Source organism: Salvelinus fontinalis, unplaced genomic scaffold (genome assembly GCF_029448725.1).
Source record: "Salvelinus fontinalis isolate EN_2023a unplaced genomic scaffold, ASM2944872v1 scaffold_0309, whole genome shotgun sequence".
Classification (NCBI taxonomy): domain Eukaryota; kingdom Metazoa; phylum Chordata; class Actinopteri; order Salmoniformes; family Salmonidae; genus Salvelinus; species Salvelinus fontinalis.
The window spans coordinates 102,922-170,718 of record NW_026600518.1 but is presented as its reverse complement, the minus strand read 5'-3'; the positions used below and the strand labels follow the sequence as shown (position 1 = coordinate 170,718).

Genomic DNA, 67,797 nt, shown 5'->3' with positions numbered 1-67,797 from the left:
TAGGGTATTGCTATCTTCAGGTTGAGATGACACCCTTTAGGGTATTGCTATCTACAGGTAGATGACACCCTTTAGGGTATTGCTATCTACAGGTTGAATGACAACAATAATACTGAGTATGTATTTGAATTAATTCTGAAGAGCTTTCCTTGTTGTCATTCAGCCTGTAATTATCAAGGCCCTAGAGGACTGTGTCTTTTCTACCTGTAGTTATCGGTACCCTAGAGGACTGTCTTCTCTACCTGTAGTTATCAGTACCTTAGAGGACTGTCTTCTCTACCTGTAGTTATCAGTACCTTAGAGGACTGTGTCTTCTCTACCTGTTGTTATCAGTACCTTAGAGGACTGTGTCTTCTCTACCTGTTGTTATCAGTACCTTAGAGGACTGTGTCTTCTCTACCTGTAGTTATCAGTACCCTAGAGGACTGTGTCTTCTCTACCTGTAGTTCTCAGTACCTTAGAGGACTGTGTCTTCTCTACTTGTAGTTCTCAGTACCTTAGAGGACTGTGTCTTCTCTACCTGTAGTTATCAGTACCCTAGAGGACTGTGTCTTCTCTACCTGTTGTTATCAGTACCCTAGAGGACTGTGCCTTCTCTACCTGTAGTTCTCAGTACCTTAGAGGACTGTGTCTTCTCTACCTGTAGTTATCAGTACCTTAGAGGACTGTCTTCTCTACCTGTAGTTATCAGTACCTTAGAGGACTGTGTCTTCTCTACCTGTAGTTATCAGTACCTTAGAGGACTGTGTCTTCTCTACCTGTAGTTATCAGTACCTTAGAGGACTGTGTTTTCTCTACCTGTAGTTATCAGTACCTTAGAGGACTGTCTTCTCTACCTGTAGTTATCAGTACCCTAGAGGACTGTCTTCTCTACCTGTAGTTATCAGTACCCTAGAGGACTGTGTCTTCTCTACCTGTAGTTATCAGTACCCTAGAGGACTGTGTCTTCTCTACCTGTAGTTATCAGTACCCTAGAGGACTGTGTCTTCTCTACCTGTAGTTATCAGTACCATAGAGGACTGTCTTCTCTACCTGTAGCTATCAGTACCCTAGAGGACTGTCTTCTCTACCTGTAGTTATCAGTACCATAGAGGACTGTCTTCTCTACCTGTTGTTATCAGTACCCTAGAGGACTGTGTCTTTTCTACCTGTAGTTATCAGTACCCTAGAGGACTGTGTCTTCTCTGCCTGTAGTTATCAGTACCCTAGAGGACTGTGTCTTCTCCTAACTGCTCTGTATGCCGTCCCTCTAACCACTTATCCAACACAGTCTAGATGGACTATCATACGGTCCAGTCCAGATGGACTGTCATACGGTCCGGTCCGGTCCAGATGGACTGTCATGCGGTCCGGTCCAGTCCAGATGGACTGTCATGCGGTCCGGTCCAGTCCAGATGGACTGTCATACGGTCCGGTCCAGTCCAGATGGACTGTCATACGGTCCGGTCCAGATGGACTGTCATACGGTCCGGTCCAGATGGACTGTCATATGGTCCGGTCCAGATGGACTGTCATATGGTCCGGTCCAGATGGACTGTCATATGGTCCGGTCCAGATGGACTGTCATATGGTCCGGTCCAGATGGACTGTCATATGGTCCGGTCCAGATGGACTGTCATACGGTCCGGTCCAGGTGGACTGTCATACGGTCCGGTCCAGGTGGACTGTCATACGGTCCGGTCCAGATGGACTGTCATACGGTCCGGTCCAGTCCAGATGGTCTGTCATACGGTCCGGTCCAGTCCAGATGGTCTGTCATACGGTCCGGTCCAGTCCAGATGGTCTGTCATACGGTCCGGTCCAGTCCAGATGGACTGTCATACGGTCCGGTCCAGTCCAGATGGACTGTCATATGGTCCGGTCCAGTCCAGATGGACTGTCATACGGTCCGGTCCAGTCCAGATGGACTGTCATATGGTCCGGTCCAGTACGTGAAACCTTTACCAACACACTGGCTCTTAGTGTCTGGGCACAATGTTGCACTGTGCAGGTTACGGCTGAATGACATGTGTGTGAAACGGGTTTCATTTATAGCTATGTGTATACTGTTTATAATGTCCAGCTCCTTGCAGTCAGGTCAACAGGTCGACCTCTCCGTCTACTCCTCCCATCCCTGCTGGCGAAAGAGACACACTCATCCCTCCCTCCATCCCTCTGTCCCCACATACATATTCAACAGCCAAACAGTCCTAGAGCAGAGTTTTGGTCTGGGTGATAAAAGCCTAACACAACTCTGCATTTTGACAGTCATTAAATGAGGAATTGGGAACAAACCTGGGAGTCTATTGAATATTCTTCCAACCACCCCTAACAATACAGATATGTGGGATGTGGTGAGAGAGCTAACCTGTCTGTATTTAAAGGCTCTGTTATCTGTGAGGCACAGAGAGGTGTGTGTAAGCGTGTGTGTGGGTGTGTGTGCGGTCTCGCTGAGGTAAGGCTTGACCCGCCTGACGAGTGCACATCAACCCGCTGCCATTACAGGAGACCGTAGGTCCGTAACTAGGCAACTTGGACACCCAGTACAAGATGGTGGTCAATGCAGTCAGACATCAGTCAATAACCTTAGCTTAAACCCCCCCTACCCCCCCCACACACACACACACACACACACTTAAAAGCCTTTATGTACTGGCTGTAAAATGGTCCTTGCTCGGACACACACACACTCTCATATAAACACATTTAAAAGCCTAAGTACTGGTTGTAAAGCCTCCCTCTCTGCTTTCTGATCTCACACACCTTTTAGTGACTGAATAACTGACTTGAACACATTGTAAAAGGACTGTTGGGCAGACTGTGGCACATCATAAAATCTGTAGATTTCTGTGTGGACTACAAATGATGCTTTAACAGTAAATTCTCTTAGGAATACAATAGTTTTACTTTAACAGTAATGTATCATAGAATACAATAGTTTTACTTTAACAGTAAATTCTCTTAGGAATACAATAGTTTTACTTTAACAGTAATGTATCATAGAATACAATAGTTTTACTTTAACAGTAATGTATCATAGAATACAATAGTTTTACTTTAACAGTAATGTATCATAGGAATACAACAGTTTTACTTTAACAGTAAATTCTCTTAGGAATACAATAGTTTTACTTTAAGTTGTTCTTCGATGCCATGGTTAAGAGTTCTGTTTTGTTGCTGATGTTCTGTACAGTTTCGTCTTCACTGGTTTGGACAGGGCTGGACATCTTGACTAAGTTTCAGTTTTCCCTCAACAACCCATCCCCTGAGCAGCGAGAGCTATGAGTGGTCTGAGTAGTCGAAAAGAGAACTAAACTACAATGCAGCCTTCTCTGTCGTGTTGATTGTAATACCAAACATTAGTTAGTTAGTGTGCGTTGGCAAGGGATGACAAAGGTAGAGCCATAGTATGGAAGTGATAGTGAATGGTAAAAACAGAGCAAAACTCCATTCCAGGAGCTCTCAGGAGATGTCTCCCGGGTTGAGTGTCAGTGGGGGGACCCAGCTCTCAGGAGATGTCTCCCGGGTTGAGTGTCAGTGGGGGGGGCCCAGCCCTCAGGAGATGTCCGCCGGGACGAGTGTCAGTGGTGGGGGCCCAGCCCTCAGGAGATGTCCGCCGGGACGAGTGTCAGTGGGGGGGCCCAGCCCTCAGGAGATGTCCGCCGAGACGAGTGTCAGTGGGGGGGGGGGGGCCAGCCCTCAGGAGATGTCCGCTGGGACGAGTGTCAGTGGGGGGGGGGGGGCCCAGCCCTCAGGAGATGTCCGCTGGGACGAGTGTCAGTGGGGGGGGGGGTGTCAGTGAGTGTCAGTGGGGGGACCCAGCTCTCAGGAGATGTCTGCTGGGATGAGTGTCAGTGGGGGGGGGCCAGCCCTCAGGAGATGTCCGCCGGGATGAGTGTGAGTGGGGGGGGCCCAGCCCTCAGGAGATGTCCGCCGGGACGAGTGTCAATGGGGGGGCCCAGCCCTCAGGAGATGTCTGCCAGGATGAGTGTCAGTGGGGGGGCCCAGCTCTCCTTTCTTCTGTTCCTTCTCATTATCTCACTCTTATTTATTTCTCTCTGGTGCTCATTTGTTTTTCCTTTTCTCTCCTTTCTTTGTCTCACTCTTTCTCAATCTCTACTTTTTGTATCTTTCTTCTCTCCCCCCTCTCCCTGATGGATATCACCATGAGGGGTCAGTCAGGTCTTCTTTAAAAAGCGATGAGAGTTAAGTGTGTCATTTTTCTTTCTAACTGGATCATTTGTATTTATTTGCCTGACTCTGTCACAGAGCCGGTCTTAACCAGAGAGGACATGAAGGCTCTTTAAGAGGCCCCAGCTTCACCTCCTAACCCTATTATAACCCAAGTGCTTGTAAATGATGATAAATGGACCTTGTGCCTTTTGAGAACTCAATCTGGGCCTTGTAATCCATACTCATGGACATAGGGAAGATAGACCCTACTGTGGGTGTCAGTTTATGGTCAACATATGTTTTTGGATAAATGGATGGAGAAATAGTGGACCCATACGTGTAAGATATGTGTAACACAATACTGTACAGTGAGAAAGTCACTTACATATCAGTATGCCTTTTATTTTCTTGAAAAAATTAAGCAATGATTTGCTATAACTGCTGTCCATGCATATTTATACAAGACATTAGTACGATTTGGTCAGGATAGTTTTTGTCTGGCTAGAGAGACTACCGTACTCATAGTACAGTGGAATAGCTATGCTTTTTCAATGAGCTGACTGGTGTAGGGGAAGGAGAGAGGAAAGGATGGTTTTCTATGAGCTTTCTGTTTCTACGCCCTATAGGAGGGACAGATCTAGTTAGTCTGTTTCTACGCTCTATAGGAGGGACAGATATAGTTAGTCTGTTTCTAGAAGTAACACAGCATAGCTAACCAACTAGTCGCTTAGTATAGTATCTCTTCCTCCTCCTTTTTGTTTTCTCTTTTCCTTCTCTCTTTCCATCGCCTTTCTGTTCATCCCTCAAACCTACGTGCTTCATTATCCTCCTTTATCTCCCTCCTCCTTCACCCTCTTTCCCATGCTATATCTTTCTTCTATTGGCTTTATTTTGTGTATCTCTCCCCTGTCCCCTCCTCTCCGGCCACCCTCTCCTGTGTGCTTTCACTTTTTACATGTTCATATTCTTCGGCCTCTCTCTTGCCCACCCCTCTCTCTCTCTCCCTCTCCCCGTCTCTGATAAAGCATCTCATCTCAATGCGGCTCCCTGCGGTTTGTCATATGTCTCCCCTCTCCAGCTTGATTTATGTGGCTGTGGTGTATAAACCATACTGTAGCTCTATGAAACAAACCCTAAGCGTCCCCTCTCTCCTGCTCTATCTATGGATCAAGGGGGGGAGAGAGGGAGGAAAGGAGGGAGAGGAGGAAAGAGGGGAAACTTATCTCATATCAATAGAGCTATGTTGGCATGGAGACCTTTACTGATGGCCTCCTATATAAGCAGAGATATGTATTGTCCCCCCACTCCGTAGGTACAGTACACACACCTCCCTCTCTCGCCTCGCTCAGCTACACGTCTCCATTTGTTTCAATCTCTCCCTCTCTGAAGTTTTATTAAATATCCCAGGCGCCTCGGAGGGGGGTGGGATGGCCATGCAGGGAGAGGGGATTTTTGATAGCAGATGGATTTGACCTGCGAATGAATCTTCTGGTTGTCTGTGTTAGAGAAGGGGAATGAGAGGGAGGAAGAGGGATAGAAACTGCGAGACAGAGAGAAAAACGGAAAGGGAGAAAGAAATCGAGAGGGAGAGAAACCTAGAAGGAGAGAGGCAGAGATCAGACAAATCTATATGTCTTGACAGTTCAGAGGAGCCATTCGGTCTCTTCCCAACCCTGAACAAAGAGCATTGTAAAAACAAATATGAACCATGGTCCCCCTCAGATTTCTGACCCATTACGTCAGAACATATTAGCTACAAGTCTGATCTTAGACCACAACCAACTGTTTCCTCCTCAAAGGTCACAGCATTGAAACGTTTTTGTGCTTTTGATTCCTGTGGGGTCCAGAAACCGATAGAGGGGGGGGAAGCTACATGTAAATATATCATAGACAGTTCCCTGGGAATGGCATTCACTATGTGGTGCTACAGTACCTTCCCCTTGACTACTCTACTAACAAAACTACAAAACCTTTCTCTGAGGTTGTATTGGGAAGATACAGTTGCTGTGCTGTGGCTATGCAGCACACAGGCCGACTGTATTACAGGTGATAGTAACTGATGAGGGAGAGCCTAATGTAATATTGAGAAGGCAGAAATTCTCTTTCTCGGTCTCTCTTTCTCTTCTCTCCTCTACCCGTGGCTGTGAGAATGAGTTAATATTAATCATAATGATGGATGATGAATGACCCTGCGTGAGCCAGAGTGTGTGTGTGACAGTGTTATTGTCCTGATTAACTAAACACTGTCTTAGGTCTCTCTATGGAGTAGGGAAAGAGAAGGAAGGAACGAGAGAACTGAGATTTATCTCCCATTTCCTCTCTCTCTCTTACCCTCTCTCTCTCTTTCCCTCTTACCCTCTTTCTCTCTCTTACCCTCTTTCTCTCTAGGTGTTCTACCTCTTCCCCCCCCCCCCCCCCTCTCTGTCATCTGTAATGGTTTCTAAGAGAAACAAACACTTGTGTTGTATCAGCAGGCTGCACCTGGCATTAATGCAAACGCTTAAGAAAATAATTAGCGGGTGTACGTGGCTGCCTGGTCCCTGAAGATGCCCAAAGGCAGTGGGATGAATGCTACGGTATAGGAGCTGCAGGAGAATAATTCTGCTGTCTGTGTGTGTGAGACACACTGTCGTCCTTCACCGCAGAGACTTGGAGAAATGGGCATGTCACTCCGAAGGCAATGAGTGGATTCTCTTGGTGCTTGAAGAGCTTCTATGTATATGAGATGGTGCGTAATGATCGTTCGCTGCTCAAATGTGAAGAATAGTGACAACCTACAGTACCATCAGAAATATCCATTAAATGGAAGGTTAACAATGTTAAGAACTTATTTCAGATCATCCAGCACTTGCTGCTTTGTATCAATAGGTGCCTTACTCGCCTACATGTTGTTAAATGCAGTGGCGGCTGGTGACGAGATGTGAGGAGGATGGATTATTGACTGATATCCCTTTGGCCATAATATTGTGGCCATGTGTTGGCGGCCATACTCAAGAGGTCCCATGCAACCAGCCCTCCTGCATTGCATCCTGGGTAATGAACCATGTGGCCGTTGTGTCCTTTCAAACCTAACAGGAGGGTGAATTCTCACTACAGGCGGTAAATCCAACACCTGATTGGAACTGGAGGGGCTCAGCTGTGCCCCTAATGCCCCTCCAAGGATCAGAAAGGTGCTGACAGGCGAAATCAGCACTTTTGTGTGCTAACTGCTAAAGGATGATGCCAACATTAGCATAATGGCCCTAACATGTGCAGGTGTATCTTTTATGTATGGGTGGTTTATGGGGTGTGCTAACTGTCAAGAGACAGATCCTGCTAGCTGTTAGCATGAGATCATTGGTGCAGTTGATAGTCCTTGCTGCTGAGGTTAGCGAAAAGGCACTAACGCTTTGGGACCCATATGGCATTGCAGTGGTGATGAAAGACCATTTGTGGACTGAAGCTAGCCTTTAGCAGAAGATAAGCATTGCGATGTACAGCTAGCACAAAAGTGGAACAATTTGGTGGCTCCACAGTACTGAACTATGCAGACAGTTTTGGTTAGCATTAGCGCACTTGTGATGTTTGATACACTGACACCTCCGTGTCAATAGTTGTTGCCGCGGTGTCAGTAGTTGTTGCCGCGGTGTCAGTAGTTGTTGCCGCGGTGTCAGTAGCTGTTACCGCGGTGTCAGTAGCTGTTGCCGCGGTGTCAGTAGCTGTTGCCGCGGTGTCAGTAGCTGTTGCCGCGGTGTCAGTAGCTGTTGCCGCGGTGTCAGTAGCTGTTGCCGCGGTGTCAGTAGCTGTTGCCGCGGTGTCAGTAGCTGTTGCCGCGGTGTCAGTAGCTGTTGCCGCGGTGTCAATGGCTATTTGGTGTCAGAAGTAAGGACCAGCTCTTTGGGTGCTGTATTCCTCAAATAAATGTTTATTTGTCAAGTACACGGTTTACAGGTGTAAAAGGTGCAGTGAAAATGCTTGTGTGCCATTTCCTTTTAACAGTGCAGTACAATTATCAATCATCAGTCAATAAATGTCCACTTAGCACGACCAAGGGGACAGCTAGCTATAGGAGAGGGTGTGTCAATGCAATCAGAACCCTATAGTCATACAGGCTCTATCAATCAATACTGATAGTCAGTTCTCAGTTCTGTGGTCAATAAACCCACGAGAGTCATCATCTTCATCACTATGATGAGGAGTTTCCTATCTCAGTACAACAACTTTTTATTGTTGTTCATTTCCTTCTTCTTTATCCTTTTTCTTCTCCTCTGTTTATTTTCTGGGTGTGTCCATATTAGACATTGATTGGCCAGTGTGTTTTCTGAGGAGAAAAGAGAACACAATTTGCCATAGAAAAGAAGCCCTGGATAGATCTCCTGTTTCCAGAGGGACAGGTATAGAACCTTTCTCCTGGTGACAGGATAGCACGGCTTGCCAATATTCACACGTCCTCTGGCCCTTCCATTGACGTGGGGAGCCTCTAATGAATGGATTGGCATGCCCGTCACTGTTGCGCTGACGGTTGCTTCCATTGGCTGGATCAACCTTTGGCCCCATCTCTTCTACAGTCTGACTGATCCCAGATTAACCACTGCTGTGTGATGGGGAATGGGCAGAATGGGGAGGACAATTTCATGTTTTTGTGTGTCTCTTGCTCTCTGCTCTCTCCTCCTGTTAGTAATGGGGAATGTTAGTAATTGCTTGTTTTGCAGGTGTGTATGTGAGGGCTGATGTGATTGTTTTTAATGTGTGTAGTGTATGATATTGATTCTAAATACTAAAGTCTGTCTCCTCCAGGCGTTTTGAGGTGAGTCCAGTGTGTGCTGATCTGCAGGGTCAGATCCTGAAGTGCTACCAGGAACACAGTGGGAAGACTCTGCTCTGCTCCACCATCGCCTCCCGCTACCTGCAGTGTGTCAACCAAGCTAAACAGGTGGGCCCACGGGGTGTGTCTGTGTACCTTTGATACGGATGAATAACTTTTGTTGGTTTCTATCCCCATCTACTGTAATTTATAAGACATATTGTTTTGTTAACAAATCTCTACTGTCTCAACAGTAAAACATGAATGAGTTCTACATCTAATGAAAGCTTCTGTTTATTCCCATATTGCTGCATGATTTTGTTGTCTGAAAAGAATGGCAATAATGATCTTGCTCCGCCATGGGCAACCGCTACAGACATTAGAAAGTAAGTTGTACTGTTCCAGGATCTGTCTCTCCCAGTAGAGTAGCTATGGGCAATCGCTACAGACATTAGAAAGTAAGTTGTACTGTTCCAGGATCTGTCTCTCCCAGTAGAGTAGCTACCGCTACAGACATTAGAAAGTTGTACTGTTCCAGGATCTGTCTCTCCCAGTAGAGTAGCTCAGTGTTGTCTAGACATGTAGCTTCATCAGACCCCAGATGTATTTAGGTGACTATGTGTAGCATCACTAGAACAGTTCATTTCCTTCTTACATGACTTAATGGTTGTTGTCGGCCAAACATACACGTCTTTCTCTCTTCATCCGTCATTGAAACATGTGCATCTTAAAGCACTGTCAATAAACACACACACTCACACACACTCACACACTAACACACACTAACATATACACTAACACACACTAACACACATATACACTAACACACACTAACACACATATACACTAACACACACTAACACACACACATATACACTAACACATACACTAACATATACACTAACACACTAACACACTAACATATACACTAACACACACTAACACACTAACATATACACTAACACACTAACACACTAACATATACACTAACACACACTAACACACTAACATATACACTAACACACACTAACATATACACTAACACACACTAACACACTAACATATACACTAACACACACTAACACACATATACACTAACACACTAACATATACACTAACACACACTAACACACATATACACTAACACACACTAACACACACACATATACACTAACACACACTCACATATACACTAACATATACACTAACACACATATACACTAACACACATATACACTAACATATACACTAACACACATATACACTAACACACATATACACTAACACACATATACACTAACATATACACTAACACACATATACACTAACACACATATACACTAACACACATATACACTAACATATACACTAACACACATATACACTAACACACATATACACTAACACACACTCACATACACACTAACACACACTCACATACACACTAACACACACTAACACACATATACACTAACACACACTAACACACACACACATATACACTAACACACACTAACACATACACTAACATATACACTAACACACACTAACACACACTCACATACACACTCACACACACTCACATACACACTAACACACACTAACACACACTAACACACACTAACACACACTAACACACACTAACACACACTAACATACACTAACACACTCACATATACACTAACACACACTAACACACTAACATATACACTAACACACACTAACACACTAACACACACTAACACACACACACTAACACACTCACACACACTCACATATACACTAACACACACTAACACACACTCACACACACTAACACACACTCACATATACACTAACACACACTCACACACACTCACATATACACTAACACACACTAACACACACTCACATACACACTAACACACACTCACATATACACTAACACACACTCACACACACTCACATATACACTAACACACACTAACACACACTCACATATACACTAACACACACTAACACACACTCACATATACACTAACACACACTCACATATACACTAACACACACTAACACACACTCACATATACACTAACACACACTCGCATAGCTCGACTGGTCACACACACACATACAGTAACAAAGACTCGTGGCTGTCCCTGCGTTTGAGACCATAGTGTTTCTCGCTTGTTAAAACTCACTGTAAACTGTATGTTCAGAGGAAAGGTCTATTTCCATAATACCTGCTGACGCTGGCTGGTTTCTTTCACTGCTTAAGTGTGTGTTTAATTGAATAAGGTCCAGGCCAGACGACCAGGTCAGACGATGCCTTTCTGATACCATTGTCCTCTCGTTCTATTTCTATTGCTCTCAATTCATTGGAAAGTGGACGTGTTTTAGGCCCTCTAAGAAACGCATATGGTAATGGTATTGTCTCAACGTTGATATTAATGACACACACACACACACACACACACACACACACACACACAAAACACACAAAACACACAAGGATAGACGTAAACACACACACACTCTCTCCTCTGGCACTTTTCAATATACAGTAGTAGAGTCAGACAAAACTCAATTTATATTCAGATAGGTTTTCTATTAGATTTTTTCTTTTACAATTTGACAGTTTCTAGAGAACTGTGTTCCGCCGCTCTCCCCCGGGTATTAGTAATACATCTAGGGCCGCTGGGTGCGGCTAGGTTTTAAGCTATACATCATGTAAATAACACTATGTATTATTCATTTGTACGAGTGCTACCTACCTGTAGCCTCTTTGGAATCCCACAAGGCTGTGTGGTCCCTGCCGCACACTTTCACTGCTCTGATCTTGTAAATGTGGAAATCAGCCTGGAATATTATGGTAATCCACAGAGTTGATCAGCTTCCCGCAATCGAAATACACTCGTAGTGAGTGTGTTATCTGTGTAAGAAAGCTGTAACAATCATCAGGTGAGAGATAAAACAGAGCCCTGATAGAGCTCTACAGCAGGTGATACAGCCCACTGCAGAGGGACAATATAACCTAGTTAAAAGAATAGGAGAAGAGGTTATACAGCCCACTGCAGAGGGACAATATAACCTTGTTAAAAGAATAGAAGAAGAGGTGATCCAGCCCACTGCAGAGGGACAATATAACCTAGTTAAAAGAATAGGAGAAGAGGTGATCCAGCCCACTGCAGAGGGACAATATAACCTTGTTAAAAGAATAGAAGAAGAGGTGATCCAGCCCACTGCAGAGGGACAATATAACCTAGTTAAAAGAATAGAAGAAGAGGTGATACAGCCCACTGCAGAGGGACAATATAACCTAGTTAACCTGTCTAGGATCAGCGTGGCGCTAGCGGCACACCCCCCCCCCCCCCCACTGAAAAACCAGTGCCGCGAAATTCAAAAAAAATATTTTTTTAAAATATTTAACTTTCACACATTAAAGTCCAATACAGCTAATGAAAGACACAGATCTTGTGAATCCAGTCAACATTTCCGATTTTTAAAATGTTTTACAGGGAAGACACAATATGTAAAGATGTACATCTATTACCTAAAAACACATTAGCATAATCCACCATCTTTTATTTGTCCACCAACACCAGTAGCCATCACCAATTCGGCTAAACTAAGATATTTATAGCCCCTAACCAACAAAAAAACTCATTAGATGACAGTCTGATAACATATTTATGGTATGGGATAGGTTTTGTTAGAAAAAAGTGCATATTTCAGGTATATGGCATAGTTTACAATTGCACCCACCGTCACAAATGGACTAGAATAATTACAATGAGCAACGTGTTTACCTAACTACTAATCATCAAACATTTCGTAAAAATACACAGCATACACGAATCGAAAGACACAGATCCTGTGAATACAGACAATATTTCAGATTTTCTAAGTGTCTTACAGCGAAAACACAATAAATCGTTATATTAGCTTAGCACATAGCAATTAGCAGCCCAGCATTGATTCTAGCCAAAGTGAGCGATAAAAGTCAACATCGCCAAAAGATATTAATTTTTTCACTAACCTTCTCAGAATTCTTCCGATGACACTCCTGTAACATCACATTACAACATGCATATACAGTTTGATCGAAAATGTTTATATTTAGCCACCAAAATCATGGTTAGACAATGTGAAATGTAGACAAGCTGGTAAAGAAAAAGTCCTTGCGCCACTTAGACAGTGATCTACTCTTATACATAAATACTCATAAACGTGACTAAAAAATATAGGGTGGACAGGGATTGATAGACAATTTAATTCTTAATACAATTGCGTTATTACATTTTTTAATTTATCCTTACTTTTCAATACAGTTTGCGCCAAGCGAAGCTACGTCAAAAAACATGGCGTCCTAAGCCACTAAAATGTTTCGACAGAAACACGATTTATCATAATAAAAATGTCCTACCTTGAGCTGTTCTTCCATCAGTATCTTGGGCAAAGGATCCTTTCTTGGGAGAAATCGTCTTTTGGTGGAAAGCTGTCCTCTTGCCATGTGGAAATGTCAACTGCGTTCGGGATGAACTGAAAAGCGTGCCCAACTTTTCACATCGTTGCAAAAATAAATGTCCCAAAATCGCACTAAACGGATATAAATTGCTATAAAACGCTTTAAATTAACTACCTTATGATGTTTTTAACTCCTATAACGAGTGAAAAGATGACCGGAGAAATATAACAGACTAAACTAACGCTTGGAACAGGAGCGGGTCGGTGTCCAGCACGCGCGTTACGCAGCTCCAAAAGAATGACTAGCTTCAGGGTTTTTTCATTTGTAGGGCCTGTGAACGCGCAATCGACCCCATTGGAATCGTCATCACGTAAAGGCATCCAGGGGAAGACGTAAGAAGTGTCCGTATAGTCATAGCAACGACAGTGCCCTTTTAACTGACTTCAGAAGAGTGGCCAACATTTCTCAAATCTGACTCCATGTCAGGGAAATTGCTGTAGAATGGGCTCTGTTCCACTTAGAGACAAAATTTCAACTCCTATAGAAACTATAGACTGTTTTCTATCCAATAATAATAATAATATGCATATTGTACGATCAAGGATTTTGTGGGAAGCCGTTTCAAAAATTAGCCAAATTAGCATAAATAGTCTAAACAGCACCCCCATCCCCAACAGGTTAAAAGAATAGAAGAAGAGGTGATACAGCCCACTGCAGAGGGACAATATAACCTAGTAAAAAGAATAGAAGAAGAGGTGATCCAGCCCACTGCAGAGGGACAATATAACCTTGTTAAAAGAATAGAAGAAGAGGTGATACAGCCCACTGCAGAGGGACAATATAACCTAGTTAAAAGAATAGAAGAAGAGGTGATCCAGCCCACTGCAGAGGGACAATATAACCTAGTTAAAAGAATAGAAGAAGAGGTAATACAGCCCACTGGAGAGGGACAATATAACCTGGTTAAAAGAATAGAAGAAGAGGTGATACAGCCCACTGCAGAGGGACAATATAACCTAGTAAAAAGAATAGAAGAAGAGGTGATACAAGTAATGATTTGTGGTTTATTATTATAGCAGATGCGGTAGAGTAGCTACACAGTAACCGAGCAGGAAGCTATGTGGAGGGGTCGAATTTATCAAGCACCAGATAAGACCTAGATGGGGTCAAATCTCTGCCTCTTGTCTGTGTCTCAATTCATCTTTCTGTGATTCCTTGCATCCTTCTCAATGTCCCTCCCCTCTGACCTTCTCCAATGTGTTTTGGGAAGGAGGCAAAATCGACGAAAGATGATGAATTGAGAAGGAGCCCCAGTTTAGCTATAAAAGACAAACTTACCCTCCACAAGCCCTGATACACTTCACACTCCACTCAAAACCCCAGCACCCTTCAAGCTTCAAACGGCCCGCTAAACCACTAAACATGCCTGTAATGAATTACCCCTAGATAGGATTGTCCACTCCATCACCATTGAACACACAATAATAATATGACATAATCAGTCTGAATATTGACTGGTCCAAGAGAGGGGAAAGACTATAGGGTTGTCATCAGACAGGCCTTTGTGACTAATAATTACTAGTATTCCTTATCATTGGCCCGCGATAATATTTAGACCTTGATGGCCTCTCTCGCGCACACACACACACACTCCCTGTCACTTTATAATACACACAATGCTAAATGGGTCCAGATAGCGACTGACTGGGGTTATTATATAGAAAGAGGGGGAATAGAGCGACTGGAAGGACGGATAAAGAGGAAGAAGACTCTCTTTTGAGAGGCCCATGAATAGAATGCTTATCACGGGGGCCGATCTCTCTCTTCATTGCATATTCTCGCTGCATGACCACTTCTTGCCTTGTTGCCTCCCCCAGTCATCTTGGATCTCAGAGGTCTTACTAGCTGCTATAGCTTTTTTGGGATGTAAAAATCTCAAATAAATCTTTTAAACCGTGTTTAAAACAGCTTGTTCTATGTTTGACGTGATCCTGCTGTAAACCAGTTAGCATGCTGTCTGACCATATCTATTCAGTTCAGCTACCTCCCTTCTGTCACATTACAGCATTATATAAGGCCCCAGCCTTCAACATGTGACTTGTTGGAGCCCCTCATTGCTTGTTGTTGACTGTTAGGGTGGGCAGAGTAAATGTTGTTCATCTGTAATGACTGGTGTCATGGTAGTATAGAGTGTATTCTGTTAGGTTGGACAGAGTAAATGTTGTTCATCTGTAATGACTGGTGTCATGGTAGTATAGAGTGTAGTCTGTTAGGTTGAGCAGAGTAAATGTTGTTCATCTGTAATGACTGGTGTCATGGTAGTATAGAGTGTAGTCTGTTAGGTTGGACAGAGTAAATGTTGTTCATCTGTAATGACTGGTGTCATGGTAGTATAGAGTGTAGTCTGTTAGGTTGGACAGAGTAAATGTTGTTCATCTGTAATGACTGGTGTCATGGTAGTATAGAGTGTAGTCTGTTAGGTTGGACAGAGTAAATGTTGTTCATCTGTAATGACTGGTGTCATGGTAGTATAGAGTGTAGTCTGTTAGGTTGGACAGAGTAAATGTTGTTCATCTGTAATGACTGGTGTCATGGTAGTATAGAGTGTAGTCTGTTAGGTTGGACAGAGTAAATGTTGTTCATCTGTAATGACTGTCATGGTAGTATAGAGTGTAGTCTGTTAGGTTGGACAGAGTAAATGTTGTTCATCTGTAATGACTGTCATGGTAGTATAGAGTGTAGTCTGTTAGGTTGGGCAGAGTAAATGTTGTTCATCTGTAATGACTGGTGTCATGGTAGTATAGAGTGTAGTCTGTTAGGTTGGACAGAGTAAATGTTGTTCATCTGTAATGACTGGTGTCATGGTAGTATAGAGTGTAGTCTGTTAGGTTGGACAGAGTAAATGTTGTTCATCTGTAATGACTGGTGTCATGGTAGTATAGAGTGTAGTCTGTTAGGTTGGGCAGAGTAAATGTTGTTCATCTGTAATGACTGGTGTCATGGTAGTATAGAGTGTAGTCTGTTAGGTTGGACAGAGTAAATGTTGTTCATCTGTAATGACTGGTGTCATGGTAGTATAGAGTGTAGTCTGTTAGGTTGGACAGAGTAAATGTTGTTCATCTGTAATGACTGGTGTCATGGTAGTATAGAGTGTAGTCTGTTAGGTTGGACAGAGTAAATGTTGTTCATCTGTAATGACTGTCATGGTAGTATAGAGTGTAGTCTGTTAGGTTGGACAGAGTAAATGTTGTTCATCTGTAATGACTGTCATGGTAGTATAGAGTGTAGTCTGTTAGGTTGGACAGAGTAAATGTTGTTCATCTGTAATGACTGTCATGGTAGTATAGAGTGTAGTCTGTTAGGTTGGACAGAGTAAATGTTGTTCATCTGTAATGACTGGTGTCATGGTAGTATAGAGTGTAGTCTGTTAGGTTGGACAGAGTAAATGTTGTTCATCTGTAATGACTGGTGTCATGGTAGTATAGAGTGTAGTCTGTTAGGTTGGACAGAGTAAATGTTGTTCATCTGTAATGACTGTCATGGTAGTATAGAGTGTAGTCTGTTAGGTTGGACAGAGTAAATGTTGTTCATCTGTAATGACTGGTGTCATGGTAGTATAGAGTGTAGTCTGTTAGGTTGGACAGAGTAAATGTTGTTCATCTGTAATGACTGGTGTCATGGTAGTATAGAGTGTAGTCTGTTAGGTTGGACAGAGTAAATGTTGTTCATCTGTAATGACTGTCATGGTAGTATAGAGTGTAGTCTGTTAGGTTGGACAGAGTAAATGTTGTTCATCTGTAATGACTGTCATGGTAGTATAGAGTGTAGTCTGTTAGGTTGGACAGAGTAAATGTTGTTCATCTGTAATGACTGGTGTCATGGTAGTATAGAGTGTAGTCTGTTAGGTTGGACAGAGTAAATGTTGTTCATCTGTAATGACTGTCATGGTAGTATAGAGTGTAGTCTGTTAGGTTGGGCAGAGTAAATGTTGTTCATCTGTAATGACTGGTGTCATGGTAGTATAGAGTGTAGTCTGTTAGGTTGGACAGAGTAAATGTTGTTCATCTGTAATGACTGGTGTCATGGTAGTATAGAGTGTAGTCTGTTAGGTTGGACAGAGTAAATGTTGTTCATCTGTAATGACTGGTGTCATGGTAGTATAGAGTGTAGTCTGTTAGGTTGGACAGAGTAAATGTTGTTCATCTGTAATGACTGGTGTCATGGTAGTATAGAGTGTAGTCTGTTAGGTTGGACAGAGTAAATGTTGTTCATCTGTAATGACTGGTGTCATGGTAGTATAGAGTGTAGTCTGTTAGGTTGGACAGAGTAAATGTTGTTCATCTGTAATGACTGGTGTCATGGTAGTATAGAGTGTAGTCTGTTAGGTTGGACAGAGTAAATGTTGTTCATCTGTAATGACTGTCATGGTAGTATAGAGTGTAGTCTGTTAGGTTGGACAGAGTAAATGTTGTTCATCTGTAATGACTGGTGTCATGGTAGTATAGAGTGTAGTCTGTTAGGTTGGACAGAGTAAATGTTGTTCATCTGTAATGACTGGTGTCATGGTAGTATAGAGTGTAGTCTGTTAGGTTGGACAGAGTAAATGTTGTTCATCTGTAATGACTGGTGTCATGGTAGTATAGAGTGTAGTCTGTTAGGTTGGACAGAGTAAATGTTGTTCATCTGTAAGGACTGGTGTCATGGTAGTATAGAGTGTAGTCTGTTAGGTTGGACAGAGTAAATGTTGTTCATCTGTAAGGACTGGTGTCATGGTAGTATAGAGTGTAGTCTGTTAGGTTGGACAGAGTAAATGTTGTTCATCTGTAATGACTGGTGTCATGGTAGTATAGAGTGTAGTCTGTTAGGTTGGACAGAGTAAATGTTGTTCATCTGTAATGACTGGTGTCATGGTAGTATAGAGTGTAGTCTGTTAGGTTGGACAGAGTAAATGTTGTTCATCTGTAATGACTGGTGTCATGGTAGTATAGAGTGTAGTCTGTTAGGTTGGACAGAGTAAATGTTGTTCATCTGTAATGACTGGTGTCATGGTAGTATAGAGTGTAGTCTGTTAGGTTGGACAGAGTAAATGTTGTTCATCTGTAAGGACTGGTGTCATGGTAGTATAGAGTGTAGTCTGTTAGGTTGGACAGAGTAAATGTTGTTCATCTGTAATGACTGGTGTCATGGTAGTATAGAGTGTAGTCTAGTGTGTAGAATGAATTGATCCGCTTGCTGTTGGACAGCTATAGGAAGGCACCGACATGGATGAATCTAATCTAGAGCACAAATCAATCTACTACCCCTCCCTCCCTCCCTCTCTCCTCCTCCCTCTCTCTCCTCCTCCCTCTCTCTCCTCCTCCCTCTCTCTCCCCCTCCCTCTCTCTCCTCCTCCCTCTCTCTCCCCCTATCTGCATAGTCAGTCGCTTTGTGTTTTTCTCCTTTGTTCTCCCTCTTAAGTAAAAGACACTTTTCTGTGTTCCCTCACATTGTTTTCCTCTCCCCTCCCCATCTCCTCTAATTGTCCTCACCACACTTCTCCTGGAAGGTTTCATTGTGAGGCATCAAATGCTATAGCCTGTATCAAATGGGGACGGACAGGGAGGGTGGCGTGTTGGGGACGGACAGGGAGGGTGACGTGTTGGGGACGGACAGGGAGGGTGACGTGTTGGGGACGGACAGGGAGGGTGACGTGTTGGGGACGGACAGGGAGGGTGACGTGTTGGGGACGGACAGGGAGGGTGACGTGTTGGGGACGGACAGGGAGGGTGACGTGTTGGGGACGGACAGGGAGGGTGACGTGTTGGGGACGGACAGGGAGGGTGACGTGTTGGGGACGGACAGGGAGGGTGACGTGTTGGGGACGGACAGGGAGGGTGACGTGTTGGGGATTTGTGGCAAGAGTTATGGCTAATATGAAATCCCCTCCCCTCTCTCTCTCTACCTCCCTCCTCCCCTCTCTCTCTCTACCTCCCTCCTCCCCTCTCTCACGTTCTCTCTTTTTTTTATCCTGTTGTTCCAGAACAAGTTGAGGACTGGGGGCTAAGCGGGAGGTGCTGTGGCATTACGGTTTACCAACCCTTTATCGACTGCAAATGAGTGGAGAGGAGAGTAAGCACCAGAGATCGCAACCCCGACTCGAGGTAGAATCAGAACCGCAACCTGACCAGAACCAGGAACACAAGAAAACCAGACAACCCTGAGAGAGAGATGGACACCCCTTAGCCCAACACCCTTCTCCCCCCACCCCCACTGACCCCCAACACCCTTTACTCCTTCGTAAGATCCCACCTACGGTACCTGCACCCCTTCTCCCCCACCCCACTCCACTGCATGTCTATCTCTACTACCAAGAGGGAGGAGGACAACGGTAGCACTTCCTAAAGAGTACAGCGCAGTAGCTCCATCACGCAGCAGCAGTAGAAGAATTGCAGCTGTCCGCCATGTTGGAGACGCATGAATACATGCAGAGACGGAGAGTTTAAGTCTAGGCGGAGTCCACCAGAACCAATGCAGGCCCAGAGCTGAAGATATCCTCACGGACTGAACCACCATCATTACCAACACGCACCACCACCCAACCAGCTCACCCCTCTTACAAAGCCACTAGTCCGCCCCATCACCACACCCTCTATCATAAACCTACATGATCACATGACTTCTATCCACAAGGCTTCACCCTGCTGTATCCCTCTATCCACTATATAAACCTACATGATCACATGACTTCTATCCACCAGGCTTCACCCTGCTGTATCCCTCTATCCACTATATAAACCTACATGATCACATGACTTCTATCCACCAGGCTTCACCCTGCTGTATCCCTCTATCCACTATATAAACCTACATGATCACATGACTTCTATCCACCAGGCTTCACCCTGCTGTATCCCTCTATCCCTGTGCACTGTCCTGCACACACCATTGTGTTAGTAATGCATCTAGTTGTCCTGCACACACACCATTGTGTTAGTAATGCATCTGCTTGTTTTGTTTTCATCCTAACCGTGTCAAAATCACGTCTGATCAGAGGAAATTAAAGAATGATACCGGAATTGACCTTGTTGTCGTTGAATGTGTCTCTCAATGTTAAATGTGAACGAGGGTGTGTGTGTGCTTATTACTCCTTTCAATGTTAAATGTGAAAGAGAGGGTGTGTGTGTGTGAGACTCCCTATTGTGTAGTCTCTGTGTTGTGTATTTCTATGTAAGTGACATCAGAAGGACGACTGTTCTTCAGCGACGGAGCCGCAGTCATCTTGTCTCCCTGGCGACAACGCACCTGGCAGACGAAGAGAGACCGAAACCCTCTCAGAGAGAGAGATGGAAAGGAAGAGAGGGAACACTCCTCACACTTGTATCCTCCTCCCTTCCTCTCAGACTTGTCATCAGTCCTCTGTGCTGCTCCAGTTCAGTGGAGGACTACAAATCTCTTTACCGCTCCTCTCACTCTCTCTTTCCCCGCACACAAACTAATACTACCAGCGACAAGACTGCTTCACAATGCCGTCTGCACTCTATACCAGACACTGTGTGTGTGTGTGTGTGTGTCGTGTGTCCGTGATCCACTGGTCTGTTGGGATGTCAGGTTCATCATCCCAGCTGGAGATGTTGAGAAGAAACCTTATCTCAACTCCGTGTCAGACACACACACACACACACATACACACACACACACACACACACACAGACCTACACACACAGACCTACACATACACAGACCTACACACACACACACACACACACACACACACACACACACAGACCTACACATACACACACACACACAGACCTACACACACACACAGTCTACAGAATGGAGTGTGCACGCATTAGTAAGTCTGTGTCTGATCCCTCCATGTCAGTCACTGTTTGATTTGGTGGTTAGGGCTGAGTGACTTTTAGGGTGGTGGAACCAAAGGGGTGGGGGTGACTGGGGTTCAGAGGGGGTGGGAGTTCAGGCCAGAGCAGGTGTTACCCGGCGTCTAGAGCAGACCTCTAGGCTTCTGTTTCCTCACTCTCCCTGTCTTAATCATAGACAATATATCAGGTTAAATGTACCAGGGTTCTACACTGAGTATACCCAACACCTTCCTCATATTGAGTTGGGTGGTGGACCATTCTTGAAACACTCGGGAAACTGTTAACCCGGGAGCGTTGTAATTCTTGTCATAAACTGGTGCGCCTGGCACCTACTACCAGTCCCCGTTCAAAGGCAGTCATCCTCTGAATGGCACACATACACAATCCATGTCTCGTCTCAAGGCTTAAAAATACTCCACTTCATCTACACAAGTGACATCAATAAGGGATCATAGCTTTCACCTGGTCAGGTGTTCTTAATATTTTGTTTACTCAGTGTATATCTGTGGTCCAACTCCTCTCGGTCTTCACTGCTTCTTAGTACAGTTCTGTGCCACTACTCCTCACAAACGTACACAGAGCTAGCCTCAGTCTATTTTCTTTTATTCTATCAGGCTCTCTTTCTCGTTCCCTTTTTCTCTCCCATCTGTCTTATTCTTCTTCTATCTGGCTCTCTTTCTTCTTCTATCAGGCTCTCTTTCTTCTTCTATCTGGCTCTCTTTCTTCTTCCATCTGTCTTATTCTTCTTCTATCTGGCTCTCTTTCTTCTTCTATTTGGCTCTCTTTCTTCTATCTGGCTCTCTTTCTTCTTCTATCTGGCTCTCTTTCTTCTTCTATCTGGCTCTCTTTCTTCTATCTGGCTCCCTTTCTTCTATCTGGCTCCCTTTCTTCTATCTGGCTCCCTTTCTTCTATCTGGCTCCCTTTCTTCTATCTGGCTCTCTTTCTTCTATCAGGCTCTCTTTCTTCTTCTATCTGGCTCTCTTTCTTCTTCTATCTGGCTCTCTTTCTTCTTCTATCAGGCTCTCTTTCTTCTTCTATCAGGCTCTCTTTCTTCTTCTATTTGGCTCTCTTTCTTCTATCTGGCTCTCTTTCTTCTTCTATCTGGCTCTCTTTCTTCTTCTATCTGGCTCTCTTTCTTCTTCTATCTGGCTCTCTTTCTTCTATCTGGCTCTCTTTCTTCTATCTGGCTCTCTTTCTTCTATCTGGCTCCCTTTCTTCTATCTGGCTCCCTTTCTTCTATCTGGCTCTCTTTCTTCTATCAGGCTCTCTTTCTTCTTCTATCTGGCTCTCTTTCTTCTTCTATCAGGCTCTCTTTCTTCTTCTATCTGGCTCTCTTTCTTCTATCTGGCTCTCTTCTTCTATCTGGCTCTCTTTCTTCTTCTATCTGGCTCTCTTTCTTCTTCTATCTGGCTCTCTTTCTTCTATCTGGCTCTCTTTCTTCTATCTGGCTCTCTTTCTTCTATCTGGCTCCCTTTCTTCTATCTGGCTCCCTTTCTTCTATCTGGCTCCCTTTCTTCTATCTGGCTCTCTTTCTTCTATCAGGCTCTCTTTCTTCTTCTATCTGGCTCTCTTTCTTCTTCTATCAGGCTCTCTTTCTTCTTCTATCAGGCTCTCTTTCTTCTTCTATTTGGCTCTCTTTCTTCTATCTGGCTCTCTTTCTTCTTCTATTTGGCTCTCTTTCTTCTATCTGGCTCTCTTTCTTCTTCTATCTGGCTCTCTTTCTTCTTCTATCTGGCTCTCTTTCTTCTTCTATCTGGCTCCCTTTCTTCTATCTGGCTCCCTTTCTTCTATCTGGCTCTCTTTCTTCTATCAGGCTCTCTTTCTTCTTCTATCTGGCTCTCTTTCTTCTTCTATCAGGCTCTCTTTCTTCTTCTATCTGGCTCTCTTTCTTCTTCTATTTGGCTCTCTTTCTTCTATCAGGCTCTCTTTCTTCTTCTATCAGGCTCTCTTTCTTCTTCTATCAGGCTCTCTTTCTTCTTCTATCTGGCTCTCTTTCTTCTTCTATCTGGCTCTCTTTCTTCTTCTATCTGGCTCTCTTTCTTCTTCTATCTGGCTCTCTTTCTTCTTCTATCTGGCTCTCTTTCTTCTTCTATCTGGCTCTCTTTCTTCTTCTATCTGGCTCTCTTTCTTCTTCTATCTGGCTCTCTTTCTTCTTCTATCTGGCTCTCTTTCTTCTTCTATCTGGCTCTCTTTCTTCTTCTATCTGGCTCTCTTTCTTCTTCTATCTGGCTCTCTTTCTTCTTCTATCTGGCTCTCTTTCTTCTTCTATCTGGCTCTCTTTCTTCTTCTATCTGGCTCCCTTTCTTCTATCTGGCTCTCTTTCTTCTATCAGGCTCTCTTTCTTCTTCTATCTGGCTCTCTTTCTTCTTCTATCTGGCTCTCTTTCTTCTTCTATCAGGCTCTCTTTCTTCTTCTATTTGGCTCTCTTTCTTCTATCTGGCTCTCTTTCTTCTATCTGGCTCTCTTTCTTCTTCTATCTGGCTCTCTTTCTTCTTCTATCTGGCTCTCTTTCTTCTATCTGGCTCTCTTTCTTCTATCTGGCTCTCTTTCTTCTATCTGGCTCCCTTTCTTCTATCTGGCTCCCTTTCTTCTATCTGGCTCTCTTTCTTCTATCAGGCTCTCTTTCTTCTTCTATCTGGCTCTCTTTCTTCTTCTATCAGGCTCTCTTTCTTCTTCTATCTGGCTCTCTTTCTTCTATCTGGCTCTCTTCTTCTATCTGGCTCTCTTTCTTCTTCTATCTGGCTCTCTTTCTTCTTCTATCTGGCTCTCTTTCTTCTATCTGGCTCTCTTTCTTCTATCTGGCTCCCTTTCTTCTATCTGGCTCCCTTTCTTCTATCTGGCTCCCTTTCTTCTATCTGGCTCTCTTTCTTCTATCAGGCTCTCTTTCTTCTTCTATCTGGCTCTCTTTCTTCTTCTATCAGGCTCTCTTTCTTCTTCTATCAGGCTCTCTTTCTTCTTCTATTTGGCTCTCTTTCTTCTATCTGGCTCTCTTTCTTCTTCTATTTGGCTCTCTTTCTTCTATCTGGCTCTCTTTCTTCTTCTATCTGGCTCTCTTTCTTCTTCTATCTGGCTCTCTTTCTTCTTCTATCTGGCTCCCTTTCTTCTATCTGGCTCCCTTTCTTCTATCTGGCTCTCTTTCTTCTATCAGGCTCTCTTTCTTCTTCTATCTGGCTCTCTTTCTTCTTCTATCAGGCTCTCTTTCTTCTTCTATCTGGCTCTCTTTCTTCTTCTATTTGGCTCTCTTTCTTCTATCAGGCTCTCTTTCTTCTTCTATCTGGCTCTCTTTCTTCTTCTATCAGGCTCTCTTTCTTCTTCTATCTGGCTCTCTTTCTTCTTCTATCTGGCTCTCTTTCTTCTTCTATCTGGCTCTCTTTCTTCTTCTATCTGGCTCTCTTTCTTCTTCTATCTGGCTCTCTTTCTTCTTCTATCTGGCTCTCTTTCTTCTTCTATCTGGCTCTCTTTCTTCTTCTATCTGGCTCTCTTTCTTCTTCTATCTGGCTCTCTTTCTTCTTCTATCTGGCTCTCTTTCTTCTTCTATCTGGCTCTCTTTCTTCTTCTATCTGGCTCTCTTTCTTCTTCTATCTGGCTCTCTTTCTTCTTCTATCTGGCTCTCTTTCTTCTTCTATCTGGCTCTCGTTCTTCTTCTATCTGGCTCTCGTTCTTCTTCTATCTGGCTCTCGTTCTTCTTCTATCTGGCTCTCGTTCTTCTTCTATCTGGCTCTCGTTCTTCTTCTATCTGGCTCTCGTTCTTCTTCTATCTGGCTCTCGTTCTTCTTCTATCTGGCTCTCGTTCTTCTTCTATCTGGCTCTCGTTCTTCTTCTATCTGGCTCTCGTTCTTCTTCTATCTGGCTCTCGTTCTTCTTCTATCTGGCTCTCGTTCTTCTTCTATCTGGCTCTCGTTCTTCTTCTATCTGGCTCTCTTTCTTCTTCTATCTGGCTCTCTTTCTTCTTCTATCTAGCTCTCTTTCTTCTTCTATTTGGCTCTCTTTCTTCTTCTTCTATCTGGCTCTCTTTCTTGCTCTTTCTGGCTCTTTCTCTTCGTCTCTCTCATTCTACCACATCAGTCACTGGCTTCATCAATAAGTGCATCGATGACGTCGTCCCCACAGTGACTGTATGTACATAACCCAACCAGAAGCCATGGATTACAGGCAACATCCACACTGAGCTAAATGGTAGAGCTGCCACTTTCAAGGAGCGGGCCAGACGTATTACCAGGACGTATACTCTGAGAATGTCCTGACCAACTGGCAAGTGTCTTCACTGACATTTTCAACCTGTCCCTGACTGAGTCTGTAATACCAACATGTTTTATTTAAGCAGACCACCAGAGTCCCTATGCCCAAGAACACTAAGGTAACTTGCCTAAATGACTACCGACCCGTAGCACTCATGTCTGAAGCCATGAAGTGCTTTGAAAGGCTGGTCATGGCTCACAATGACACCATTATCCCAGAAACCCTAGCCCAATGCAATTTGAATACCGCCCCAACATATCCACAGATGATGCAATCGCTCAACACTGCCCTTTCCCACCTGGAATAAAGGAACACCTACAGTTCAAATGGAAGTTTACATACACCTCAGCCAAATACATTTAAACTCTGTTTATCACAATTCCTTACATTTAATCCCAGTAAAAATTCCCCATTTTAGGTCAGTTAAGATCACCACTTTCTTTTAAGAATGTGAAATGGCAGAATAATAGTAGAGGGGATTATTTATTTCAGCTTTTATTTATTTTATCACATTCCCAGTGGGTCAGAAGTTTACATACACTCAATTAGTATTTGATAGCATTGGCTATAAATTGTTTAACTTGGGTCAAACGTTTCGGGTAGCCTTCCAGAAGCTTCCCACAATAAGTTGGGTGAATTTTGGCCCATTCCTCCTGACAGAGCTGGTGTAACTGAGTCAGGTTTGTAGCCCTCCTTGCTCGCACACACTTTTTCAGTTGTGCCCACACGTTTTCTATGGGATTGAGGTCAGGGCTTTGTGATGGCCACTCCAATACCTTGACTTTGTTGTCCTTAAGCTATTTTGCCACAACTTTGGAAGTATGCTTGGGGTCATTGTCCATTTGGAAGACCCATTTGCGACCAAGCTTTAACTTCCTGACTGATGTCTTGAGATGTTGCTTCAATATATCCACATAATTTTCCATCCTCATGATGCCATCTATTTTGTGAAGTGCACCAGTCCCTCCCGTAGCAAAGCACCTCCACAACATGATGCTGCCACCCCGTGCTTCATGGTTGGGATGGTGTTCTTCGGCTTGCAAGATTCCCCGTTTTTCCTCCAAACATAATGATGGTCATTATAGCCAAACAGTTCGATTTTGTTTCATCAGACCAGAGGACATTTCTCCAAAAAGTACGATCTTTGTCCCCATGTGCAGTTACAAACCGTAGTCTGGCTTTTTTATGTCAGTTATGGAGCAGTTGCTTCTTCCTTGCTGAGGGGCCTTTCAGGTTATGTCAATGTAGGACTTGTTTTACTGTGGATATAGATACTTTTGTACCTGTTTCCTCCAGCATCTTCACAAGGTCCTTTGCTGTTGTTCTGGGATTGATTTGCACTTTCGCACCAAAGTACGTTCATCTCTAAGAGACAGAGCGCGTGTCCTTCCTGAGCGGTATGACGGCTGCATGTCCCATGGTGTTTATACTTGTGTACTATTGTTTGTACAGATGCATGTGGTACCTTCAGGCATTTGGAAATTGCTCCCAGGGATGAACCAGACTTGTGGAGGTCTACAATTTATTTTCTGAGGTCTTGGCTGATTTCTTTTGATTTTCCCATGATGTCAAGCAAAGAGGCACTGAGTTTGAAGGTAGGCCTTGAAATACATACCACAGGTACACATACAATTGACTCAAATGATGTCAATTAGCCTATCATAAGCTTCTAAAGCCATGACATCATTTTCTGGAAATTTCCATGCTGTTTAAGCAACTTAGTGTATGTAAATTTCTGACCACTGGAATTGTGATACAGTGAATTATAAGTGAAATAATCTGTAAACAATTCTTGGAAAAATTACTTGTCATGCACAAAGTAGATGTCCTACCCGACTTGCCGAGACTATAGTTTTTTAACAAGAAATTTGCGGAGTGGTTGAAAAACAAGTTTTAATGACTCCAACCTAAGTGTATGTGAACTTCCGACTTCAACTGTATGTGAGAATGCTATTCACTGACTACCGCTCAGCGTTCAACACCATAGTGCCCTCAAAGCTCATCAATAAGCTAAGGACCCTCGGACTTAACACCTCCCTCTGCAACTGAATTCTGGACTTCTTGACGTGCCTCCCCCAGGTGATAAGGGTAGGGAACAACACATCCGCCACGCTGATCCTCAGCATGGTGGCCCCTCAGGGGTGCGTGCTCAGTCCCCTCCTGTACTCCCTGTTCACTCATGACTGCATGGCCAGGCATGACTCCAACACCATCATTAAGTTTGCAGATGACACAACTGTGGTAGGCCTGTTCACCGACAACGATGAGACAAACAGCAGGGAGGAGGTCAGAGACCTGGTTGTGTGGTGCCAGGACAACAACCTCATCCTCCACGTGATCAAGACCAAGGACAAGAAAAGTGGACTACAGGAAAAGGAGGACCGAGCACGCCCCGATCCTCATCGACAGGGCTGTGGTGGAACAGGTTGAGAGCTTCAAGTTCCTTGCTGTCCACATCACCATCAAATATCATGGTCCAAACACACCAAGACAGTCGTGAAGAGGGCACGACAAAGCCTGTTCCCCCTCAGGAGACTGAAAAGATTTGGCATGGGTCCTTAGATCCTCAAAAGGTTTTACAGCTGCACCATCGAGAGCATCCTGACTGGTTGCATCACTACCTGGTATGGCAACTGCTCGGCCTCCGACCGCAAAGCACTACAGAGAGTAGTGCGTACGGCCCAGTACATCACTGGGGCCAAGCTTCCTGCCATCCAGGACCTCAATATCAGGCTGTGTCAGAGGAAGATCCTAAAAATTGTCAAAGACTTCAGCCATCCGTCATAGACTATTCTCTCGGCTACCGCACGGCAAGCGGTACCGGAGCGTTAAGTCCAAAAGGCTTCTGAACAGCTTCTACAACCAAGCCATAAGACTCCTGAACAGTTAATCAAAGGGCTACCCAGATCCCTATTTTACGCTGCTGCTACTCTGTTTATCATCTATGCATAGTCCCTTTAACTCTACCTACATGTACATATTACCTCGACTAACCGGTGCCCCAGCACATTGACTCTGTACCGGTACCCCCTGTATATAGCCTCCACGTTGACTCTGTACCGGTACCCCCTGTATATAGCCTCCACATTGACTCTGTACCGGTACCCCCTGTATATAGCCTCCACATTGACTCTGTACCGGTACCACCTGTATATAGCCTCCACATTGACTCTGTACCGGTACCCCCTGTATATAGCCTCCACATTGACTCTGTACCGGTACCCCCTGTATATAGCCTCCACATTGACTCTGTACCGGTACCCCTTGTATATTGCCTTGCTTGTTATTTTACTTCTGCTGTTAAATTTTCTATTTTTTACTTCACACTTATTTAATTTTTCTTAACTTAAAGCATTGTTGGTTAAGGGCTTGTAAGTAAGCGTTTCACTGTAAGGTCTACACCTGTTGTATTCGACGCATGTGACATACAATTTGATTTGATTATTTTTTGGGGCTCTCTTTCCCTCGCTCTTTCTCTCTCTTTCTCTCTCTCCCATCTGTCTTTCTCTCTTTTGTTCTGTCTGGCTCTTATGTTTCTCCCTCTTTCTCTTCGTCTCTCGCTCCATGTCTCTCTCTCTCTCTCTCTGTAGCTTTTTCCATCAATCAATCTTGAGTCTTTTATTCTGTGATCAAATGGGAAGCTGGCAGCTTTTGAGAGTCAGTGGACTCTTGGTCATGTTAGATCTTTCTTTCACACATTTTTAGTTTGGCCACCTCTCTTCTGTGAGGTTGCTGTCTTTCCCTACACTTGGCTGTATGTTCACTGCCCTACGATCTTGGCTGTATGTTCACTGCCCTACGATCTGCCACACACTTTAGCTCAATAGCTGTGGCATTTGCCTATTGCCTATTGACACTAACCTGCGGCTGGCCAGCTTCAGTGCTAGTTTAAGTTGGTTCAGATCCAGAGCAGCACTTTGCAGAGCCTCCAAACAGAAAGCAACAACAGCATCCTCATAAATGACTCACCAATCACATTTCCATTAGTGATTGTCCTGCTGTTAGAGATTTCTCCCTTTAACCCTCCCCAGCTGCCAACTCTCTCTCTTTCTTCCCCCTTCTCTCACTCTCTCTCTTTCCCTCTCTCTCTCTTGTTCTCTGAATCACTGCTCAGGGTTGTGAGTGGCCGGCTGGCTGGGAGGCTGAGGGGTGGACCGGTGGGTGGTGATTGGCGCTCCTCGCAAGCCAATGAGGTGTAAAGCGTCTGCCACCGCGCCGCCGTACCTCTGCTCGGAGGGGTAGCCTCATCTCCGTTACACACACACTCTCCCTTTCTCACTCACTCACACACACACTTAAGAAAGGCTGTTTTGACGTGGCAGGCTGTGCCGATGGCTCCGTGTGGTTGGGGCGTCAGGCAGTGGCAGAGAGAGAGGCAGCCAGTTCCTTATTTAATGGCAGGCAGATGGCAGCCTGCTCTAAAGGCTCTTTTAGCCTGATGGTTATATTTATCACCACACTTCATCCCATCAACATCCCTACCAATATTATTTATCACTACACTACATCCCACCAACATCCCTACCAATATTATTTGTCACAACACCCCACCAACATCCCCACCAATATTATTTATCACAACACCCCACCAACATCCCCACCAATATTATTTATCACAACAAACCACCAACATCCCCACCAATATTATTCATCACAACAAACCACCAACATCCCCACCAATATTATTCATCACAACAAACCACCAACATCCCCACCAATATTATTTATCACCATCTACATCCCCACCAATATTATTTATCACAACACCCCACCAACATCCCCACCAATATTATTTATCACAACAAACCACCAACATCCCCACCAATATTATTCATCACAACAAACCACCAACATCCCCACCAATATTATTTATCACCATCTACATCCCCACCAATATTATTTATCACAACACCCCACCAACATCCCCACCAATATTATTTATCACAACAAACCACCAACATCCCCACCAATATTATTCATCACAACAAACCACCAACATCCCCACCAATATTATTTATCACCATCTACATCCCCACCAATATTATTTATCACCACTCTACATCCCCACCAATATTATTTATCACCACTCTACATCCCCACCAATATTATTTATCACCATTCTACATCCCCACCAATATTATTTATCACCATTCTACATCCCCACCAATATTATTTATCACCACTCTACATCCCACCAATATTATTTATCACCATCTATATCCCCACCAATATTATTTATCACCACTCTACATCCCCACCAATATTATTTATCACCACTCTACATCCCCACCAATATTATTTATCATCATTCTACATCCTCACCAATATTATTTATCACCATTCTACATCCTCACCAATATTATTTATCACCATTCTACATCCCCACCAATATTATTTATCACCATTCTACATCCCCATCTACATCCCCACCAATATTATTTATCACCATTCTACATCCCCACCAACATCCCCACCAATATTATTTATCACCACTCTACATCCCCACCAATATTATTTATCACCATTCTACATCCCCACCAATATTATTTATCACCATTCTACATCCCCTTCTACATCCCTACCAATATTATTTATCACCATTCTACATCCCACCAATATTATTTATCACCATTTGTCACGTTCCTGACCTATTTCTGTTAGTTTGTTGTATGTGTTAGTTGGTCAGGACGTGAGTTTGGGTGGGCATTCTATGTTTTCTGTTTCTATGTTGGTTTAAGGGTTGCCTGGTATGGCTCTTAATTAGAGGCAGGTGTTTGGCGTTCCTCTAATTGAGAGTCATATTTAGGTAGGTTGTTTCACAGTGTTCGTGGTGGGTGGTTGTCTCCTGTGTCAGTGTTTGTCGCACCATACTGGACTGTTCGGTTTGTTTGTTCATCGTTCTTTTTGTGTAGTCTATTTTTCCCTGTTCGTGCGTTCTTCGCGTTATTTGTAAGTTCGTATTGTTCAGGTCTGTCTATACATTTCGGTTTTGTTATTTTGTAGTTTATTCAAGTATAGGTCGTTTTCTGTCTTCATTGTTTTGTCGTGTCTTTATTAAATTATGTATTCACAACCCGCTGCGCCTTGGTTCAATCACTACTCCTCCTTTTCGGTTAAAGAGGAGGAGGACTACCATTACAGAACCACCCACCAAATTACCAGAACCAAGCAGCGTATGTTCGAGCAGGGTAATACACAGGACTACTGGACTTGTGAGGACGAGCTGGATGGAAAAGGTCCTTGGGCGCACATTGGGGAATATCGCCGCGCTCGTGAGGAGATGGAAGCAGCGCTAGCCCAGGAGCAGTGGTATGAGGAGGCAGCTAGGAGACCCGAAAAGCCCGTGAGTACCACCCAAAAATTTCTTGGGGGGGGGCTAAGAGGTAGTGGGCCAAGGGCAGGTAGGAGACCTGCTGCCCACTTCCCAGGCTAACCGTGGAGAGCGGGAGTATGGGCAGGCCGTGTTACGCAGTATAGCGCACGGTGTCTCCTGTACGTGTGCATAGCCCAGTGCGGGTTATTCCACCTCCCCGCACTGGTAGGGCTAGATTGAGCATTGAGCCAAGTGCCATGAGGCCGGCTCTACATATCTGGCCACCAGTACGTCTCCTTGGGCCGGCTTACATGGCACCAGCTTTATGCATGGTGTCCCCGGTTCGCCTACATAGCCCGGTGCGGGTTATTCCACCTCTCCGCACTGGGCGGGCGACGGGGAGCATTCAACCAGGTAAGGTTGGGCAGGCTCGGTGCTCAAGGGAGCCAGTACAATTACACGGTCCGGTATTTCTGGCACTACCTCCCCGCCCCAGCCCAGTACCACCAGTGCCTACACCACGCACCAGGCTTCCAGTGCGTTTCCAGAGCCCTGTTCCTCCTCCACGCACTCTCTCTATGGTGCGTGTCTCCAGTCCAGTGCTTCCAGTTCCGGCACCACGCACTGAGCTACCTGTGCGTCTCCAGAGCCCTGTACACACTGTTCCTTCTCCCCGTACTCGTCCTGATGTGCGTGCACTCAGCCCGGTGCCACCAGTGCCGGTACCACGCACCAGACAAATAGTACGTTTTGAGAGTCCAGTGTGCCCTGTCCCTGCTCCCCGCACTAGGCTTGAAGTGCGTGTATCCAGTCCGGTGCCTCCAGTTCCGCCACCACGCACCAGGCCTACAGTGCGCCTCAGCCGGCCAGAGTCTGCCGTCTACCCAACGGCGCCTGAACTGTCCGTCTGCCAAGCGCCGCATGAACTGCTCGTCTGTATTGAGCCTTCAAAGCCGCCCGTCTGCATTGAGCCTGCAAAGCCGCCCGTCTGCCATGAGCCTACAGAGCCTTCCGCCAGACTGGAGCCGCTAGAGCCTTCCGTCAGACAGGAGCCGCTAGAGCCTTCCACCAGACAGGAGCAGCCAAAGCCTTCCGCTAGACAGGATCAGTCTGAGCCATCCGTCTCCGCAGCGCCATCTGAGCCATCCGTCTCCGCAGCGCCATCTGAGCCATCCATCTCCTCAGCGCCGTCTGAGCCATCCGTCTGTCCCGAGCCATTAGAGCCGCCCGTCTGTCCCGAGCCGTCAGAGCCGTTAGTCAGTCAGGAGCCGCTAGAGCCATTCGTCAGTCAGGATCTGCCAGAGCCGCCAACCAGACAGGATCTGCCAGAGCCGCCAACCAGACAGGATCTGCCAGAGCCGCCAACCAGACAGGATCTGCCAGAGCCGCCAACCAGACAGGATCTGCCAGAGCCGCCAACCAGACAGGATCTGCCAGAGCCGCCAACCAGACAGGATCTGCCAGAGCCGCCAGCGAGCCATGAGCGTCCAGAGCCGCCAGCGAGCCATGAGCGTCCAGAGCCGCCAGCGAGCCATGAGCGTCCAGAGCCGCCAGCGAGCCATGAGCGTCCAGAGCCGTCAGCCAGCCATGAGCGTCCAGAGCCGTCAGCCAGCCATGAGCGTCCAGAGCCGTCAGCCAGCCATGAGCGTCCAGAGCCGTCAGCCAGCCATGAGCGTCCAGAGCCGTCAGCCAGCCATGAGCTGTCCCTCAGCCCAGAGCGGCTATTTATCCAGAACTGCCCCTCAGTCCAGAGCTGTCTCTCTGTCCGGAGCTGCCTTTCAGTCCGGAGCTACCTCTCTATCCTGAGCTACCTCTCTATCCTGAGCTACCTCTCTATCCTGAGCTATCCCTCTGTCCTGAGCTATCCCTCTGTCCTGAGCTATCCCTCTGTCCTGAGCTATCCCTCTGTCCTGAGCTATCCCTCTGTCCTGAGCTATCCCTCTGTCCTGAGCTATCCCTCTATCCCGGTGCTGCCCCTTGTCTCGATGTTACCCAAAAGATTAAGTGGGTGTAATATGAGGGTGGTCATTTGTAGGGTGAGATGTAAGCTGGGATTGACTATGGTGGGGTGGGGACCTCGCCCTGAGCCTGAGCCACCACCGTGGTCAGATGCCCACCCAGGCCCTCCCCTAGACTTTGTGCTGGTGCGCCCGGAGTTCGCACCTTAAGGGGGGGGTTGTGTCACGTTCCTGACCTATTTCTGTTAGTTTGTTGTATGTGTTAGTTGGTCAGGACGTGAGTTTGGGTGGGCATTCTATGTTTTCTGTTTCTATGTTGGTTTAAGGGTTGCCTGGTATGGCTCTTAATTAGAGGCAGGTGTTTGGCGTTCCTCTAATTGAGAGTCATATTTAGGTAGGTTGTTTCACAGTGTTCGTGGTGGGTGGTTGTCTCCTGTGTCAGTGTTTGTCGCACCATACGGGACTGTTCGGTTTGTTTGTTCATCGTTCTTTTTGTGTAGTCTATTTTTCCCTGTTCGTGCGTTCTTCGCGTTATTTGTAAGTTCGTATTGTTCAGGTCTGTCTATACATTTCGGTTTTGTTATTTTGTAGTTCAAGTATAGGTCGTTTTCTGTCTTCATTGTTTTGTCTTGTCTTTATTAAATTATGTATTCACAACCCGCTGCGCCTTGGTTCAATCACTACTCCTCCTTTTCGGTTAAAGAGGAGGAGGCCTACCGTTACACCATTCTACATCCCACCAATATTATTTATCCCCACTCTACACCCCCACTAATATTATTTATCACCATTCTACATCCCCACCAATATTATTTATCACCATCTACATCCCCACCAATATTATTTATCACCATCTACATCCCCACCAACATCCCCACCAATATTATTTATCACCATCTACATCCCCACCAATATTATTTATCACCATCTACATCCCCACCAACATCCCCACCAATATTATTTATCACCACTCTACATCCCCACCAATATTATTCATCACCACTCTACATCCTCACCAATATTATTTATCACCACTCTACATCCTCACCAATATTATTTATCACCATTCTACATCCCCACCAATATTATTTATCACCATTCTACATCCCCACCAACATCCCCACCAATATTATTTACCACCACTCTACATCCCCACCAATATTATTTATCACCATTCTACATCCCACCAATATTATTTATCACCACTCTACATCCCCACCAATATTAATTATCGCCATTCTACATCCTCACCAATATTATTTATCACCACTCTACATCCCCACCAATATTATTTATCACCATTCTACATCCCACCAATATTATTTATCACCACTCTACATCCCCACCAACATCCCCACCAATATTATTTATCACCACTCTACATCCTCACCAATATTATTTATCACCACTCTACATCCCCACCAATATTATTTATCACCATTCTACATCCCCACCAATATTATTTACCACCACTCTACATCCTCACCAATATTATTTATCACCACTCTACATCCTCACCAATATTATTTATCACCATTCTACATCCCCACCAATATTATTTATCACCATTCTACATCCCCATCTACATCCCCACCAATATTATTTATCACCATTCTACATCCCCACCAATATTATTTACCACCACTCTACATCCTCACCAATATTATTTATCACCACTCTACATCCTCACCAATATTATTTATCACCATTCTACATCCCCACCAATATTATTTATCACCATTCTACATCCCCATCTACATCCCCACCAATATTATTTATCACCACTCTACATCCCCACCAATATTATTTATCACCATTCTACATCCCCATCTACATCCCCACCAATATTATTTATCACCATTCTACATCCCCACCAATATTATTTATCACCATTCTACATCCCACAAATATTATTTATCACCATTCTACATCCCACCAATATTATTTATCACCATTCTACATCCCCACCAATATTATTTATCACCATTCTACATCCCCATCTACATCCCCACCAATATTATTTATCACCACTCTACATCCCCATCTACATCCCCACCAATATTATTTATCACCATTCTACATCCCCATCTACATCCCCACCAATATTATTTATCACCATTCTACATCCCACCAATATTATTTATCACCATTCTACTTCCCCACCAATATTATTTATCACCATCTACATCCCCACCAATATTATTTATCACCATTCTACATCCCCACCAATATTATTTATCACCACTACATCCCCACCAATATTATTTATCACCATTCTACATCCCCCCCTACATCCCCACCAATATTATTTATCACCATTCTACATCCCCCCCTACATCCCCACCAATATTATTTATCACCATTCTACATCCCCCCCTACATCCCCACCAATATTATTTATCACCATTCTACATCCCCCCCTACATCCCCACCAATATTATTTATCACCATTCTACATCCCCCCCTACATCCCCACCAATATTATTTATCACCATTCTACATCCCCCCCTACATCCCCACCAATATTATTTATCACCATTCTACATCCCCCCCTACATCCCCACCAATATTATTTATCACCATTCTACATCCCCCCTACATCCCCACCAATATTATTTATCACCACTCTACATCCCCCCCAATATTATTTATCACCACTCTACATCCCCACCAATATTATTTATCACCATTCTACATCCCCACCAATATTATTTATCACCATTCTACATCCCACCAATATTATTTATCACCACTCTACATCCCCACCAATATTATTTATCACCATTCTACATCCCCACCAATATTATTTATCACCATTCTACATCCCACCAATATTATTTATCACCACTCTACATCCACACCAATATTATTTATCACCATTCTACATCCCCATCTACATCCCCACCAATATTATTTATCACCACTCTACATCCCCATCTACATCCCCACCAATATTATTTATCACCATTCTACATCCCCATCTACATCCCCACCAATATTATTTATCACCATTCTACATCCCACCAATATTATTTATCACCATTCTACTTCCCCACCAATATTATTTATCACCATCTACATCCCCACCAATATTATTTATCACCACTCTACATCCCCACCAATATTATTTATCACCACTCTACATCCTCACCAATATTATTTATCACCATCTACATCTCCACCAATATTATTTATCACCATTCTACATCCCCACCAATATTATTTATCACCATTCTACATCCCCACCAATATTATTTATCACCATTCTACATCCCCACCAATATTATTTATCACCATTCTACATCCCCACCAATATTATTTATCACCACTCTACATCCCCACCAATATTATTTATCACCATTCTACATCCCCACCAATATTATTTATCACCACTCTACATCCCCACCTATATTATTTATCACCATCTACATCCCCACCAATATTATTTATCACCATTCTACATCCCCCCCTACATCCCCACCAATATTATTTATCGACACTCTACATCCCCACCAATATTATTTATCACCATTCTACATCCCCATCTACATCCCCACCAATATTATTTATCACCACACTACATCCCCACCAATATTGTTTATCACCACACTACATCCCCCCCTACATCCCCACCAATATTATTTATCGACACTCTACATCCCCACCAATATTATTTATCACCATTCTACATCCCCATCTACATCCCCACCAATATTATTTATCGACACTCTACATCCCCACCAATATTATTTATCACCATTCTACATCCCCATCTACATCCCCACCAATATTATTTATCACCACACTACATCCCCACCAATATTGTTTATCACCACACTACATCCCCCCCTACATCCCCACCAATATTATTTATCGACACTCTACATCCCCACCAATATTATTTATCACCATTCTACATCCCCATCTACATCCCCACCAATATTATTTATCACCACTCTACATCCCCACCAATATTATTTATCACCACACTACATCCCCACCAATATTATTTATCACCACTCTACATCCCCACCAATATTATTTATCACCACTCTACATCCTCACCAATATTATTTATCACCATCTATATCCCCACCAATATTATTTATCACCACTCTACATCCCCACCAATATTATTTATCACCATTCTACATCCCCATCTACATCCTCACCAATATTATTTATCACCACTCTACATCCCCACCAATATTATTTATCACCACACTACATCCCCACCAATATTATTTATCACCACTCTACATCCCACCAATATTATTTATCACCATTCTACATCCTCACCAATATTATTTATCACCACTCTACATCCCCATCTACATCCCCACCAATATTATTTATCACCACTCTACATCCACACCAATATTATTTATCACCATTCTACATCCCCATCTACATCCCCACCAATATTATTTATCACCACTCTACATCCCCATCTACATCCCCACCAATATTATTTATCACCATTCTACATCCCCATCTACATCCCCACCAATATTATTTATCACCATTCTACATCCCACCAATATTATTTATCACCATTCTACTTCCCCACCAATATTATTTATCACCATCTACATCCCCACCAATATTATTTATCACCACTCTACATCCCCACCAATATTATTTATCACCACTCTACATCCTCACCAATATTATTTATCACCATCTACATCTCCACCAATATTATTTATCACCATTCTACATCCCCACCAATATTATTTATCACCATTCTACATCCCCACCAATATTATTTATCACCATTCTACATCCCCACCAATATTATTTATCACCATTCTACATCCCCACCAATATTATTTATCACCACTCTACATCCCCACCAATATTATTTATCACCATTCTACATCCCCACCAATATTATTTATCACCACTCTACATCCCCACCTATATTATTTATCACCATCTACATCCCCACCAATATTATTTATCACCATTCTACATCCCCCCCTACATCCCCACCAATATTATTTATCGACACTCTACATCCCCACCAATATTATTTATCACCATTCTACATCCCCATCTACATCCCCACCAATATTATTTATCACCACACTACATCCCCACCAATATTGTTTATCACCACACTACATCCCCCCCTACATCCCCACCAATATTATTTATCGACACTCTACATCCCCACCAATATTATTTATCACCATTCTACATCCCCATCTACATCCCCACCAATATTATTTATCGACACTCTACATCCCCACCAATATTATTTATCACCATTCTACATCCCCATCTACATCCCCACCAATATTATTTATCACCACACTACATCCCCACCAATATTGTTTATCACCACACTACATCCCCCCCTACATCCCCACCAATATTATTTATCGACACTCTACATCCCCACCAATATTATTTATCACCATTCTACATCCCCATCTACATCCCCACCAATATTATTTATCACCACTCTACATCCCCACCAATATTATTTATCACCACACTACATCCCCACCAATATTATTTATCACCACTCTACATCCCCACCAATATTATTTATCACCACTCTACATCCTCACCAATATTATTTATCACCATCTATATCCCCACCAATATTATTTATCACCACTCTACATCCCCACCAATATTATTTATCACCATTCTACATCCCCATCTACATCCTCACCAATATTATTTATCACCACTCTACATCCCCACCAATATTATTTATCACCACACTACATCCCCACCAATATTATTTATCACCACTCTACATCCCACCAATATTATTTATCACCATTCTACATCCTCACCAATATTATTTATCACCACTCTACATCCCCATCTACATCCCCACCAATATTATTTATCACCACTCTACTTCCCCACCAATATTATTTATCACCACTCTACATCCCCATCTACATCCCCACCAATATTATTTATCACCACCCTACATCCCCACCAATATTATTTATCACCACTCTACTTCCCCACCAATATTATTTATCACCACTCTACATCCCCATCTACATCCCCACCAATATTATTTATCACCACTCTACTTCCCCACCAATATTATTTATCACCATCTACATCCCCACCAATATTATTTATCACCACTCTACATCCCCACCAATATTATTTATCACCACTCTACATCCTCACCAATATTATTTATCACCATCTATATCCCCACCAATATTATTTATCACCACTCTACATCCCCACCAATATTATTTATCACCATTCTACATCCCCATCTACATCCTCACCAATATTATTTATCACCACTCTACATCCCCACCAATATTATTTATCACCACACTACATCCCCACCAATATTATTTATCACCACTCTACATCCCACCAATATTATTTATCACCATTCTACATCCTCACCAATATTATTTATCACCACTCTACATCCCCATCTACATCCCCACCAATATTATTTATCACCACTCTACATCCACACCAATATTATTTATCACCATTCTACATCCCCATCTACATCCCCACCAATATTATTTATCATCACTCTACATCCCCATCTACATCCCCACCAATATTATTTATCACCATTCTACATCCCCATCTACATCCCCACCAATATTATTTATCACCATTCTACATCCCACCAATATTATTTATCACCATTCTACTTCCCCACCAATATTATTTATCACCATCTACATCCCCACCAATATTATTTATCACCACTCTACATCCCCACCAATATTATTTATCACCACTCTACATCCTCACCAATATTATTTATCACCATCTACATCTCCACCAATATTATTTATCACCATTCTACATCCCCACCAATATTATTTATCACCATTCTACATCCCCACCAATATTATTTATCACCATTCTACATCCCCACCAATATTATTTATCACCATTCTACATCCCCACCAATATTATTTATCACCACTCTACATCCCCACCAATATTATTTATCACCATTCTACATCCCCACCAATATTATTTATCACCACTCTACATCCCCACCTATATTATTTATCACCATCTACATCCCCACCAATATTATTTATCACCATTCTACATCCCCCCCTACATCCCCACCAATATTATTTATCGACACTCTACATCCCCACCAATATTATTTATCACCATTCTACATCCCCATCTACATCCCCACCAATATTATTTATCACCACACTACATCCCCACCAATATTGTTTATCACCACACTACATCCCCCCCTACATCCCCACCAATATTATTTATCGACACTCTACATCCCCACCAATATTATTTATCACCATTCTACATCCCCATCTACATCCCCACCAATATTATTTATCGACACTCTACATCCCCACCAATATTATTTATCACCATTCTACATCCCCATCTACATCCCCACCAATATTATTTATCACCACACTACATCCCCACCAATATTGTTTATCACCACACTACATCCCCCCCTACATCCCCACCAATATTATTTATCGACACTCTACATCCCCACCAATATTATTTATCACCATTCTACATCCCCACCAATATTATTTATCACCACTCTACATCCCCACCAATATTATTTATCACCACACTACATCCCCACCAATATTATTTATCACCACTCTACATCCCCACCAATATTATTTATCACCACTCTACATCCTCACCAATATTATTTATCACCATCTATATCCCCACCAATATTATTTATCACCACTCTACATCCCCACCAATATTATTTATCACCATTCTACATCCCCATCTACATCCTCACCAATATTATTTATCACCACTCTACATCCCCACCAATATTATTTATCACCACACTACATCCCCACCAATATTATTTATCACCACTCTACATCCCACCAATATTATTTATCACCATTCTACATCCTCACCAATATTATTTATCACCACTCTACATCCCCATCTACATCCCCACCAATATTATTTATCACCACTCTACTTCCCCACCAATATTATTTATCACCACTCTACATCCCCATCTACATCCCCACCAATATTATTTATCACCACCCTACATCCCCACCAATATTATTTATCACCACTCTACTTCCCCACCAATATTATTTATCACCACTCTACATCCCCATCTACATCCCCACCAATATTATTTATCACCACTCTACTTCCCCACCAATATTATTTATCACCATCTACATCCCCACCAATATTATTTATCACCACTCTACATCCCCACCAATATTATTTATCACCATTCTACATCCCCACCAATATTATTTATCACCATTCTACATCCCCATCTACATCCCCACCAATATTATTTATCACCACTCTACATCCCCACCAATATTATTTATCACCACACTACATCCCCACCAATATTATTTATCACCACTCTACATCCCCACCAATATTATTTATCACCACTCTACATCCTCACCAATATTATTTATCACCATCTATATCCCACCAATATTATTTATCACCACTCTACATCCTCACCAATATTATTTATCACCACTCTACATCCCCACCAATATTATTTATCACCATTCTACATCCCCACCAATATTATTTATCACCACTCTACATCCCCACCAATATTATTTATCACCATTCTACATCCCCACCAATATTATTTATCACCACACTACATCCCCCCCTACATCCCCACCAATATTATTTATCGACACTCTACATCCCCACCAATATTATTTATCACCATTCTACATCCCCATCTACATCCCCACCAATATTATTTATCACCACTCTACATCCCACCAATATTATTTATCACCACTCTACATCCCCACCAATATTATTTATCACCACTCTACATCCCACCAATATTATTTATCACCACTCTACATCCTCACCAATATTATTTATCACCACTCTACATCCCACCAATATTATTTATCACCACTCTACATCCTCACCAATATTATTTATCCCCATCTACATCCCCACCAATATTATTTATCACCACTCTACATCCCCACCAATATTATTTATCACCACTCTACATCCCCATCTACATCCCACCAATATTATTTATCACCATTCTACATCCCCATCTACATCCCCACCAATATTATTTATCACCACACTACATCCCCACCAATATTATTCATCACCACTCTACATCCCACCATAATAATCACCACCAATATTATTTATCACCACTCTACATCCCCACCAATATTATTCATCACCATTCTACATCCCCACCTACATCCCCACCAATATTATTTATCACCACTCTACATCCCCACCAATATTATTTATCACCACTCTACATCCCCATCTACATCCCACCAATATTATTTATCACCATTCTACATCCCCATCTACATCCCCACCAATATTATTTATCACCACTCTACATCCCACCAATATTATTTATCACCATTCTACATCCCACCAATATTATTTATCACCACTCTACATCCCACCATAATGATCCCTACCAATATTATTTATCACCACTCTACATCCCACCATAATGATCCCTACCAATATTATTTATCACCACTCTACATCCCACCATAATGATCCCTACCAATATTATTTATCACCATTCTACATCCCCACCAATATTATTTATCACCACTCTACATCCCACCAATATTATTTATCACCATTCTACATCCCCACCAATATTATTTTTCACCACTCTACATCCCACCAATATTATTTATCACCATTCTACATCCCCACCAATATTATTTATCACCATTCTACATTCCCACCAATATTATTTATCACCACTCTACATCCCACCAATATTATTTATCACCATTCTACATCCCCACCAATATTATTTATCACCATTCTACATCCCACCAATATTATTTATCACCACTCTACATCCCCACCAATATTATTTATCACAACTCTACATCCCCACCAATATTATTTATCACCATTCTACATCCCCACCAATATTATTTATCACCATTCTACATCCCACCAATATTATTTATCACCACTCTACATCCCCACCAATATTATTTATCACAACTCTACATCCCCACCAATATTATTTATCACCACTCTACATCCCACCAATATTATTTATCACCATTCTACATCCCCACCAATATTATCACCACTCTACATCCCCACCAATATTATTTATCACCACTCTACATCCCACCATAATAATCCCTACCAATATTATTTTTCACCACTCTACATCCCACCAATATTATTTATCACCATTCTACATCCCCACCAATATTATTTATCACCACTCTACAGCCTCACCAATATTATTTATCACCATTCTACATCCCCACCAATATTATTTATCACCACTCTACATCCCACCAATATTATTTATCACCATTCTACATCCCCACCAATATTATTTATCACCATTCTACATCCCACCAATATTATTTATCACCACTCTACATCCCCACCAATATTATTTATCACAACTCTACATCCCCACCAATATTATTTATCACCATTCTACATCCCCACCAATATTATTTATCACCATTCTACATCCCACCAATATTATTTATCACCACTCTACATCCCCACCAATATTATTTATCACAACTCTACATCCCCACCAATATTATTTATCACCACTCTACATCCCACCAATATTATTTATCACCATTCTACATCCCCACCAATATTATCACCACTCTACATCCCCACCAATATTATTTATCACCACTCTACATCCCACCATAATAATCCCTACCAATATTATTTTTCACCACTCTACATCCCACCAATATTATTTATCACCATTCTACATCCCCACCAATATTATTTATCACCACTCTACAGCCTCACCAATATTATTTATCACCATTCTACATCCCCACCAATATTATTTATCACCACTCTACATCCCCACCAATATTATTTATCACCATTCTACATCCCCACCAATATTATTTATCACCATTCTACATCCCACCAATATTATTTATCACCACTCTACATCCCCATCTACATCCCCACCAATATTATTTATCACCATTCTACATCCCCACCAATATTATTTTTCACCACTCTACATCCCACCAATATTATTTATCACCACTCTACATCCCACCAATATTATTTATCACCACTCTACATCCCCACCAATATTATTTATCACCACTCTACATCCCACCAATATTATTTATCACCACTCTACATCCTCACCAATATTATTTATCACCACTCTACATCCCACCAATATTATTTATCACCACTCTACATCCTCACCAATATTATTTATCCCCATCTACATCCCCACCAATATTATTTATCACCACTCTACATCCCCACCAATATTATTTATCACCACTCTACATCCCCATCTACATCCCACCAATATTATTTATCACCATTCTACATCCCCATCTACATCCCCACCAATATTATTTATCACCACACTACATCCCCACCAATATTATTCATCACCACTCTACATCCCACCATAATAATCACCACCAATATTATTTATCACCACTCTACATCCCCACCAATATTATTCATCACCATTCTACATCCCCACCTACATCCCCACCAATATTATTTATCACCACTCTACATCCCCACCAATATTATTTATCACCACTCTACATCCCCATCTACATCCCACCAATATTATTTATCACCATTCTACATCCCCATCTACATCCCCACCAATATTATTTATCACCACTCTACATCCCACCAATATTATTTATCACCATTCTACATCCCACCAATATTATTTATCACCACTCTACATCCCACCATAATGATCCCTACCAATATTATTTATCACCACTCTACATCCCACCATAATGATCCCTACCAATATTATTTATCACCACTCTACATCCCACCATAATGATCCCTACCAATATTATTTATCACCATTCTACATCCCCACCAATATTATTTATCACCACTCTACATCCCACCAATATTATTTATCACCATTCTACATCCCCACCAATATTATTTTTCACCACTCTACATCCCACCAATATTATTTATCACCATTCTACATCCCCACCAATATTATTTATCACCATTCTACATTCCCACCAATATTATTTATCACCACTCTACATCCCACCAATATTATTTATCACCATTCTACATCCCCACCAATATTATTTATCACCATTCTACATCCCACCAATATTATTTATCACCACTCTACATCCCCACCAATATTATTTATCACCACTCTACATCCCCACCAATATTATTTATCACCATTCTACATCCCCACCAATATTATTTATCACCATTCTACATCCCACCAATATTATTTATCACCACTCTACATCCCCACCAATATTATTTATCACAACTCTACATCCCCACCAATATTATTTATCACCACTCTACATCCCACCAATATTATTTATCACCATTCTACATCCCCACCAATATTATCACCACTCTACATCCCCACCAATATTATTTATCACCACTCTACATCCCACCATAATAATCCCTACCAATATTATTTTTCACCACTCTACATCCCACCAATATTATTTATCACCATTCTACATCCCCACCAATATTATTTATCACCACTCTACAGCCTCACCAATATTATTTATCACCATTCTACATCCCCACCAATATTATTTATCACCACTCTACATCCCCACCAATATTATTTATCACCATTCTACATCCCCACCAATATTATTTATCACCATTCTACATCCCACCAATATTATTTATCACCACTCTACATCCCCATCTACATCCCCACCAATATTATTTATCACCATTCTACATCCCCACCAATATTATTTTTCACCACTCTACATCCCACCAATATTATTTATCACCATTCTACATCCCCACCAATATTATTTATCACCATTCTACATTCCCACCAATATTATTTATCACCACTCTACATCCCACCAATATTATTTATCACCATTCTACATCCCCACCAATATTATTTATCACCATTCTACATCCCACCAATATTATTTATCACCACTCTACATCCCCACCAATATTATTTATCACAACTCTACATCCCCACCAATATTATTTATCACCATTCTACATCCCCACCAATATAATTTATCACCATTCTACATCCCACCAATATTATTTATCACCACTCTACATCCCCACCAATATTATTTATCACAACTCTACATCCCCACCAATATTATTTATCACCACTCTACATCCCACCAATATTATTTATCACCATTCTACATCCCCACCAATATTATCACCACTCTACATCCCCACCAATATTATTTATCACCACTCTACATCCCACCATAATAATCCCTACCAATATTATTTTCACCACTCTACATCCCACCAATATTATTTATCACCACTCTACATCCCCACCAATATTATTTATCACAACTCTACATCCCCACCAATATTATTTATCACCACTCTACATCCCACCAATATTATTTATCACCATTCTACATCCCCACCAATATTATCACCACTCTACATCCCCACCAATATTATTTATCACCACTCTACATCCCACCATAATAATCCCTACCAATATTATTTTTCACCACTCTACATCCCACCAATATTATTTATCACCATTCTACATCCCCACCAATATTATTTATCACCACTCTACAGCCTCACCAATATTATTTATCACCATTCTACATCCCCACCAATATTATTTATCACCACTCTACATCCCCACCAATATTATTTATCACCATTCTACATCCCCACCAATATTATTTATCACCATTCTACATCCCACCAATATTATTTATCACCACTCTACATCCCCATCTACATCCCCACCAATATTATTTATCACCATTCTACATCCCCACCAATATTATTTTTCACCACTCTACATCCCACCAATATTATTTATCACCATTCTACATCCCCACCAATATTATTTATCACCATTCTACATTCCCACCAATATTATTTATCACCACTCTACATCCCACCAATATTATTTATCACCATTCTACATCCCCACCAATATTATTTATCACCATTCTACATCCCACCAATATTATTTATCACCACTCTACATCCCCACCAATATTATTTATCACAACTCTACATCCCCACCAATATTATTTATCACCATTCTACATCCCCACCAATATTATTTATCACCATTCTACATCCCACCAATATTATTTATCACCACTCTACATCCCCACCAATATTATTTATCACAACTCTACATCCCCACCAATATTATTTATCACCACTCTACATCCCACCAATATTATTTATCACCATTCTACATCCCCACCAATATTATCACCACTCTACATCCCCACCAATATTATTTATCACCACTCTACATCCCACCATAATAATCCCTACCAATATTATTTTTCACCACTCTACATCCCACCAATATTATTTATCACCACTCTACATCCCCACCAATATTATTTATCACAACTCTACATCCCCACCAATATTATTTATCACCACTCTACATCCCACCAATATTATTTATCACCATTCTACATCCCCACCAATATTATCACCACTCTACATCCCCACCAATATTATTTATCACCACTCTACATCCCACCATAATAATCCCTACCAATATTATTTTTCACCACTCTACATCCCACCAATATTATTTATCACCATTCTACATCCCCACCAATATTATTTATCACCACTCTACAGCCTCACCAATATTATTTATCACCACTCTACATCCCCACCAATATTATTTATCACCACACTACATCCCCACCAATATTATTTATCACCACTCTACATCCCCACCAATATTATTTATCACCATTCAACATCCCCACCAATATTATTTATCACCACTCTACATCCCACCAATATTATTTATCACCACTCTACATCCCCACCAATATTATTTATCGACACTCTACATCCCCACCAATATTATTTATCACCATTCTACATCCCCATCTACATCCCCACCAATATTATTTATCACCACTCTACATCCCCACCAATATTATTTATCACCACACTACATCCCCACCAATATTATTTATCACCATTCTACATCCCACCAATATTATGCATCACCACTCTACATCCCACCAATATTATTTATCACCATTCTACATCCCACCAATATTATTTATCACCACTCTACATCCCCATCTACATCCCCACCAATATTATTTATCACCACTCTACATCCCCACCAATATTATTTATCACCACTCTACATCCCACCAATATTATTTATCACCATTCTACATCCCACCAATATTATGCATCACCACTCTACATCCCACCAATATTATTTATCACCATTCTACATCCCACCAATATTATTTATCACCACTCTACATCCCCATCTACATCCCCACCAATATTATTTATCACCACTCTACATCCCCACCAATATCATTTATCACCATTCTACATCCCACCAATATTATTTATCACCATTCTACATCCCCACCAATATTATTTATCACCACTCTACATCCCCACCAATATTATTTATCACCATTCTACATCCCACCAATATTATTTATCACCATTCTACATCCCCACCAATATTATTTATCACCACTCTACATCGCCACCAATATTATTTATCACCATTCTACATCCCCACCAATATTATTTATCACCATTCTACATCCCCACCAATATTATTTATCACCATTCTACATCCCCACCAATATTATTTATCACCACTCTACATCCCCACCAATATTATTTATCACCATTCTACATCCCCACCAATATTATTTATCACCATTCTACATCCCCACCAATATTATTTATCACCATTCTACATCCCCACCAATATTATTTATCACCACTCTACATCCCCACCAATATTATTTATCACCATTCTACATCCCCACCAATATTATTTATCACCATTCTACATCCCCACCTACATCCCCACCAATATTATTTATCACCATTCTACATCCCCACCAATATTATTTATCACCATTCTACATCCCCACCAATATTATTTATCACCACTCTACATCCCCACCAATATTATTTATCACCATTCTACATCCCCACCAATATTATTTATCACCATTCTACATCCCCACCTACATCCCCACCAATATTATTTATCACCACTCTACATCCCCACCAATATTATTTATCACCATTCTACATCCCCACCAATATTATTTATCACCATTCTACATCCCCACCAATATTATTTATCACCACTCTACATCCCCACCAATATTATTTATCACCATTCTACATCCCCACCAATATTATTTATCACCATTCTACATCCCCACCTACATCCCCACCAATATTATTTATCACCATTCTACATCCCCACCAATATTATTTATCACCATTCTACATCCACACCAATATTATTTATCACCATTCTACATCCTCACCAATATTATTTATCATCATTCTACATCCCCACCAATATTATTTATCACCATTCTACATCCTCACCAATATTATTTATCACCATTCTACATCCCCACCAATATTATTTATCATCATTCTACATCCCCACCAATATTATTTATCACCATCTACATCCCCACCTACATCCCCACCAATATTATTTATCACCATTCTACATCCCCACCAATATTATTTATCACCATTCTACATCCACACCAATATTATTTATCACCATTCTACATCCTCACCAATATTATTTATCATCATTCTACATCCCCACCAATATTATTTATCATCATTCTACATCCCCACCAATATTATCTATCACCATCTACATCCCCACCAATATTATTTATCATCATTCTACATCCTCACCAATATTATTTATCACCATTCTACATCCCCACCAATATTATTTATCATCATTCTACATCCTCACCAATATTATTTATCACCATTCTACATCCCCACCAATATTATTTATCATCATTCTACATCCCCACCAATATTATTTATCACCATCTACATCCCCACCAATATTATTTATCACCACTACATCCACACCAATATTATTTATCACCACTCTACATCCTCACCAATATTATTTATCACCACTCTACATCCCCACCAATATTATTTATCACCACTCTACATCCCCACCAATATTATTTATCATCATTCTACATCCACACCAATATTATTTATCACCACTCTACATCCTCACCAATATTATTTATCACCACTCTACATCCCCACCAATATTATTTATCACCACTCTACATCCTCACCAATATTATTTATCACCATTCTACATCCCACCAATATTATTTATCACCACTCTACATCCACACCAATATTATTTATCACCATTCTACATCCCACCAATATTATTTATCACCACTCTACATCCCCACCAATATTATTTATCACCACTCTACATCCCCACTAACATCCCACCAATATTATTTACCACCACTCTACATCCCCACCAATATTATTTATCACCACTCTACATCCCACCAATATTATTTATCACCACTCTACATCCCACCAATATTATTTATCACCATTCTACATCCCACCAATATTATTTATCACCACTCTACAGCCTCACCAATATTATTTATCACCACTCTACATCCCCACCAATATTATTTATCACCATCTACATCCACACCAATATTATTTATCACCACTCTACAGCCTCACCAATATTATTTATCACCACTCTACATCCCCACCAATATTATTTATCACCATCTACATCCCCACCAATATTATTTATCACCATTCTACATCCCCACCAATATTATTTATCACCATTCTACATCCCACCATAATGATCCCTACCAATATTATTTATCACCACTCTACATCCCACCATAATGATCCCTACCAATATTATTTATCACCACTCTACATCCCACCATAATAATCCCTACCAATATTATTTTTCACCACTCTACATCCCACCAATATTATTTTTCACCATTCTACTTCCCCACCAATATTATTTATCACCACTCTACAGCCTCACCAATATTATTTATCACCACTCTACATCCCACCATAATAATCCCTACCAATATTATTTTTCACCACTCTACATCCCACCAATATTATTTTTCACCATTCTACATCCCCACCAATATTATTTATCACCATTCTACATCCCCACCAATATTATTTATCACCACTCTACATCCCCACCAATATTATTTATCACCACTCTACAGCCTCACCAATATTATTTATCACCACTCTACAGCCTCACCAATATTATTTATCACCACACTACATCCCCACCAATATTATTTATCACCATTCTACATCCCACCAATATTATGTATCACCACTCTACATCCCCACCAATATTATTCATCACCACTCTACATCCCACCATAATAATCCCCACCAATATTATTTATCACCACTCTACATCCCCACCAATATTATTTATCACCATTCTACATCCCCACCAATATTATTTATCAACATTCTACATCCACACCAATATTATTCATCACCACTTTACATCCCACCATAATAATCCCCACCAATATTATTTATCACCACTCTACATCCCACCAATATTATTTATCACCATCTACATCCCCACCAATATTATTTATCACCACTCTACATCCTCACCAATATTATTTATCACCATTCTACATCCCACCAATATTATTTATCACCATTCTACATCCCCACCAATATTATTTATCCCCATTCTACATCCCCACCAATATTATTTATCACCACTCTACATCCCACCAATATTATTTATCACCACACTACATCCCACCAATATTATTTATCACCACTCTACATCCCCACCAATATTATTTATCACCATCTACATCCCCACCAATATTATTTATCACCATTCTACATCCCCACCAATATTATTTATCACCACTCTACATCCCACCAATATTATTTATCACCATCTACATCCCCACCAATATTATTTATCACCACTCTACATCCTCACCAATATTATTTATCACCATTCTACATCCCACCAATATTATTTATCACCATTCTACATCCCCACCAATATTATTTATCCCCATTCTACATCCCCACCAATATTATTTATCACCACTCTACATCCCACCAATATTATTTATCACCACACTACATCCCACCAATATTATTTATCACCACTCTACATCCCCACCAATATTATTTATCACCATCTACATCCCCACCAATATTATTTATCACCATTCTACATCCCCACCAATATTATTTATCACCATCTACATCCCCACCAATATTATTTATCACCATTCTACATCCCCACCAATATTATTTATCACCATCTACATCCCCACCAATATTATTTATCACCATTCTACATCCCCACCAATATTATTTATCACCATCTACATCCCCACCAATATTATTTATCACCATTCTACATCCCACCAATATTATTTATCACCATCTACATCCCCACCAATATTATTTATCACCACTCTACATCCTCACCAATATTATTTATCACCATTCTACATCCCACCAATATTATTTATCACCATTCTACATCCCCACCAATATTATTTATCCCCATTCTACATCCCCACCAATATTATTTATCACCACTCTACATCCCACCAATATTATTTATCACCACACTACATCCCACCAATATTATTTATCACCACTCTACATCCCCACCAATATTATTTATCACCATCTACATCCCCACCAATATTATTTATCACCATTCTACATCCCCACCAATATTATTTATCACCATCTACATCCCCACCAATATTATTTATCACCATTCTACATCCCCACCAATATTATTTATCACCATCTACATCCCCACCAATATTATTTATCACCATTCTACATCCCCACCAATATTATTTATCACCATCTACATCCCCACCAATATTATTTATCACCATTCTACATCCCCACCAATATTATTTATCACCACTCTACAGCCTCACCAATATTATTTATCACCATTCTACATCCCCACCAATATTATTTATCACCATTCTACATCCCCACCAATATTATTTATCACCATTCTACATCCCCACCAATATTATTTATCACCACTCTACAGCCTCACCAATATTATTTATCACCATTCTACATCCCCACCAATATTATTTATCACCATTCTACATCCCCACCAATATTATTTATCACCATTCTACATCCCCACCAATATTATTTATCACCATCTTGTCACGAACCGGCTCAAAGCCCGTAACAAAAGGGAGACACGTGGAGATAAGAAGTAACAAAATATATATTTATTAAATAAAGAAACTATGTATAATATACAATGGTGTGTGTGTTCAGTAATCAGTAGTGTAAGTGAATGTTTTGCATGGATGAATGTGATAATGCAAGGTGTTGAAAGATGCTAAAACAAACAACCAAAAAGCACAACCAAACGCAACAAAATCTATCAAAGTGTCTGTATGGAGAGAGTCTCCTTGATGAATGGGGAAGTGGTGATTTTATCCTGGGAGAGTGGGCCCAGGTGTTCCCCATGTAGCTGACGACCCTCCCAACTCCACCCACCGGCATCCTAATAGGGAAACAAGAGCAAGGAGAGAGAGAAAACGGTAGACAGAATGGGAGGGTCGTCACATTCCCCCCCATAAAACCGGGGACCAACAAGGACCCCGGAACAACATACCGCCCTCTGCGTCCCAAACTGACACAGCACTTGCGTCCCAAATTTATGAGGGGTACGTGTTCCCTCTTCCAAATTTGCCCCAGCCAATCTCCTCTCCAGACCTCAGCAACCTTTGTGCACGGGAAGCAACCTTTAAGAGGAAAGAAGACTCCCCAGACCTCAGCAACCTTAATACATAGGAAGCAACATTTAAGAGAAAAGACACCCCAGACCTCAGCAACATTAGTGCATAGGAAGCAACTTTTAAGAGGAAAGAAGGTTCCCCAGACCAGGACGGAATAGACAGGAAAGACAGAACCTGACCATACAAACATTCAGGAAGAGGGCGCACGAGACCACATCAGCTACAACCTCCAACGAAAAGAACAAAGTCCTTAATTTTTTTTAAACTCCCAAACGATTCATAGCCACTTCCCAACGTAACAGACTACTCATTTCACTCTACCTTTTTTTTTTTGTACGAGGCCAAGGACCCACACAGTCAATGATCGAATACTCAAAAGGTTGGCTGAGTACAGGAGTAGGAAACCGTGGTACCGTCTTAATAGCTTGATTAGGTTTACCAGTTAATTGACAGGTGTGACAAGTTTTGATGAAATCAGAGACATCCCTCTTTAATCTAGGCCAAAAGAAATGTCGTAATATGCGATGGTATGTTTTCCTCACACCCATATGTCCAGCAACACCATTGTGAGAAGTTGTCAAAACCAACTCACGAAGCTTTACTGGTACCACAACCTGACTAATCGCCTCCCCCAGAAAACGACTACCATGAGACACCCACTTTCTCATCAGGACATCCTCTTTGAGAAAATAGCAATGGGTGACATCTCCCAACTGTTCCACAGGCACAATTTGGTCACGCAACTCTTCCAATGTGGGGTCAGTCCGCTGCGCACTGACTAGATCTGAGTGGGTAACAGACAACGGAATAACAGGGAAAGCAGTGGCATACTTCTTTGTGGTATTCTCATCAGTCGGCACAGTGACCAGTTCGCCACGACTCATAGAACTCATCACTGCACACGCACGGAACATCCCTGGGGAGCTCTGTACACTCTCATCTGGAATCTCAACAACTGACGGCTTTATGGGAACAACTCGAGATGGAAACACGACAGGCCATACACGATCACCAGCCAAGTTATTCCCAAGAACAACGTCAACACCCTCAATAGGCAACGAAGGACGCACCCCCACGACAACCTCACCTTTTACCAGCCCACAATCCAACATCATTTTATGTAATGGAACTGAAAGAGTGTTCAAACCTATCCCCCTAATTAGAACACTCTTCCCCGAATCAGTCTCAGCTGAAAAGGGTAACACAGACTCCAACACAAACGATTCGGAGGCACCTGTGTCTCTCAAGATCTTCACTGGCACCAATTCCTTACTCCCTAATATAGACACAAAACCTTCCGTAATGAAAGGTAAATAGCCTGAGTGAATATGGACTTTCACCTGCCCCTGAGACCATGTGTCATGAGTGAACTGATGTGAAACAGGCGCAGCTAACGCCGTAGGCTTAGATTTAACGTAATCACGCGTACTGAATTTGTCCTTTTCCCTGAGAACCGGACATTCGTTTTTCCAATGACCTGAATCATGACAGTAATGACACTCTTGCCCAAAGTCAGCTCTTCCACGGGATTCAGGCTCAACCCTAGTTGAATTGAACTCTGCCCGTGAACCAAAGTATCTCGGTGAGCGAAGCCCAAATCTATCCGAACGCCCCCACTCATTCCGAATACGGGGCTCTGCAAAGACTCTTTTGTGAGTTAACATATACTCATCCGCCAAAACCGCTGCTTCAACGACATTCTTTACTTTTCGTTCGTTAATATACGTGGCAATACGATCAGGGATTGTGTCCTTAAATTGCTCTAACATAATCAGATCACACAGCCCTTGGAAAGTCACAACTGCAGAGGCAGAACACCAGCGATTAAACTGTACAGATAATTGTCGCGCAAACTCCACATGAGTCTGTTGATCATCCCTTTTTAAAGTTCTAAATCGTTGGCGGTAAGCCTCAGGGACCAATTCATAAATCTGCAACACAGCCATTTTAACCTTATCATAACAGGTACTGTCGTGTACACTAAGAGCTGAATATGCTTCCTGCGCTTTACCAGTCAGCACACACTGCAACATTAAGGTGCGGTCAGAATCAGGCCAACTCCTAGCGTCAGCAACACGCTCAAACAACAAAAAGAATGTCTCAGGGTCCTTTTCATTAAACTGAGGCAATAACCGTAAGTTCCCAACAATATCAAATATGTCCGGGGCACGACCAAAAGAGGAACGACCCCTAGGTAACTCTTGGTCACCTTCCCAGAACAAACTCTCCCCTGAAATCTTTCCTTCCCTAATCAACTCTATCCGTTCTTGTTGCAACTTGATTTTAGCCATCTCCATATCTTGTTTAAATGCTAATTCCTTTTCATACTTTACACGATCATGATTTAGCTTGTCACGATCATGATTTAGCTTGTCACGATCATGCTGCAGCTGTAACAGGAGCAGTTCTTTCTGCTGTTCAAAAAGAAGACTACTAGGACTAACCGATGGAATGGCCATTGTAACATTACGGGGAGATGACTCCTCAGCAGAAGCTGGTCCAGTGGTAACTTCAAGAATACCACTCTCCATCAGATTGGCCTTCAATATCAACCTAATAGAATTCTTTAGACGTTTATCACTAATTTCAACCTTGTAATGTTCAGCCACCTTCAACAGCTGTTCTTTAGTACCTAAGTCTAACAATTCCTCTGATGGAAAGCGAATGAACTCATCTACATAAGACGCCATAGTCAAAAAAAAATATTATCACTCTTCCCCTCTGCTGAGCACACCAGACCACAACCAGAGAAATGACAATCACCCTGAGCACCACAGAAGAGAGATGAGATACGGAGCTTCCCCAAACCTACATTAACTCAACCCTAGTCTTCGTGCGGATTTGCGGTGGGTATTTACGCACTGTAGCCCGCTGGCATGGGAATAAACCCCCCAGCACGCTGGTAGATTCCACCAAGCCACGGATGTGCCCCCGAGACAACTGCTCAGTCCACAGACACCACACAAAAATAACAAACATTAACCATGCCCAACATATTTCAAAAATGAAACAGGTCGCTAAGCCTATCAGGGGTAAAAAGGCTATAGCTCCGGGTAGCAAGTTCCACTACCCAACCCAAATCTCCCACTGAGGTACACAGCCGATTACTCACCTCCTCAGACCGATGTCCCAACAGAAAGTAGAACAAGAGTTTCCAGGCTGGGCAGGGCCTGGAAACTAACCATTATACTCTCTCTCCAACGCAGCACACAAACCAAACAACAAAGGCAACCAATACTAGGCCTATCAAACTCAAACCAAATATGTAAACCAAACACGTACCTCCACGTTCTCCCAAACCAATACGTTCAATGATCCCGGATGAGCCCCCACTTGTCACGAACCGGCTCAAAGCCCGTAACAAAAGGGAGACACGTGGAGATAAGAAGTAACAAAATATATATTTATTAAATAAAGAAACTATGTATAATATACAATGGTGTGTGTGTTCAGTAATCAGTAGTGTAAGTGAATGTTTTGCATGGATGAATGTGATAATGCAAGGTGTTGAAAGATGCTAAAACAAACAACCAAAAAACACAACCAAACGCAACAAAATCTATCAAAGTGTCTGTATGGAGAGAGTCTCCTTGATGAATGGGGAAGTGGTGATTTTATCCTGGGAGAGTGGGCCCAGGTGTTCCCCATGTAGCTGACGACCCTCCCAACTCCACCCACCGGCATCCTAATAGGGAAACAAGAGCAAGGAGAGAGAGAAAACGGTAGACAGAATGGGAGGGTCGTCACAATCTACATCCCCACCAATATTATTTATCACCATTCTACATCCCCACCAATATTATTTATCACCATCTACATCCCCACCAATATTATTTATCACCATTCTACATCCCCACCAATATTATTTATCACCATCTACATCCCCACCAATATTATTTATCACCATTCTACATCCCCACCAATATTATTTATCACCATTCTACATCCCCACCAATATTATTTATCACCATTCTACATCCCCACCAATATTATTTATCACCATTCTACATCCCCACCAATATTATTTATCACCACTCTACATCCCCACCAATATTATTTATCACCATTCTACATCCCCACCAATATTATTTATCACCATTCTACATCCCCACCAATATTATTTATCACCATTCTACATCCCCACCAATATTATTTATCACCATTCTACATCCCCACCAATATTATTTATCACCATCTACATCCCCACCAATATTATTTATCACCATTCTACATCCCCACCAATATTATTTATCACCATTCTACATCCCCACCAATATTATTTATCACCATTCTACATCCCCACCAATATTATTTATCACCATTCTACATCCACACCAATATTATTTATCACCATTCTACATCCCACCAATATTATGTATCACCACTCTACATCCCCACCAATATTATTCATCACCACTCTACATCCCACCATAATAATCCCCACCAATATTATTTATCACCACTCTACATCCCCACCAATATTATTTATCACCATTCTACATCCCCACCAATATTATTTATCACCATTCTACATCCCCACCAATATTATTTATCACCACTCTACATCCCCACCAATATTATTTATCACCACTCTACATCCCACCAATATTATTTATCACCACTCTACATCCCCACCAATATTATTTATCACCATTCTACATCCCACCAATATTATTTATCACCATCTACATCCCCACCAATATTATTTGTCACCACTCTACATCCCCACCAATATTATTTATCACCATCTACATCCCCACCAATATTATTTATCACCACTCTACATCCTCACCAATATTATTTATCACCATTCTACATCCCACCAATATTATTTATCACCATTCTACATCCCCACCAATATTATCACCACTCTACATCCCCACCAATATTATTTATCACCATTCTACATCCCCACCAATATTATCACCACTCTACATCCCCACCAATATTATTTATCACCATTCTACATCCCCACCAATATTATCACCACTCTACATCCCCACCAATATTATTTATCACCATTCTACATCCCCACCAATATTATCACCACTCTACATCCCCACCAATATTATTTATCACCACTCTACATCCCCACCAATATTATTTATCACCACTCTACATCCCAACAATATTATTTATCACCACTCTACATCCCCACCAATATTATTTATCACCATTCTACATCCCACCAATATTATTTATCACCATCTACATCCCCACCAATATTATTTGTCACCACTCTACATCCCCACCAATATTATTTATCACCATCTACATCCCCACCAATATTATTTATCACCACTCTACATCCTCACCAATATTATTTATCACCATTCTACATCCCACCAATATTATTTATCACCATTCTACATCCCCACCAATATTATCACCACTCTACATCCCCACCAATATTATTTATCACCATTCTACATCCCCACCAATATTATCACCACTCTACATCCCCACCAATATTATTTATCACCACTCTACATCCCCACCAATATTATTTATCACCACTCTACATCCCCACCAATATTATTTATCACCATTCTACATCCCACCAATATTATTTATCACCATCTACATCCCCACCAATATTATTTGTCACCACTCTACATCCCCACCAATATTATTTATCACCATCTACATCCCCACCAATATTATTTATCACCACTCTACATCCTCACCAATATTATTTATCACCATTCTACATCCCACCAATATTATTTATCACCATTCTACATCCCCACCAATATTATCACCACTCTACATCCCCACCAATATTATTTATCACCATTCTACATCCCCACCAATATTATCACCACTCTACATCCCCACCAATATTATTTATCACCACTCTACATCCCCACCAATATTATCACCACTCTACATCCCTACCAATATTATTTATCACCATTCTACATCCCCACCAATATTATCACCACTCTACATCCCCACCAATATTATTTATCACCACTCTACATCCCCACCAATATTATCACCACTCTACATCCCTACCAATATTATTTATCACCATTCATATTATTTTTCAGCCACCTTCCTTCCTTCCTCTTTCTCTCTTTCTCAATTTCTAGCATCTGTCTGTCTGTGACTGTCTGTGACTGTCTGTCTGTGACTTTCTGTTGCTGTCTGTACATCACTGGGGCCAAGCTTCCTGCCATCCAGGACCTCTATACCAGGCAGTGTCAGAAGAAGGCCCTAAATATGGTCAAAGACTCCAGCCACCCTAGCCATAGACTGTTCTCTCTGCTACTGCACGGCAAGCGGTACCGGAGCGCCAAGTCTATGTCCATAATACTTCTTAACAGCTTCTTCCCCCAAACCATAAGACTCCTGAACCCCCCCCGCATATTGACTCAATACCGGTACACCCTGTAAATAGCCTCGCTATTGTTATTTTACTGCTGCTCTTTAATTATTTGATACTGTTATTTTAGGTTTTTTACTTATCTATTTTTTACTTAACACTTATTTTTCTTAACTGCATTGTTGGTTAAGCGATTGTTTCATCTGTTGTGTTCAGCGCATGTGACAAATACAATTTTAATTGATTAAAGGTGTGTGAGCGTGTGGCTTATTTATTTACCAAAAGCCAAGGTGGTCAGGTTTCAGGTAAGACCCAAGTGCAGACAGTGTTGAAGTAACAATGTTTATTGCAACAGGGGCAGGCAAACGACAGGGGTCTATAATCCAAATTAGTGGGGCCAAGGTACAGGATGGCAGGAAGGCACAGTGTCAGGTCAGGTAGAGGTCTGTAATCCAGAGTATGGGCAAAGGTACAGGATGGCAGGCAGACTCAGGGACAGGTGCAGGCAGAGTGGTCAGGCAGGCGGGCTCAGAGTCAGGACAGGCAAGGGTCAAAACCAGGAGGACAGGAAAAAGAGACTGGGGGAAAAACAGGAGCTAAGAAAATGCTGGTTGACTTGAACAAACAAGAGAAACTGGCACAGACAGACAGAAAACACAGGTATAAATACCCAGGGGATAAGTGGGAAGATGGGCAACAACTGGAGGGGGGTGGAGACAAGCAAAAGGACAGGCGAAACAGATAAGGGCGTGACAAGGTTACCTTCAACACACTCTCTTTCTTACGAGATTGAGGGAAGGGGAGGGGAGGGGGAGAGGATAGGGGGATAAGGGAGAGGAGGATAAGGAAGAGGAGGGGAGAAGAGAGGAGGATAAGGGGAAAGGAGAGGAGAGGGGGAGGGGGAGAGGAGGATAAGGGGAAAAGAGAGGAGAGGAGGATAAGGGGAAAGGAAAGGAGGGGAGAGGAGGATAAGGGGAAAGGAGAGGAGAGGGGGAGGGGGAGAGGAGGATAAGGGGATAAGGGAGAGGAGGATAAGGAAGAGGAGGATAAGGGGAGAGGAGGGGAGAAGAGAGGAGGATAAGGGGAAAGGAAAGGAGGGGAGAGGAGGATAAGGGGAAAGGAGAGGAGAGGGGGAGGGGGAGAGGAGGATAAGGAAGAGGAGGATAAGGGGAGAGGAGGGGAGAAGAGAGGAGGATAAGGGGAAAGGAAAGGAGGGGAGAGGAGGATAAGGGGAAAGGAGAGGAGAGGGGGAGGGGGAGAGGAGGATAAGGGGAAAGGAGAGGAGAGAAGAGGAGGATTAGGGGAAAGGAGAGGAGGAGGTGGAGGATGATGGGAGAGGTGGATAAGGGGAGAGGAGAGGGGGAGAGGAGGATAAGGAGAGGAGGATAAGGGGAAAGGAGAGGAGGAGAGGAGAGGAGGGGAGAGGAGGATAAGGGGAAAGGAGAGGAGGAGGAGGAAGGGAGAGGTGAGGAGGATAAGGGGAGAGGAGGAGGAGGAAGGGAGAGGAGGAGGAGGAAGGGAGAGGTGAGGAGGATAAGGGTAAAGGAGAGGAGGAGGAGGAGGGGAAAGGAGAGGAGGAGGAGGAAGGGAGAGGAGGAGGAGGAAGGGAGAGGTGAGGAGGATAAGGGTAAAGGAGAGGAGGAGGAGGATGACCCTGCTGACTGGAAGTACCACTCACCAAACTAATGAGTGTATGAGTGGGTTTGGAGGATCTGTGTTACACCAATAAGAATGACAGAAAGATCATTTCATTGACTTGTCTGAACCAGCCCCAAACATTGTATCTGGCTTTGGCTTTAATATTGCTGCTACAGGGAATATTCCTGATATTAGCATGTTTAAAATGTTGTATCCAAATCATCTCAAAGTAACTTTAAACGGATTAGTTGAGCTACACAATTCCTTTCAGAGACTGTGAGATGATTTTGCCATAAACAGGGCTGGATTAACAAATCATAGGCCCCGAGGCTTTGTTTTTTTACAGCTGGAAGTAGAATTGCAGGTAGTTAGCTCTAAAAAGCAACAATTACTGTCCGTCCCATGGCAAATGTGTAGAATTACAGAAAACGTTCTTTAAAAAGGTAACATTTGATTTATGTCCCATGACAAAATGTGTAGAATTGCAAAAAAACTTGCTTTAAAAAGGTAACATTTTCTTTATGTCCCATGGCAAAATGTGCCGAATTACCAGAAATGAACTTTCTCTATGCTGTCAAGAGGGGGGTGCCTATAGTGTTTTGCCTGCGAGGTGGGTAAATGTTGCTTAGGACCCCCAAAAGGCTAGGGCCGGTCCTGAATCAATTACCCAACCAAGGCAGCGTCCCCTACTTCCTCTACTCCCCCCAGAAACCAAAGACCTGGAAGTGTGGTGCCAGGACAACAACCTCTAAATGTGAGCAAGACAAAGGAGCTGATCGTAGACTACAGGAAAAGGAGGGCGAACAGGCCCCATTAACATCGATGGGGCTGTAGTGGAGCGGATCAAGAGTTTCAAGTTCCTTGGTGTCCACATCACCAACAAATGCTCATGTTCCAAACACACCAAGACAGTCGTGAAGAGGGCACGACAACACCTTTTCCCCAGTCAGGAGAGTGAAAAGATTTGGCATGGGTCTCCAGATCCTCAAAAAGTTCTACAGCTGCACCATCGAGGGCATGCTGACCGCTTTCATCACTGCCTGGTATGGAAACTGACCGTAAGGCGCTACAGAGGGTAGTGCGTACGGCCCAATACATCACTGGGACCAAGCTTCCTGACATCCAGGACCTATATACTAGGCAGTGACCCCCCCCCCCCCCCCCTCTATATACTAGGCAGTGACCACCCCCCCACTATTTAGTTACTTTTTGATTGATTACATTTTCTTTACCTTAGTATATTTAGTAAATATTTGATCCACTCTTTCTTGAACTGCATTGTTGGTTAAGGGCTTGTAAGTAAGCATTTCACGGTAAGTTCTACAGCTGTTGGATTCGCCGCATGTGACACATTACATTTGATTTGATCTGATGACTAGCAGAGTGGCAGCAGACTATCTACACTCACTGAGAGCGGGCTCCTGTGGATGGCGGTTGCAGTAAAAAAATATTAAATATATACTGTATACATTTCTATTTTTCTCTGCCTCAAGGGCCCCCTATGGATTTGGGCCCTGGGGCTTCAGCCTCTGTAAGCCCCTGCATTAATCAGACCCTGGGCATGAAATCTCACAACAGGTAGTCCAAAAGCTTCAAAGGTAGCCATTTTGGACGGCCATTTTAAACTTCACCAAACAACCACATTATCTTCATGCTGCTTTGTCCACAGGACTCCAGGCAGATGCAGTGAGGAGATACTCGCTCCATGAATATCAGACAGCCAGTGGCCACTAAACCAGTTAAAGGGTCCATGCATAAACCCATCCAGCTGGAAAATGGGATCCCCTTTATGCCTTAACCCCCAGAACTATATATATATAAATAATCTTCTATCATAGGGATTGAAATTCTTTTTCACCCTAACATTATTGCTTTACCCCGACCATTCTGTGTGGTTTCATGGGGATTTGCTTTTGTTTTAAACCACGGTTGAGATTGTTCCCCTTTTAACAATGGAGGCTTGTTAGTAGGCTGCAACTGTGCATCCATCCTGTCTGTTTGTTTTCTCTTCAGACAAACTGGACACATCAATGCAATAGATGTGCATGTTGCTATTAAACACACACACACACACACACACACACACACACACACACACACACACACACACACACACACACACACACACACACACACACACACACACACACACACACACACACACTGTTGTGAAGGTAGGTTTGTGTGTCAGTGGTCTTTTTCGTTGCTTTGTGTCTATATGTAGTGCTACGGTGGAAATATTGCCCGTAAGAAAACCAACACACTGATTTATGTTATCCCTATAGGCAACCCTGGTATTACACATCAGGACATCCAGGACATTGCTCAGACAGACAGACAGAGAGAGAGAGACATCCTTTGTCTACATAACATGATTATCTCCTTCAGTTACAGTATCAATGATTGACTCATATTGGGTAGGTGAGGTCACTGTGAGACCAAAAGAATCCACACACACACACACACACATACACACACAAACACAAACACCATTTCAATGTTCAAAATCTTGCTCTCTATTTGACTGGAGAGTTATAGTGGTTTGGTATTCTCTATTTGACTGGAGAGTTATAGTGGTTTGGTATTCTCTATTTGACTGGAGAGTTATAGTGGTTTGGTATTCTCTATTTGACTGGAGACTTATAGTGGTTTGGTATTCTCTATTTGACTGGAGACTTATAGTGGTTTGGTATTCTCTATTTGACTGGAGACTTATAGTGGTTTGGTATTCTCTATTTGACTGGAGACTTATAGTGGTTTGGTATTCTCTATTTGACTGGAGAGTTATAGTGGTTTGGTATTCTCTATTTGACTGGAGAGTTATAGTGGTTTGGTATTCTCTATTTGACTGGAGAGTTATAGTGGTTTGGTATTCTCTATTTGACTGGAGAGTTATAGTGGTTTGGTATTCTCTATTTGACTGGAGAGTTATAGTGGTTTGGTATTCTCTATTTAACTGGAGAGTTATAGTGGTTTGGTTTTCTCTTAAGGGTCTGTATTGATTCAAGTGTGTGCGCTCGCGCACGCCTGTGTGTCTGTGTTTGTGTGTGTTTTTGCGTGTGTGTTTGTCCCTCGCCCGTGTCTCTGTTTGTGCCTTACCTCCAGTTGTAGCCGACATCTCCAAAAATCCGACAGGGTTGTTATCCCACCTGGAGCAGACAGACCCATTAGACCCCATGGAGGATCACTCCAAGTCAAGGAAACCTGTCCTGAGTGCTAACAGCTAAGAGCTAATCAACAGACTGAGGCCTTTCTCCTGTCACCACTGATGGATTCATTAGATAGCTCCTGTTTACATTCTAATCGCTAATCAGGGTTAAATATTTATAAGGAGGAAATCTTTTGTTTAGACTTGACCTTTCTCTAGAGTTCATTAACATGTGGTTATTAAGTCTTTTTTTTTGTGGGGGGGGGGGGGGGGGGGTTGTTGCATTGGTCTTGAGGCGATTATTGATTTAGATTATGCCAGCGTTGAGATGAGGTAAACGGATGTAGGGTGACTTTGTGTAATGTAAATGACATTGTGTTATCAGTGGTCGTGTGTGTATGTGCTTGCATGCGTTGGTGTGAGAGACAGCAGACGAGGAGGCTTGTATTGTTGACAGAGCCTGGAGGGGAGAGAGACAACCATCTTATCAGTCCAGAGAAAGGTAATTGTCTTTCATCGACAGACAGACAGGGAAATGGGGACAGGTTCATATTGACCAAAGAAAGGACGTCTCCTTGCTTTGTGTGCACAGCGCTCTGGCTTTAGCTGACCATAGTGATTGGATTGTTGCTGCTCGCTGGGTAACACACACACACACACACACACACACACACACACACACACACACACACACACACACACACACACACACACACACACACACACACACACACACACACACACACACACACCCCCCCCCCCTACTCCTACCTACCTGCAGTCGACCTCTATAGCACCCTATAAGCGTATTCATATTGTAGGGTAGAAGGTTGCAGTCGACCTCTACAGCAGCCTATCAGGAGAATCATAATGCAGGGTAGAAGGGGGTATGAAGTAGTCGAATGGCAGGGAGGTGTTCCTAGTCTATCTAAAGACAATTACCAGTCCTCCATTATGAAGTCATCTCAGTCTTGAATCTATAAATCTACAGGGCAAACTGCTCAACACAAGAATAGTGGTGTGTGTGTGTGACAAGGAGAGAGAGAGGTGGGATGAACACTCAGAGTACTATACCAGGCTAATGGAATCTCATTATGTACAGTCAATGCCATTTCTAAACTAGTTTCATTCTCGTCCTCATTCTATTTAGCTGTCGTGGCTGTTACAGCTAGAATGGACCATCAAATCATTTGTATGTCTGTAACTAGTGATGGTTTGCAAATAGGGACCGATTAGTTCTTGAGTCATTACTGGTTCGAGGTTACAGAAAGATATGCCGTGATAGGTGAAGATAATGTAATTATGATGATTATAATATAATCATGCATAGATAATTCACATTATGCAGCTGAGACAAAGTCATCAAATATGTTTGGTCATGGTAAAGGGTGTTTGGTCATGGTAAAGGGTGTTTGGTCATGGTGAAGGGTGTTTGGTCATGGTAAAGGGTGTTTGGTCATGGTGAAGGGCGTTTGGTCATGGTAAAGGGTGTTTGGTCATGGTAAAGGGTGTTTGGTCATGGTAAAGGGTGTTTGGTCATGGTGAAGGGTGTTTGGTCATGGTAAAGGGTGTTTGGTCATGGTAAAGGGTGTTTGGTCATGGTAAAGGGTGTTTGGTCATGGTGAAGGGTGTTTGGTCATGGTGAAGGGTGTTTGGTCATGGTGAAGGGTGTTTGGTCATGGTAAAGGGTGTTTGGTCATGGTAAAGGGTGTTTGGTCATGGTAAAGGGTGTTTGGTCATGGTAAAGGGTGTTTGGTCTGGTAAGGGTGTTTGGTCATGGTAAAGGGTGTTTGGTCATGGTGAAGGGTGTTTGGTCATGGTGAAGGGTGTTTGGTCATGGTGAAGGGTGTTTGGTCATGGTGAAGGGTGTTTGGTCATGGTGAAGGGCGTTTGGTCATGGTGAAGGGCGTTTGGTCATGGTGAAGGGCGTTTGGTCATGGTGAAGGGCGTTTGGTCATGGTGAAGGGCGTTTGGTCATGGTGAAGGGCGTTTGGTCATGGTGAAGGGCGTTTGGTCATGGTGAAGGGCGTTTGGTCATGGTAAAGGGCGTTTGGTCATGGTAAAGGGCGTCAGGGTCATGGTGAAGGGCGTCAGGGTCATGGTGAAGGGCGTTTGGTCATGGTGAAGGGCGTTTGGTCATGGTAAAGGGCGTCAGGGTCATGGTGAAGGGCGTTTGGTCATGGTAAAGGGCGTTTGGTCATGGTAAAGGGTGTTTGGTCATGGTGAAGGGCGTTTGGTCAGGGTCATGGTGAAGGG

General features: G+C 42.4%; 1 long non-coding RNA gene across 1 annotated transcript; it reads left to right on the top strand.

Moving 5' to 3' along the window:
* The first annotated feature begins 8,143 nt into the window (after window positions 1-8,143).
* On the top strand, window positions 8,144-20,441 carry LOC129845455 (uncharacterized). The gene is made up of 2 exons (XR_008758054.1): window positions 8,144-9,064; window positions 19,402-20,441. It is a non-coding gene; the product is annotated as an uncharacterized LOC129845455 (long non-coding RNA).
* Window positions 20,442-67,797: the final 47,356 nt, after the last annotated feature.